This window comes from Lagenorhynchus albirostris, chromosome 4 (assembly GCF_949774975.1).
Source record: "Lagenorhynchus albirostris chromosome 4, mLagAlb1.1, whole genome shotgun sequence".
Lineage (NCBI taxonomy): Eukaryota > Metazoa > Chordata > Mammalia > Artiodactyla > Delphinidae > Lagenorhynchus > Lagenorhynchus albirostris.
Window position 1 is genome coordinate 97,016,362 of NC_083098.1, and position 72,089 is coordinate 97,088,450.

General features: G+C 46.3%; 1 protein-coding gene across 1 annotated transcript; it reads left to right on the top strand.

Moving 5' to 3' along the window:
• Positions 1-22,223: 22,223 nt before the first annotated feature.
• Positions 22,224-48,532, top strand: LGI2 (leucine rich repeat LGI family member 2). The gene is made up of 8 exons (XM_060147337.1): positions 22,224-22,420; positions 24,342-24,413; positions 25,393-25,464; positions 27,441-27,512; positions 32,593-32,664; positions 33,346-33,515; positions 39,703-39,867; positions 47,715-48,532. Exons 1-8 carry the CDS (start codon positions 22,224-22,226, stop codon positions 48,530-48,532), a joined length of 1,638 nt encoding a protein of 545 aa, XP_060003320.1.
• Positions 48,533-72,089: the final 23,557 nt, after the last annotated feature.

Here is a 72,089-nt window from a genome sequence, read left to right on the forward strand (position 1 = left end):
GCACATTGCTTATCTTTCAGAGTTGATTTAATTTTTGGCAACGGCAAAGAACACTGAGAGCTAAGTTGAGTGAAGGAAGTTGATGATAAAGCAGGGTAATGAAGGTGTGTGTGTGTAAGAGATTTTCCTAATTGACTATAAAGCAATGGAACTAGTCGTGGTGGGTTAAATGGTGCCCCTCCCAGAAAAAGTATGTATTTGAGGGAAATACATAATTCCTCTGGTAATTTGAGGAAACTGTGAATGTGATCTTATTTAGACAAAAAATCTTTGCAGAGGTAATTAAGGTTCTCAAGATGAGAGCATCCTTGAATATTTGGGTAGGCTTTGAATCCAATGATAAGTGTCTTATGAGGTAGAGGCAGAGGGAGATAGGAGACAGCAAAGAGGAGGAGACATTGTGAAAACAGAGGCAGAGATTGGAGTGATGCAGCCACGTGCCAGGGACTGCCTGGGGTCCATAGAAGCTGGAGCTAACAAAGAATTCTCTCTTAGTTCCTTCAGATGCAGCACTGCCCTGTTGCCACCTTGGTTTCAGATTTCTGGTCCACAGAACTAAGAAAATAAATTAATTTTCTTGTAAGCCACCATGTTTGTGGTTATTTGTTGCAGCAGCTCTAGAAAATTCATACTCTGGTTTTACTTTGGGGGCTTGAAGACTTGGTTTTAAGACAATCCCCAAAGAGAAAGGAATTTCCAAGCTAATTTGAGCAGTGACAGTATCGTTGAAATGTGTCTCTTTCCCCCCCATTGTCTACTTAAAATAATTCCTCCCCATCTCTATCAATCAGGGCCTAACTAGGGAAAGAGAAGTCACTTTGGGTATTTATAGAGAGGGAATTGAATGCAGGAATTTGTTATACCGCCGAGAGAGAAGTCAAAAGGAGACAGGACGGTAACCCCTAGATGGGCAGCAGCAGCAGGGAGCTATGATCGCCTGTAGGGAGGGGGTCAGGATTACCTAGAAGAAGCTGGAACGTGGTGGGGTTATGTGGGAGGAGCTTGGGCTGCAGGAGACCCGATGTGAGGTGGAGAGGGAGGGAAGAAATACCCCCGCTTCTCCCTTCCTCCCCTCCCATCCCACTCAGCCCCTCTCATGGGCTGAGTTCAGTCAGCAGGCAGTTCACTGGCACAGAAGCCCAGAAACTGCCTCTAGGTGACAGAGCAGGGGAAGGCCAAGGCACAGACTGAAGATAAATCTGCCCAGAACCTAGAGCCTGTTATGGAGATACGCGTCAAGGAAAATGCTCTAGAGGGTGGAATGGCATTCTACTTATTTCCTAGAAGATTTGGAGTCACTCCTCTCTCTTTTCTTTTTTTATTTTCCTCTCTGTGGCAGACAGGATAACAGTCTCCCAAAGAGGTGCACATCCTAATCCCTGGAACCTGTCAATATGTTACCTCTTTTGACAAATGATGTGATTAAGATGTGATCTAGGTGTGATTAAGCCGAGGATTTGGAGATGGGGAGATCATGCTGGATTACCCGGGCTGGCCCAATGTCATCACAAGGGACCTTACACGAGGAAGAAAGGAGGGTCAGAGCCTAAAAAGGAGATGTGATGATGGAAGCAGAGGTTGGAGTGATGTGCTTTGAAGATGGAGGCAGAGGCCACCAGCTGCGGGATGCAGGCAGCCTCTAGAAGCTGGAGGAGGCAAGGGAAAGGATTCTCCTCGAGGTCCTCCAGAAAGGAGTGGAGTCCTGCCAACACCTCATCTTAGCCCGTGAGACTGACTATAGGCTTCTCAACTCCAGAACTGTAAGATACTAAATTTATGCTCTCTTAAGCCACTGAGTTATGGTCATTTCTTACTGAAGCAAAGAAAAATTAAGCTTTTTAACCTTCTACTTCAAATAGTAAGATGAAAACATACAACGTTATTATCTCTCCAGCTGTCACACCTTACTTTTTCCACTCACTTCTCAATGTACCTCTTCACCAGGAAAGTGCAGTGTAAAGTCAAAAGGCCAAGAGAATAATTGCAGTGATTTCATGCAATCCAAAGGATTACAAACCATAGTTTTTCTAGCAAATGATGTTACAATTATTTTGTGTCAAAGTTGGATTTACATCTATAGGGTGGTATTTAGTTCAATACCTGTACTCAACAGGTAATTACGTTGCATTCTGACAAATGCCCTTTTTCAACACTTGGGCATAACCCCTTTACTTTGGTAGTTGGTTAGCATTGCTTGGTGATATTTATTAAAGCTATAAAATGTCTTCTGCTATCACTTTAGTGTCTTCATTAAATTAAGCAGGCTTGATCCAGATAAATTAAGTGGGAAAGGATATTTTCTAAAATAATAGCTCATGCATTTCCAAGAGTTTTTACAACCTAATTAATGGCAGAGCCCATGCCACCAACATTATTTCCTTTCTTCTTTCTCCATTCTAGGGGGAAACAGAGAAAGAAAAAGGGAATAATAAGGAGCAAGATTCTTTTCAGACCAAGTGACAGACTAATAATGACGTAGCAATAGCAATAATAACTCAATTTAACTATATAGGATCTATGAAGGAGTGATTTTGCATACCCTTTATTTATTTATTTAATTTAGAGGTTCTTTTTAAAAAAAAATCCATTTATTTATTTATTTATCTTTGGCTGCGTTGGGTCTTCACTGCTGCCCACGGGCTTTCTCCAGTTGCGGCGAGCGGGGGCTACTCATCGCTGCGGTGCGAGGTCCTCTTATTCGAGTGGCCTCTCTTGCTGTGGAGTACGGGCTCTAGGCACGTGGGCTTCAGCAGCTGTGGCTCGCAGGCTCTGGAGCGCAAGCTCAGCAGTTGTGGCTCACGGGCCTAGCCGCTCCGTGGCATGTGGGATCCTCCCGGCCCAGGGATCGAACCCGTGTCCCCTGCATTGGCAGGTGGATTCCTAACCACTGCACCACCAGGGAAGCCCTGCATACTCATTTAATTTAGCTCTCACGACCTAATAAAAGGAGTATGATTAACCACATTTCACAGCTGAAGCAGTTGAGTCTTGGTAGATCAAGGTCATCCAGATAGTTAAGCATCTAAACTGGAACTCCTAAGTCAAACTTTTTAAGGGATATATTCAGGTTTTAAATTTTTTTCCCCCACCTTAGCTTTCTGTTATTTGGAAAGGAGAGAATGCCTCAGCTCAACAGTAATTTATACATGGTATGCATTTGTTAAATATTTATCACATTCATATATGAATAAATGAACGAAAATTGTCCACCCAGACACTGCACACCTCCAGGCAAGCTATATGCTAATCTTATGCCTGAGCAATGTGTTAAAAAGGAGTCAAGGCTGCTTCTGGTTGAGAAAAGAGTAAATGGCTTGAGTTTGTTCATTCATTCATTCATTCATTCATTCTTTGCCCCATTGAACAGACATCACTGAAGACTTACCCAAACCAAGTACTATGCTGGCTGGTGGGAGTTACAGGTGAAGAAGACAGTTTCTTCTCTTAGGGATGTTCCGTGGCCTCTTCTTAGCGCCAGGAACCTCTGCCCACTCTGATAACTTGGACACCACTGACTCACGAAGCCTAGACCCAAAAGGAAATGTGGAAGGTATCTTCATGTGAAAGAGGAATCAGCTGACCAGCTGGACTGTAGCTGAGGGTCAGATAGGTCTGGGTTCATATCCTGGGTCAGTTACTTACCAGCTAGACCTCATTAGCTGCGCTTGCCCACGTGGGTATATTAGTACATCTGCCGGGGAGTTTGTTCCAGAACTTCCTGAGAATACCAAAATCCCAGGGTGCTCAAGTCTCTTATATAAAATGGCATAGTATTTGCATATAACCTATGCACATCCTCCCATATACTTTGAATCACCTCTTGATTACTTATAATACCTAACACAATGTAAATGCTAGGTAAATCTTTGCCAGTGCATGGCAAATTCAAGTTTCACTTTTTGGAACTTTCTGGAATTAAAAAAAAAAATTTCTATCTGCAGTTGGTTGAAACTGTGGGTGCAGAACCCGTGGATGTAGAACCCACAGATACAGAGGGCCAGCTGTACACACCCCAGAGGGTTGAGCTGAAGTTCATATGAGATGATATCCAGTGCTTAGCTCACGATTTCCCCATAGGAAGCACTCAGTACGTGTTTATATGTCACTGTCTCTGCCATGCTTCGAGTCGGTATGCACTGCCTCCTCCATTATTGAATATTTAATGTCTGTGTGTCATATCTGCTTATCTATACTGCACATGCCTCCCAGATTGGTTAAACAACGTGTGAATATAAAGTGATGAGACTGAATATTTTGGTAACTATTTAAAATAGAGAGGAACTTATGTACAAAACAGAAATAGACCCACAGACATAGAAAACAAACTTCTGGTTACCAAAGGAAAAAGAGGGGGAGGGATAAATTAGGAGTTTGGAGCGTATACACACTACTATATATACACACTACTATATATAAAATAGATAACCAGCAAGGACCTACTGTATAGCACAGGGAAATCTACTCAATATTCTGTAATAACCTATAAGGGAAAAGAATCTGAAAAAGAATATATATACATATGTATAATGGCGTCACTTTTCTGTACAACTGAAACTAACATAATATTGTAAATCAACTATACTTCAACAAAAAAATAAATAAAATAAAAATTAAAAGTCTAAAGTTTCAAAAAAAATATAGAGATTCGAGACCTCAAACCTCCTGGTACCACGACTCGTCCAAGCCCCCGTCACATCTTGCAGGGACACTTCTACAGCCTGCTGCCTCTCTCACTTGCTATGTCCAGTCTCTTCTTTACATGCTAGATCTGGGCGCTCCCTGCCTTCCAGTGAGTGCCCATTGCACTTAAAATGAACCCAAGCTTCCTACCATGGGCTGGAGGTCCCTACTGACTCCTCTGCCTTCAAGCCAGCCCGTTCCCGCTTTGATCCCTCTGTGCTGGTCACCCGACCTCCCTTCTGCTCCTCAACACATGAAGCCCTTCCCTGTTCCAAAGCTTTTGGCCTTCTGTCCCCGCTATTCAGAATGACCTTCGCAACCGTCCCTCAGCTGACCCTGCCGTATTAAATGCCACCTCCTCAAAGGCAGCGCTCCCTCCCTAACTCTCCAGCCCTTGCCTGGCTGTATGTCCTTCCTGGCTCTCATCCCCGGGTTCTTTCTTGTTTATCGTCTGCCTTCTCCACAGGAAGGGAAGCTCCAAGAACACAGTCTGCCTCACTTACCGCTGCGTCCCCCCGGCCTAAGACACAGGCTGGCATGTAGCAAGTGTTCAATAAATATCTGTTGCATGAATGATTAAACCTCTCACGAGAGTGACTTTTCCAATTTGGGAAAACACACTTTTTTTTTTTTTTGCAGTACGCGGGCCTCTCACTGTTGTGGCCTCTCCCGTTGCGGAGCACAGGCTCCGGACGCGCAGGCCCAGCGGCCATGGCCCGTGGACCCAGCCGCTCCACGGCATGTGGGATCCTCCCGGACCGGGACACAAACCCGCGTCCCCTGCATTGGCAGGCGGACTCTCAACCACTGCGCCACCAGGGAAGCCCAAGGGAAAACACACTTTTGTAATTCAATAACAAATGATTACTATCTAATTTTTCTATTGTGCATGCTTGAGTCATGACCACTGAACAACAACAAATGTAATAGATACTTATAATTCTTCCCTCCCATTGCCCTTTGGGCCACACTGGACAGAGTAGCAGGAAGATACATGTTTATGGACAACATTCCCAATACACCAATGAGGAGAGCGTGTCCTTAAGGCCCATGACTGCCTGTGAAAAGTCCAGGAGGTCAGAACAAACCAGGAAGAGCGCCAGCACCAAGGAAATAAAATTCCAAGCCAGAAAGGGCAGCTTCTATAACCTTTAAAAGACGTACAGGATGTGTCATATTCCACATACACAAGGACGTGGCTCAGCTGTCTTCAAATCTGCCCCCATGTTTCCTGGACCCTTGAAGAAGTGACTTGGGAGAAAAGTGGCTTGTTCAGTGGGTTCTTAGCACTGATGGTTTGCTTGCCTCTGAAACTTTGATTCAATGGATGATAGAGAAAGATGATATGGGATGGTGCAGATCATGCATTCTCAATGTGAACATCGGTTCTTGGATGATAAAAAAAATCGTAGCATTTTTATGTATAAAGCACGGATATAAATACACATTTCACGGTGAGGGGTGATTAGGAAAAAAACTGTCTAAATGTTACATGTAATTCACCTAACAACCCCTGTGAGGTTAGGACTCTTTAGACCATTTAGAGATGAAGACACTGGTTCTCGGATAGAGTGAATGGTGAGCTCAGGTTCACCCTACTGTAAATGGGGAAGCAGAGACAGGAAGCTCCAAAGTGCGATGTTGTTCCAGAAAAAATATATTTCTCCTAAAAAGCCTAGAAGGTGCTTAGGTTCACTCAGTGCTACTGGAATACTCTGTTAACAGAGCAGGAAGCAAACCTGGGAGCTGGGGGTCCTTCCCGCTTCCCATCAGGAAGCTCTCTGATGTCTCAAGGGCTCCGGAGCCTTTCATCAGGGACTAGTTTGTAAACACACCTGAGAATTAACACTTATGTCATCAGTGTTCACGGGTATTCCTATGAGAACACAAGATGGTGAGGCCTGGAGGAGTTAGACTGGCAGAACAAAGCACTCAGGGAAGCTGGAAAGGAAAGCAAGAAAGAAATGCAAAAAGAAAAACCATTAGGCTTCACAGATTTCTGAGCCTATGAAGGGCAGTGAAACCCAGCTCTGTCCCCTGTGTGCTGTGTGAGCTGGGCAAGTTACTTAACCTCTCTGAGCCTCACTTTCCCCATCCAGGAGAAGAGTGTGAGGACTCGTGAGATCTTCTATGAGGACGGCCTCCCAGTCTCTGCTGGAGAAAGAGATATATCTCCATGCCCTGCCTGCCATCCTCCAGGACACATGGTTTCTTTCCCCAGGGTTCCTCCACTTCACTCTGAATCTTGGTATGTCCCAAATGATCCACTGGGTGGTGAACGAACCCCACTGAACCCCAGTGTATGTGGGTTTTTTTTTTGCGGTACGCGGGCCTCTCACTGTTGTGGCCTCTCCCGTTGCGGAGCACAGGCTCCGGACGCGCAGGCTCAGCGGCCATGGCTCACAGGCCCAGACGCTCCGCGGCATGTGGGATCCTCCCGGACCGGGGCACGAACCCGCGTCCCCTGCATCGGCAGGCGGACTCTTAACCACTGCGCCACCAGGGAAGCCCTGTTTTTTAGTTTTTAAAAATGTGGTTACTAGAGAGTTAAAAATTACATCAGTAATTTGCATAATCTTTCTATTGGGCAGCTCTTCCTAGAAGAAAATTACAGGTGTAATTTCATATAAGACAGGGGTGGGGTGAGTCCTGACCTACCGAGGGAGTTCAGGCAAATCTTCCCTGAAGAAGCCATGTTTGGGCTACGAAATAGAGGATGATTAGGGCTTAATTAAGTGAGGGAGTGGGCGAGTGGGAGGTGGAAGGGCAGAGAGCTCCAGGCAGAGGGAATAGTTTTTGCAGACCTTCAGGCAGAAAAAAGCACAGCTCTTGCGTGAACCCTCTGCAGTCACAATATGCCAGAAGTTGTCCAAATGAAACACTCTTCTGGTGAAAGTCATTCAACTCCTATGGGGTAAATTACTCCCTGCAATCCCATCCTTGGGGGCTGATGGGCGATGTCGAACAAAATCATGGACATGGAATAGTAAAGAAGAATCAAAAAAAAAAGTCAGCAGTTTAGGGGGGAACAATGCATACCAATGAAAGCATAGAATAAATAATTCGTCTAATAAACACGGACGTAAATAATTCAGGCACACTTGGAAGGTGAGATGAGCCTGTTACCAACTTTAATGATTTCAAGTTACTAAAACTTTCCCTAGTCACCACTCAAATGAAACAGCTCCACTGTACCCCTTGACACTCTTCACAGCAGGCAATGGGACCAGTTTTTAGTGGGTTATCAGAGATAACAATCGCAACAACTCCACACGGATTTCTTTGAGTAGAAGCCAAGCAAGACCCACTAGGTTCTAATCTCTGTGCCCGGAAGTGGTGTCTGTCCTCCATCCAGTCAGATGAGGTGAACCCAACACCCTGAGCTGAGAACACGGATGAGGTGAGAACTTTACCCAAGAAGATGACAGAAAGAAAGGAAGGGGAGAGAGAAGCAGATTCACATATTGATTTCCAGGCCAAGCCCCGCTGCCTTTAAACATATCTATTTCTTAACTTGTGAAGAAATTTCCTTTACACTTTGAAAAATGGGAATGTAGATGGTGAGTACTCGAAGCACATCTTTGAGGCAATCTGATTTTGCACGCGATCTGATCCCCTTCCACCTCCATGCTCCACTGAAAGTTCCTACAGCATCATGTTACCATTCATTCATTCAAATAACCATTTATGGAGCCCAGAGGAGTTAGGCCATGAAAGTCACAGAGCCAGTCAGTGACAGAACCTGTCACTTTTGGCTGAAGCGTCACTCCTCTCACGAGCATAGAATTTGAGAAGCCAGCCTTCACACTGTATGACAGGAACCTCCCCATCTTACACCAGACGTCCAAATGACTCCAGGGGTCTAGAGCATCTTTGATGCCTGACTTCCCTTTGTACAGTGTTTCCTGTTCATTAGTTCCACTCCAGGTGTTCCAAATTCCAATGCCGTTCAAGACACTTCCTCAGTTACCCTACGGGGATGCTGGGATGGACATTGGTCCTTCCTTCCTTCTTTCACTTACTCATCCAACAAATACTTGAAAGTCTTTGATGTGTCAGAGACTGCACTAGGCAATGTGACTAGAAAGGTAAACCAAACGAGATGCTCCCTGCCCTCGGGCTCCCCCAGAAACGTGTCGCCTCAATGCCGTCCCCTCATCCACCTATTCTCCAGTATTTATCAAGAGACTATTCACTGCCGGGGGCTCTTCTAGGCCTTCCAGAGACAGCAGAGAACAGGCCAGGCAAGGCCTCTGCCTTCAGGGAGGCCACATTCTAATGAGAAAAACAGTATTAAACAAACCAGCCAGTGAATATACACTCTGTCAGGCAATGGGAACTGCTTACAAAGAAAAGCTACATGAGCTGACGGAGGGTGATGGAGGGTCCGTTTTCGGCGGGCTGGGGGCAGGGGTGGCCTTGCTGAAGACGAGACACCTGAGGAAAGATCCGAATGAAGTGAGGGGTGAGCCTCGGCCGAGTGGAGATGAGTGATGGGTTATTATTCTTCCCACGGCATAACCGACAATGAAGGGAGCCCATGTGGGCTCAGTCTCTGTGGCCTCTGAGCGGGGGAGGGGGTCTTCCCAGAGTCCCTTGGTCTGCCCCACCCACAGCGGGCTCATGAATTTGTGTCTGAAGTTGCCCAATGACAGCGAAGCCAGGGGACTGTGGAGAGTCAGCTGGGATAGTCAAAGTCAGAGGGGCACAAAGGAGACACACCGCATGAAATCGCATGCCTCCTGCCTCTCCTTCTCCTCAGGAGAGGGGAAGGCATCATTTCCCAGAACTGCTTGATCAGAACCTAATTATCCCTGGAGCCATGAGTTTGAGCAGTGGGGTTTTTGTCACCTGGCTTTGGGAAATGGGTCAGCAGCCAGGACAGACAGTGCCACCCTCACCGAGTGGGCAGCCTTGCCAACACGCACATCAAGACACAGCTTCGGTACAGGGACACTTTCCCAACGGAACACACTTAGGCTCAGCTCCTTTTACAAAACGGAATTGTGGACACAATCTCCCAGACAGAAGGAGGGCACTTACCCTCCCCAGAGGCACTGCCCCTCACCGCACCCACAGCAACTCTAAGTCCACAACCTTCTCCGTCTCCACACCTGACGGCACAGGCAGTTGCCTCCCTGTAACTCCCCTCTTTGCACACAGGACATGCAGCTCTTTGTGGTGTTCCTACCTTCTGCCAACCTTCCTGAAAGCCCACAGGCATCATCAGTTGAAAAGCTCTGGGGTCCTGGGGTCTGGTGCTCGCATATGAGGACAGGAGACCCAGGGGTGCTCTGCTGATTTATCCAGCGCCCAGAAGTTGCCTCAGGGCAGAGCCAGACCCCATGCCCTGTCCGCTCAATGTCACGCCAGCCTTTCTCTAGTCTGCCCTTTGACTTCCCCTTCACTGGATTTGATCTCCGCTGCAGCTTCTTCAATGGCTGAAGTTCCATCCTCAGCGTGTTTTCTCTTGGCCATGGCCCCCTTGCTCTGCGGAGAACTTGACAGATTTGACTTGAATCTCCAGCCTGTGAAAGGCCGGAGCCCCACCCATGGTTTCTACGAATTCCTGGGTTGTCAGGGTCCCTCCTCCTTGGGCCTCTGCTGCAGGCAGACAGACTCTGCTGGGCTCAGTGTGGGTCTGAGATGAAAGGCTCGTTTGCTGGCTTACACACACACACACACACACACACACACACACACACACGCACACACACAAAATCACTCATTGTGAGCATGTGTGCTTTCGGCAGTTTTCCCAAAGACTGGGCAGTGGCGAGGAAGGGCTCATAGCTAGCAGAGCCTTCCTCCTGTCTCTGTGTCTGTCCTTCCTGCTCTCTCCCTGTCTCTCTAGCCCACTCTCACCCCCAGCAAAACATACCCTGCTCCTCTTTCTCTGCAAACAAGGCACTTAGCCAACCTCAGACCCACTGCTTCCCTTGGTAAATAAACAGGTTTCCACTTCCTAACACAGCAATATCCTCTCCCCATGTCTCTCCCAGACCCTTTCCCAACGCCAGTCTCTTGTCTGCATTTCAGATGCAAATTTCCACCTGGCTCTTCGGCATGTCCATCTGGACGTTCCAACCCAGGCTGGACCCACTATTCTTCCCTAGAATCCTCCCTCGTTCCCCTCCTCATCCGGCTATGTGCCCTCCCTGGTGGCCACTGGTGTCATTGGTCTCCAATTTACCCATGTTAGGGGACAGCGTAGGGTTGGGAATTGACTTGCAGGTCAGATGACCCGACTTAGACTCCTGAATCAGCTACTGCCTACGCAACCTTGGACAAATGACTTAACCTTCCTGAGACTCAGGCTCTTCTCCTGTATGTTGGGGATATAAGCACCCCCTTGGCAGAGATGTTTCAAGTCCTAAGTAAAATAAACGTATACAAAGTGCCTAACACAAATAGGCATTAGAAAAGTGTTAGCTACTATCCTTGCTGTCGTTATTAATCAGTGGCTTTGCTCCTTTTATTCCCTCCATGCAGAATGTCCCTCTCTGTATCTGTCTTCTCAGATCCTACCCATCCGTCAGGGCCCAATGAGAGCAGGCCTGGGAAGGCTTACAAATTAGAAGAAATCACTCCCTTTTCTGTACATTTATGGCACTCTGTGTTATTAACTCCTGTTAAGCAGTGAATTTAGAAGAAGAAATCACTGCTAATAGTCTCTTGGGTCCAGAAAGACCTGAAGATCTCCTGTAACAACTTTTATCGAGTTCCTCTCAGTTTTTGTCAACTGATCAAGCTCCAGAAGCTTTTCTTTTCAATAGAGATTGTATGATCTCTTGCATTTCTTTAGTTATTTATCTGCTGCTTAAGTGCCAGGTCTTTGAGCACAGGGCTGAAGCCTCAGGAATCTTTGTAGCCTCAGTCCTTCACTCCAGTTGCCATATTCAAGGACCTCAATAGATAAATATTGAAAGTGCTCAATAGATGCTTATTGAATCAACCAGTGAAATATGAAAGGGTGGAATTCAATGAACAACAGTTATCAGCTCTTCTTAAGCAGTACATTTCTCAGAAGAAATCACTGCTAATTTTCTCTTGGGTTCAGAAAGGCCTAGAGATCTTCTGTAACAGCTTTTACCAAGTTCCTCTCAGTTCATGTCAACTGGCAAAGTCCAAATGTCTTTTTCACCATTTATAGCAGACCCAGAGAATCACAACTCAGATGTCTCGTTGTGAAAGGCCTGGCTCTCCAGCGGCCAGGAGTGGGCTTAGCTGACAGTCTCCAGCTGTCAGCTCCTTCTAGATCCTTCTCAGCTTGCAAGCCGAGCTCACTCTTCTCTCAGGGAAACTCTGCACTATGACTGAGCAGAGCGGTGGTACAAGGGCTGGCCATTTCTGCTGGAAGTTGGACCCCTTTACCAGGCAGCAAGGTCGGCTGAGCTTGGTGGGGTCTGCGTTGCAGTCTGATGGCTGCCCCGCCCCGACCTGCTTCTCCCTGGTTTCTTTTATAGGCATTCCTCCCTAACAGAGCTTTTGCAGTTTCAGCTTCAGCTTAGCCTCTGCTTCCTCCAGATCCCAAATAGCACACCACTGTAGACAAGTGTCCCCAAAGAGCCTAGAAAGAGCCGGAAGGAAGACTGACCTCATCTTCCAGGAGAGATGCACACTTACGGCAGGTGAGGAAATACAGAATATTGAGCTGATCTGACAGCACCAACTTTGGCCATGCTCTGACCATTGGAAGCCTTTTCCAGTGGCCTGCCCAGATACCACAAGGGACGCCAAGGGATCTTTGGTTTTTATGGGGAAATCCAACTATAAAATTACATTGTCCAAAATATTATAGTGAAATCGATCAGAAAGAATGCATCCTCATGGCACATTTTCTGATTTCCCAAAGGAGTCTAAAAATAAGACATTATTGATGAATTCTATTATTCCTCTCAGAGGACAAAAGATAAAAATAAAGAGCACTGCCTGGACTGTACACTCCAGGGAACTGCCTCAGCTGGTACTGGGATGGAGAAGAGTGTGGAGGGTTGCTGGGGGTAGTTTTCTCAGCTGGCCCTTTTTTGGTCCGGAGGCTCCAGGATTATTCATGATCTACAAGGGTGACTATGCCTTTTTCTCTCTCTGCCCTTGTCACCCTTCAGCAACTCTCTCTTGGTTCCTGGGGATTTTTGCCTCAAGCCAGGCCTCACGTGCATCACGGGGAAATTTGTAGAGGGCCTTCATTCTTGTAGGTCACGTATGCCTAAAAATCATCAAGACCCACCCTCTGAGGGCTTGAGGAACGGTAATATTTAACATTGCTTTTGGACAATAGTCCAACAGAGAGGTATGCCTTCCTCATCGGGTACTTAGATGGTTTGCGTATCTTGGCTATTATGAATAATGCTGCAGTGAACATGGGATTGCAGATATCCCTTCAAGGTCCTGAGTTCATTTTCCTTTGGGTATATACCCAATAGTGGGACTGCTGGATCATATGGTAGCTCTATTTTCAGTTTTCAAGGAACCTCCACACCGTTTTCCATAATGACTGCACCAATTTATATTCCCATCAACAGTACATGGGGCGGCAGGGCGGGGTGGAGAAGATATGCTTTCAAATAACGGGGGGACAAGATGGAGAAAGGAATGCCAGGGTTACTGTTTTCTAGAATACCGTGAAAGGCATTGATTTTTTTTTTTTTTTTTTTTTTTGCAGTGCACGGGCCTCTCAGTGTTGTGGCCTCTCCCGTTGTGGAGCACAGGCTCCGGATGCGCAGGCTCAGCGGCCATGGCTCACGGGCCTAGCCGCTCTGCGGCATGTGGGATCTTCCCGGACCAGGGCACGAACCCGTGTCCCCTGCACCGGCAGGCGGAGTCTCAACCACTGTGCCATCAGGGAAGCCCGATATGTATTTTTTTCCCAAGCTGTCCCTAACACTCTCCCCAATACCCTCCAGCAGCATTGTGATGGGATAGGACAACTCTGTCCACTGCACTCTTTGACACCCTGATGTTGGCTGCCTGATCTTGGTCAGGACACTTAACCTGTCCACGCCTCAGTTTCTTCCTCTGAAAATGCCTTCTGTTCATGAGGCTGCAATTGAGATCATGGAGTGTGAAAAGGCTTTGTAAGCTATGAAACTGCTGTGTGAATGTCAGATCCCATCGCTGCACCCTCTTTTTTTTAAAGTCTTTTATTGAATTTGTTACGATATTGCTATCGTTTTATGCTTTGGTGTTTTGGCAGGGAGGCCTGTGGGATCTTAGCTCCCCAATCAAGGATCCAACCTGCACCCCTTGCATTGGAAGGCGAAGTCTTAACCACTGGACGGCCAGAGAAGTCCCCTATCACTGCACCCTTAAGAGATACTTTACTTCTCCTGCCTGGGAAGGTAAATATCCCTACACAGAGATGCTTGAGTTAGAAACACTTGCAGATCTTTTTTCCAACAGAGGGCAAGCCTTTGTCTGACATGAGCTAAGGTGGCCTGCTGAGGACAAACTTGGGATTTACTACTGCCCTCTTCCCGAAATGACTGCCCCTGCGGGTCAGCACTAGTGCCAGTGGATACACCCCCTTGCCCTCCTTAAATGATGGATCCCCTGCTCTCCCACCGAATTAGCCGTCTTCAGGAGCCACATAAATTCTAAGCTCCAATGTCATCCTAACGATCGAGAACAAGGAGTCATGAGGTTTGTTTAAGGGATGTGAATTTATTTCAGTGCAGTGGCAGGTCTGGTCTTGCCCTGGTCTCGCCCTAGTGTAATGTGAGTGTGTGTGTTGGGGAGGGGAACAGCGTGCTGGAGTCATCGCCATCTTGCCCTTTGGCCAGGCTCCTGAGATTCTGCCCAGTTGCCTGGGGGCTGCTAACCCAGGCACGCAGGACATCCTCCCCGATTCACTGCATGTGCAGGGCTGGCGGAGGGCAGTGGGAATCCACAGCTGGACCACATCTGTCTTGTCCACCACTGTATTCCCAGAGTCCAGCACAGTTTCTTCTCAATAAATATTTATTGGCCAATGAAACTCATTTTTCCAGCTTTCAGATAAACGCACAGATTCTGTCTCTTGGGATGTGGAAAGAAAGTGGTGGGGAAGAACTAAGACCCTTCTGAGTACCAGCAGGCTTTTTTGACATAGAAAAGTCTTATTTCCTTGGGTACTTTTTTTTTTTTTTTTTTTGCAGTGCGCGGGCCTCTCACTGTTGTGGCCTCTCCCGTTGTGGAGCACAGGCTCCAGACGCGCAGGCTCAGCGGCCATGGCTCACGGGCCCAGCCGCTCCGCGGCACGTGGGATCTTCCCGGACCGGGGCACGAACCCGTGTCCCCTGCATCGGCAGGCGGACTCTCAACCACTGCGCCACCAGGGAAACCCTCCTTGGGTATATTTTAAGCTCCCTGAGGAGAATCTATTTATATTTAAATCTATATCTATCCATATCTATATCAATTTTTATTCATATCTAAAGCTATATCTTTATCTATTGTGATTTGTGGCTCTCAATGAACAGGTAGAGCCCAGCTAGCTAACCATGTAATTAATCACGTAATGAACTAACTTCAACTATGAAGAATTTTCATATTCTTCAACTGATTTCATCCTTCAAGCAATCCAGGGTGATGTGCATCGTCCTCTCCCATTTGCTGAAGAGGAAATCAAGGCCCTTTGAAGATGAGACCTGCCCAGGTTGCAGTGGTGATAAATGGTGAAACTGGGATCCGTATCGGGACCCCTGACAACACATTCCATGATGCCTCCCACTCCACCCGTGGGTCCTAGTACTAGATTCTGAAGAGCTCAGGCAGGAAGTGTCGAGGGAGGACTCTGAAGATAAGCTCTTCCTATAAGACATGGGTGGGTTGAAGAGGGGAGACTCATAGCCAGGTCTGCAGGTAGCAGTGGAAGACTTAGTCCGTTTTCTGATTTCAGGGAATCTGTCTGAAATTCTTCTCTTGGTGTTGAGCTTACTCCTGAAAGCTATGTTCAAACACAAACATCCCTGGGAAGGGCAGTCCAGTGAATTAATAGCCGTTGGGATTAAATGTGGATGCATTTCAGATGCTTCCCTCAGAATATATTTTGACGAGGGCTGGGGCGGTTTGAGCAGAGGGCATAAGATCACAGAATAACTCAGATGCTATTGAATGAAAGAAAAAATAAGCCCCAAATGTCTTTAATTTAGTCTTATTTAAAATTAAGTTGAGACCAGAGGCCACAGGCTTCAACAGCAAGAAACTTAAGAGGCTATATATCCTTAGAGAATGCAAAGCTTTGAATTAGCCATGGTTTATGGATTAGAGAAGAGCTTAGACGATATTTAAAGACCCATTATTATACATTGACGTTAAATCTGTACTCATTTTGTAACTTGTTCCCCTAAAGTAGAATTTCTAAGTCTGTTTGCCAAGAAGAGTGAAGCGGTTTCTCATAAAATTATTATATTGACTTGTAAATTTGAGACTGTGAAAGTTGGTTATACAGAAAACCGTCCTTGTCCTAGGAGATTGACTTTACTCACAGACCCACTGTCTGGGACTCACAGATGTACTTCAAATCAACTCAACCCAACTCGAAGATCGGGGACGTTCTCCTAGAACTAGGAACATCGTTAAAGGCCTTCTGATATAAATATAAATAAAGTGATGTATTCATCAAGGTTCTCCAGAAAAACAGAACCAATAAGATATAGATGAGGGGATTTATTATAGGAATTGGCTGGTTGCAGTTAGGGAGGCTGAGAAGTTCCATGATCTGCTGTCTGTAGACTGGAGACCCAGAAACACTGACAGTGTACTTTAGTTTCATCCAAAAGCCTGAGAACTGGGGAGGGGTGGATGGGTAGGGCGTGTACGTGATGCTGTAAGTCCTGGTTTGACTGTTCTAACCTGAGAAACAAGAGCACCAATGTCTGAGGGCAGGAGAAGACAGATGTCTTAGCTCAAGCAGCGACAGCAAATGCACCGTTGATCCGCCTTTTTGTCCTATGCAGGCCCTCAGTGGATTGGATGGCGTCTGCTTGCACGGGTGAGGCTGGTGAGGGCGATCTTCTTTCCTCAGTCCACCAATTCAAAAGCTTACTTCTTCCTGAAATCTCCTCACAGACACACCCAGAAATCATGTTTTACCAGCTAGCTGGGCAACCCATGGTCCAGCCAAGTTGACACATAAAACTAACCATCACAAGTGACTCTTGTAAAATAAAGTGACTTGTAAACTAACGTTACTCTGATTAACTTTTTTTAAAAAGGTGCGAAATTTCAGAATAAGTAGTAGAAAACAGATGATAAAGATTAAAATATAGTAATGACATAGAGAACAAAGATCAAATAGAAAAAAATCAACAAAGGCATAACTTGATTCCTTGAGAAAACTAATAAAATAGATGAAATTCTGGCAGTATTGACCAAGAGAAGAAGAAAAATGACAAAAACAGTATAGAATTTCAAAATTTCCCTGACAAAGGGGAGGGAAAGGACATCACAAAATTGGGGAAAGAGAAGAAAGAGCTTTGAGAGGCAAAGCTGGGGACACTTACTGAGTTTCACCTGCTTCTCAGTTTCATCTTGAAGGCGCTATGTATTGTCTCTGATGTCTGCATGCACTAATGATGTCTGAATGAACTAGTGATGTCTGGATGGACGAGGCAGGATTCATCTTGTTGCAATAAACCAAAACCCATACTCCGGCTAGTTAAACAAAAAAGGGAAGTTATTATCTCAGAAAACTGCAGAATTTAATGGGTGACTTGATCTGAGACCCAAATGATACCATCAGGATTCCTCTCCTGGGTGTGGGGGGGGACACCTTCTCAGGAACCTGTGTGGGTTTCCAGGCTCACACCACCACAACTCCTCGGCCAGTGGAAGAGTGAGACTGCTTTCCAATATGTCAAGCATAGGTCCTGTCAAGCAGTTTTGTTAGCCCTGATTGCTCCAGTTGGATGAGGTAGTCACTACAGAACCAGTCACTGTGGCTGGGCGAGTGGAATGTTCTGGAATGCTCTAGTCTAGAGCCATGTGCCATGGGAAATGGAAGTATTCATCAAGTGAGCCACATGGATTGAATGTTGGGAAGGAATGATTCCCTCCAAAGCAAAATTGTGTCCTGTTGTCATGAGAAGGGGTGGCTCACGCTGGGCTATAAGTTTCCCACAGGTGTCCGTCCCGCTGGTGGTATGGCCAGCGTCTTGAGGGCCTTTCAGCTGATTCGGGAAACTGCATGAAATATCCACAGGCGGCTCTTCAAGAACATGACTGAATTCAAGAGGCCAGCCTGGAGCAGATTCAGAACGAATTCCAGACTTGTGACACCCACTGAGTTTATGAAGCAAGGAAATGATGGGAAGCCAGAAACGGCATCTACATTTGACCAGCAGCCAACCACAAGAGTGGCTTATTAGGGTGATGTGGTCAAAGAGGGATTGGCAAACTCTTTGATTAAAAAACAAGAGAGAGACAAGACTCTGTTTTGTGTTATTTGGGGTTTTTTCCCCAGAGAATCCAATTTGTAGCCATTCAAACCAAGTGCCTTTGAGGTTTGGATGAATACGTTTTCTTCGGTTGTTACAGCAAGCATCAGAGCCAGTTAGATGTTAGTGAACGCTTTCCAAAGCTTAGAGCTCTGGTGAGAACACCAGCAAGGTGGGAGAGGGGGTTATTTGGAAAATGGGGGAGGGGGCTAAGAAGCATGAAGAAGTCTCTGAGATTCTTACAAGATTTACAGTTTGGTTTAGAATTTGAAGATTATGCTTGGTTTAAAAATAGATCCCCAAACTGCAGTATTCTTAGATTTGCAGTTTTCTGCAAGATTTCTGTGATTCCTTGCTGATTGCACCTGAGAGAGATTTTCTCTTGAATGTCTTTAATGTTCTTATGTACAAAATGTCATTCATTCATCCCCTCATTCATTCATTCAATCAACCAACATTACATTGAGGGCTCACTGAGGGAGAATCAAGGTTTCATCTTGAAGATGTCCTACCCACCACCCCCCATCTCTTCCTTACCATTTCCACTGGTCCTCTAGCTGCCAACTCAGCATCGGCATGTGGATGGCTCATGGGCATTTCGGAGTCAACACTTCCAATACCAAACCGTTGATACCTGTCTCCCAGCCAAACCTTCTCCTCTCCTAGGCTTTCTCATCTAAAGGGATGGTGTCTCCATCTACCCACTGGCTCCAGTCAAAACCTGGGAGGAGGCATTTTTGACTTTTCCTTCAACTTCATGCCTAAATCCAACCCAGCACCTAGTAGGCTCTGAATCAATACTGACTTAATGACAGGTGGTTGAATGAGAGTGAATGAATGAACAACGCTTTGAGCTGCCTACACATGCTCCTCCAGCCTGTGCCATTTCATCTCCCATAGGAATGTGTGCTCCTGCCATGGAGATGCAGCTTGAGTAACCGTACATATGAACAAGGATTTTTACATTTTGAAAAACTTGCTATTTCCTGGAAACAGATTGTGTCTCTCTGATTGTCTATTAAGTTTTTTTTTTTTTAACCACTGAAGATCTTGGAATCAAACCAAAGTAATCTGCATTTCCATTTTTATATCTTAATTTATAAACTGCACCTTATAATTTACAAGCATTCACTTAGTGTCTCTAACAGAGATGAAACAAATACCAACCGTGCCAACTATACCACCCAAGTCTTCTCTCTGCACCCTTCCTATCAGGAACTTTCTAGTTTTTCAGGTTGGAGGGAATGGGTTGGAGCTAGACCTAGCTTGGGGAGGGTAAGGATAGAAGTAATAATGATATGTCACATTTATTTAGGGAAGAAAGAGGAAGGTCTCATTATACCCATTTAATAGATGATAAAATATAGGCTGGAGATAGGAGTGACATGACCAGAAGGTTTGCTTATGAGTGATGGAGCCAGGCCTAGAATCTGCACCTCTGGAATTCTTCATGCCAAGGGTCTTTCTAGGATACTAGATTAGGATCTCTCCACTTTGGCACTGGTGGTATTTTGGGCTGGATCATGCCTTGTTGTGCATTGCAGGATGTTCATCAGCATCTCTGGCCTCTACTTATTAGACGTCAGTATCACCCACCCCACTGTGACAACCAAAACTTTCCCCAGACATTGTCAAGTGTCACCCCTGCTTGAGAACCACTGTGCTAGACTGTGCCCTTGTCCTTGATTAAAATGGAGGCACAAGGGTTAGGAAAATTCATCCCCTTTCACTGCCTCTCACACCCCACACCCCACCCGTTCCCTCCAGTCCCAGGGTTTATCTGAGATTTGCCCTGCCCACAATATCACACAGATCTCTGAACAAATACCTAGTACCTCTTGTGTGGCATTGGATCCTTTATAGTCTTGATCACATTTAGCTCCCAAAGGTGCCTACAACTATCCCATTTTACAGGTGAGGAGACTGAGGCATTGAGAGGTTATAACTTGCCCACAATTATACAGTTAGTAAGTGGCAGTCTGGGCTGCAAACCCACAGCTGTCTAGCTCTGGGGACAGAGAGTTTACCTTACCCACCCTTTTCTCCTTGCTCCTCTTCAACACAGCTGAGAACCTTTGCCTGGGTCAGCAGGAAGGCACTGTGTTTGAGAATCCCCGCACCCTCCTCTCCATGAAGCAGTAGCCCATCTCACTTAAGGCAAACATCTTTCAGGATGTGCAGGACACACACTCATGATTGTGGGTTCATGTGCCTATCACCCTCTCCAGACCGTGGTTTGCGTCCTCAGAGCCAGCACGGCCTTGCTGAGTAAGGCATGTGGGCAACGCATGTCCACACAGCAGTGAAGGCTATGCACAGCAGCCAGCTCTGGAGCAGGATTCTCCTGGCTGTGTCCTGTGTGACCCTGGGCAAGAGAAAAAACATCTCTGAGCTGAGTTTTCCCATCTATAAGATGGGAAGACCCATTTCTCAGGGCAGATGTGAATTGTGTGATGATAAATGTACACTGGTTCCCATGGATACTAGGTGCTGGCTAAATGGTGACCTGCAACGAATGTCAACTCCCTCCATGAAGTTACCTGCAACAAACTGACTTTCGATTCCTGAACTTTTGGTCAATGTGTGACCCCCCCCATGTAGCCACGTGGGGTTACTTCTTCAGGGCTATATGCCCAGCTAGACTTCAAGCTCCCTGAGGATAGGACCTGTCCCTTTGTTCCCCTGCCCCCTCCAACCAGTGGCCAGCCATACGTGCTCCAAATGACTGCTGAAGGAGTCTAGTATTGGTGATTCCTACAGTAATAATAACCTTTTGCATCGGTCACTGCCTTTTCGGGGTATAGCTTAACATATGAAATGGTTTTCCTTGGTTAGTAGCCTGATGATGGGCCCTTGATTCCCCACTCTGAGCAGCCCTGGTTTTTAGCAATTTTGATTCTGCTTTGGCCATTTTCTTTGATTTCTCCAGTTCACACTACCTTGTGGTAAGATTCAAGCTCCCTGCACCAAAGGTGCGGAGAGAAGAGGGGCCCAGTAGGGTCTGGTTACCCATCCCCAGCCCAGGCTCTCATCCCCATCTCTCCCCAGCCATTTCCTCCTTGATCACCGGCCAGTTACTGATGCTTTCGGTGCCTCAGTTTCCTAATTCGTAGATTAGGACCTGCCTCAAAGGGTTAGAAGATTAAATGTACAGAGCCTAGAATGTATCACACCACTGATCTCTATTAACAATTGCCCCCTGTCCTTTAACTGGGGTGAGTGCGGAGCCTAGTGAGCCGCCGAGGGAGGGAGAACTGGTACGGGCGTTTGAGCTCTGCGGCAAGCAGGCGGCAGGCCCCAGAGCAGCCGGGCGCGCACTGCCGTAGCAGCTTTGCTTGCCTACATGCCTTCAGGAGGGAAAGGGGGCCGGCTTCAGTGAGCCCAGGGCGCTGTGGGCAGGGAGCCAGCCCCATCGCGCACCCCAAAAGACAAGCAAAGCCATGCCCGCTGAACTCAATGGCAGCATTCACGTCTTTTAAACATTAATAAAGGCTGCTCAAAATTCCGTACTCTTCAAAGACCCGGGACAAAGTCTCCCTTCCCAGTCATCAAGCCAGTTCCCCAGGCTCTACTCTTTCCGCCGCCAGCCTCTCACGTTTTGGCCCGGCTAAAAGGAGCCCAGTGTCTCCCCCAAATTATTTCGAGCCGGTGGAGGGACTGCGGGCTTCTGATCCCCAACCGCTCGGCCAGGTCCACAGAGGGTCTCCGTCCAGGCCGGCTCCTCCCCTAAGGTCACCCAACTTTCTCCTCTCTCCGCAGCTCCTGGGAAGGGGCCGGGAGGGGCCGGCGGGGCGCGGCGGGGGGCGGCGCGAGGCCCCCTCCCCCGCGGGCGGGCGCCCGCCCCGCATTATTCATTGGCCAGAGCTGGCTGCGGGCTCGGGTGCTGATGTCAGGCGGGCGCGGGCGAGGCCCGGGCGCTGGTGGGGGGGCGCCGAGTGGGGGTGACGGCCAGCATGCTGCTCGGCTGCGGCTCGGCCTCCCACACCCGCGGCGCCCTAGTCCTAGCCAGCAGCGGCGGCGGCGGCGGCGAAGCAGCGAGCGGCGCCCGCGTCTGCAGCGGCGCGGAGTCCGAGCGCGCGGCGCGGCAGCGGGGTTCGCGGCCGGGGCGGGGACCGGGGACGCGGCATGGCGCTGCGGCGGGGCGGCGGCGGGGCGCCGGGACGGCTGCTCTTGCTGCTGGGAGCCGCGTGCCTGATCCCGCCGAGCGCGCAGGTGAGGCGGCTGGCGCGCTGCCCCGCCACTTGCAGCTGTACCAAGGAGTCCATCATCTGCGTGGGCTCCTCCTGGGTGCCCAGGATCGTGCCGGGCGACATCAGCTCCCTGTGAGTGAGTGGGACCCCGGCAGCCCCTGCCCCGTCCTGCCCCCCCCCGGCGCCCGCCGTCGCCCGGGAGTTGCCTCTGGCGCCGGGACAGCGCGACCCTGACCCCACTTCCCGGCCCCTTCCTTTGCGTTTGGGTTGGGGCGCGCGGTGGGACGTGGGTTGGAGTCTCGGGCCCCGGGGAGTATGAGGGGAACCCGAGATCCAGAGTCTGGGAAGCCAGACAAGTCCCTGGGGCAGTGTTTCTCAAAGTCTGGCCCGCGGGCCACCTGCATCAGATCCACCTGGGGGGGCTTGTGCCAATGCAGATTCCGGGGCCCGCACCGAATGATGCAGGGTCCGAGAGCGGAGCCTTGGAGTCTGCGTTTGGCCTCCCCAGGTGATTCTGAGGTGCATTAAAGTTTGAGAGGATGTGTGTTGGGGGTGGGAAGGTTGTGTGGGGGGCTTGTGTATGCAGCCCAGCATGACTGGAGCGCTTGCAGAGGAATGAGGCCTCACCGTCCCTTCTGAGGTCTGGGGCTGTGGTTTACACGGTGCCCTCCTCTGGACCTGTCCACACTGCAGGTGGGGCAGTACCTGGGAGAAGGCATGTCACCTCTAGAAGTGGAGATGCCGCCGCATGTGGCCCGGAAGAGGGAAGCACAGAGGACCTGGCGGAGCATTGGGGAATGTGGGCATCCAGCCCAGAGGGCAAGTGCTGGGAGTCAGCCGGACTCCTTGCCCTGAGCTCATAAGGGCTTCTTGCCCCCCTCTTCACCGCGTGTTGTGCTGGCTGCTTATTCAGCTGGAGGAACGGACAGGAAAGGGCTTCCCATTATTGGTCCACCTGCTCAGGGGCTTTCAGCCTGGCCTCACACAGCCACTCAAACCACATGGCCAGCTCTCATAATGGCTGGGGAAGGGGCTACTGGGCAATATCTTCACTGCCGGGAAGTGTTTCCTCTGAAATGACTCCCACATCCAGGCCAAGGTGCTGGGTGATGCCCACTCCATCGTAGAGGCAGGGATTCCCATGGGGGAGCAGGGGGTTGCTCTCACTTGCTCTTGTGCTCCACTTCCGTGTCTCCACCCCAGGCAAGGCGCTGGGGCCTGGACCCAGGAGTGAAGGGCTTCCTGTTTGCATTTGTAGGCAGTCGGGAGAGTCTGGCTGAGCAGAAACAGAGGGCCTGTTTGACGCCTAATATTGCTAAGTCTGGTGACATGGAGCATTCCAGAAATGAGAATTCCCCTGGTTAAATCCCTTAGACCAGCAGCTGCTTAACGGATCTGCATATTAACTGAAATAATTCTGAAATGATGTATTGAGGTCCTACTGCGGCCAGAAAGGATAGGGGCCCTGGTGGCTAAAATAGTCAGGTTCCTTGTTCTGATTGGCCGTTAACTCTGGCAGATGGCGTGGCCTCCCACCACACATTCAAGTTCAGGTGTCTCTGGGTTGTTTCCCAAGGCTTTCACGGTGCATTTAATCAGAAGTGCTCTGAGCGACTTTCAGAGATGTGCTCCCAAGGGGAACACTTAATCCTACCCTTGAGTTTCGTCGGCCAACACTAATGCTGTGTCTACACAAACAGAATCATGGGCAGAGGTGAAGGAATTATCCATCTTCAGCTAGGGCCTCCTGTAGTTAAGAAAAGGAAGTGAGGGGTTATTGATATAAACCGGCTGAGATGATGTCTATGCAAGGAGCTAGACTGATGGTAACGGTTTCTGTTATTCAGTCCAGTTTTCCTATTGATCCAGTTCATTGGAAAATGGCTGGGCTCATCTTGTTCTTACTCCTGAGAAGACCCTGGCCAACCATTTGAAGCCTCATTCCTGAGTGGAGGAGTTTAAAGCACAGGTAGAGGATAAGGCTTCTCGTCCATCTTGCCCGGCACTTCCTCAAAGCAACCTAGTCCTTGTTTTGTTCCTCTCTTGCCCGTAGGAGCCTGGTAAATGGAACGTTCTCAGAAATCAAGGACCGAATGTTTTCTCATCTGCCTTCCCTGCAGCTGCTGTGAGTATGGGAAGTCCTCTCTGGAAATGGCGGTCCTGGAGGTGCAGTCCTGGGAAGAGCCGTCTCTGTCTCTTGGGTATCAGTCCTTCCCAAGATACCCAAGCTCCACAAGTAAACTGTGGCTGGCTCTTAGTGTTTACTTGCCCTGTTGTGTCCCCACTGAGCTAAATCCCCAGTGCGCAGTGTCCTTTCCTTCTTTCAGCACGTTTTCCTCAAGGACTTTATTTATTTATTTTAACATCTTTATTGGCGTATAATTGCTTTACATTGTTGTGTTAGTTTCTGCTTTATAACAAAATGAATCAGCTCTATGTATACATATATCCCCATATCCCCTCCCTCTTGCGTCTCCCTCCTACCCTCCCTATCTCACCCCTCTAGGTGGACACAAAGCACCAAGCTGATCTCCCTGTGCTATTCGCTGTTTCCCACTAGCCATCTATTTTACATTTGGTAGTGTATATATGTCAATGCCACTCTCTCACTTCTTCCCAGCTTACCCTTTCCCCTCCCCGTGTCCTCAAGTCCATTCTCTACATCTGCATCTTTATTCCTGTCAACGACTTTACTGTAGATGCCATCGCCCATATCCAGCAACTGGGGACATGATTACATTGAATTATGACCTGAATTTCACCTAAACGTACCATTTCCCAAACACCTCACTTTAAAAGAGAACCTCCATTTTTAACCTCTAAATGTTATTATGGAAATAGGAGCTCTCAGGTCATATTTACTGAGACCCGTAGGGAAGAAAGGTGAAATAATGGGGGTGACCAGAAAATCTGGCCAAAGAGAATCCACTTGCCATTGTCCATCAGTGTCTGAGTCAGTTTGCACACCGAATGGGCAAGTTTTACACTGAGAAGAGCCCGTGTTTGCCCACAGATCAGAACATAACAAAAGAAACAGAAATGGCTTCACTCTGTGACTCAAATTTTACACTTCTGCATTGAAACCTAATGTCTCTTCTTTTCAGATTGCTGAATTCTAACTCATTCACAGTCATCCGGGATGATGCTTTTGCTGGACTTTTTCATCTTGAATACCTGTAAGTTTTGTGCTTTGTCTATTTGCTGAGCGTTTAGTATGTCAGTGGAATGGCTGTATTGCTTTCCAAACTGGGACAGCATCTCTTAGAGAGCTTAAGGGTGGAGAAAATTCAGAAAACCCCATTCTGTTTTCAGCGTTGACCTTTTATAGTTTACTTGTGTATAAACATGCTGAGACAGGAGGAGGTTTGAGCCAAAGAGGGGGAAAGGAAACAAAGAAGGAAAGATATTCACTCATTCTCTGCTGACATTTAATTTGTCATGTCATAAGCACAATTGGAAATTATATTGGATATTTTTACCTCTCAAAGCTAGACATGGATTTGCTGATCAGCCAGAAATGAAGCTGAAGGATTCCGAGGGTTACATACTTTTAAGAAAGTCTCCCTGTTTGGGGAGACAGCTCCACGTTTTTAGTTTACCTGTCCTATATCCCGTTTGCAGTGTCTCCTGTGAGCTGCAGCTGAGGGTCTAATTTTGTTTTCTCTCCTTTAAAATAAAGGTTATTTTTCCCTTTTCAGTTGTGCATTTTTCCCCCCCAGCAATGCCTGGCTCTGATTTCTGCCTCTTCACACTTTCAGGTCGTCTCTTTTCCCCTTAAGTTCTTCCACCCTTGTCTTCTGTCACTTTGTAATAATATTAATCCTGCTATCAGATGGGATTTCCTTACCTAGCATTCAGGGGCATTTTTTAAATCCGTGTCTCTGCTTTCTTATCTGAGGTTAACAGGTAGATGTTGGAATTCTAAATACATCCTGGGTCTAAGAAAGCTCTCTGCTGATTTCCTGTCCTCAGGAAAGATGTCTCTGGAGAAAGTCTTTCTTCAGAGGATACATAATACGGGTACTCTCATAATACTTGATAGTCTATGTAACCTGGGAAGAGTGGTCAGGCCGAAGTGCTAGGCCAACTAGGTTCTATCAGAGCACATCAACAGCCGATGGAGGCGGTGAACAAAGAACCATCCATTCTCTCTTTCAAGCAGTACATCTTCCTGTCAAGGTTACTGAGGAGGAAGTTCGCTTCTCAGCTTATACTGAAGTCTATTACTGAATAGACCCCGATTTAAAAAAAAAAAAAAAAAAACAGGCACCGGATCATTCTCAGTCTACGAATCAAGAACTGTTTCACTAACGAAAAACATCATGTTGCAAAGTCTCCCTTGGACCATCTCATCAGAGACTTTCTTACATTTGAAGAAATGTGATGACGTAAACGAAAATTTAGTTCTCTGTGGCCCTAGGGAATAGTCCTAGTGCATTCACTTCATGTATTTCCCATTTTAAAGCATGGCTGGAGTTATTACTGCAAGGTCCTGTGTGCAAGCCCTAAGACATCTTAGCACAGAGAAAGAAGTGTGGCCCATGCTCAACTTCCTTATACTTTCTATTTCCAAGTAGCCTAGAGATCTTGAGAATATCCTTGCCTTGTCACCCACTTGTTCAGAGATGACACTGTGTAGGACATGATGAACTCAAGCTTGCTGGAAGCCAAGCTTAATGGAATTCTCCCTGGGCAAAGACTTTAATATGAAGAGGTAAAACAATGGGCTCCCCTCAAGGGGCAATGATGTTAACAGAAGTATTATAGCCAGGCACTGTGAAATGTAAGAAGGTTGGAGGGGGGAAGATGTCTGGAAGTGTTCCAGTCTTGCGGAATTTGAGAATATCTTGCCTTTGTGTAGGGCTTTCTTCTCCTTTTCCCCCCAAGATGTTTTTACCCATGCTGCCAATCCTGACTTTGAAGACTTCCAGGCTGCTTCTGGAAGGAGTGCAAAAAGCACGCTTGTGTGGAGGCACTCTTGCACACACACCCAGCTCCCACTTGGAATCTGGTATAGCTGACCGAGCCTTTGGAGATGAATTTCTGAAATTTATAAATGCTTTTAGATTTCATTCTGAAAGCATCCCAGTATCGTTTTTTCGAGATATTAAGCAGAGAAAATTCAGTTTAATTATATGGCTGTTCTCCTTAGGTTCATTGAAGGGAACAAAATAGAAACCATTTCAAGAAACGCCTTCCGTGGCCTTCGTGACCTGACTCACCTGTAAGTCCTGTGAAAAGTGTTGTAAGCCCTATTTAATGTGTAGCGTGAGGGTCACTTCCCAGTGCCTCTCTCTTTCTTGACTGTTTTCTACATATTGTGACAGCTTCTGAAGGAAACTCATTGCCAGATTGCCCGAGCAGTTTCTGTATTGTCGATCAGACACCAGCCCATTGTGATCACTCGCACACTTGGCTTTCTTATCTTCTCCGTCCTTCCGAATTGCCGTTATGGTCCATATGACTGCATGTGACAGGAGCGCTCTGAGCTGGGAGTGATGGACGAGGTGGGAAGGAACGGAACATGTATCATATACCTACTCTGTGCCAGGCCCTGGGCTGAGTGCTCACTAAGCCTTCTCTTCTTTATATTTCACCATAATCTGTGAGTCCCCATTGTACAGATTTGGGAACTGAGGCTTACCTGACTCATTGAAGAATGTTTGTTGAATGGAGGATCGACATTAAGATGAAGTAGAATAGAGACATTTTTGTGGTTCCTTTAATTTGGATGCAAATAGCTTTTCTTTTTTTTATGTTGGATTAATCTGTGGTTTAAGCTAAGCTCTCTGGGTTCTTTAATAGCTTTCTGGAGGAAAAAATTAAATTGATTTGAATTGGCATATCAAATAAAGCAAGCACACACACTTAGCAAATTTAGAAAACTGGAAGAATAGTGCCTGTGCTTATGAAAATGTGAACATCGTCATTGTCTTGGCAGGAGCAATTTATTAACCATTTGCACGCTAGAAACTTTGTGTTGGAGTAGGATAACATAGGATAACATATCCCATAGTCAGCTTATCTGTGGTAAAAAGACAATTGGGGAAGTTAGAGGGCTTTGAGTAGGGGTATTAGGCAGGGTGGTAATACCTCCAGGGTGTGTAACCGAAACCGATACAACATCTAAGGAGATAATCATTCACATCAGACCCTGATAGAGGCAAAGGTGTCTGTCAGTAGGCTCAGTAAGCACTTGATTCTGGAATGCTACCGATCGGAAGTCCTGCCTAAGTTACAGCTTGTAGAGTAAGGAGATGAGGGAGTGGAAATGGGAGTCTCTAAACATCTGGAGCAGCACAGACGATCCTGGACAACATGACTCTTATTGGCATCATTCCTCCATGTTTTCTTTCCTTGCTATAAAAGTCTTGATTGTTTTTTCAGATTCAACCTGGATGCCAAATCCCCACGATCTTGTAGGGGCGAAGACAATGGGCTTTGAGTCACAATAGACTCGAGTGCAAATCTCAAGGCCACCATTTGTTAGTATTACTTAGCCTTTTTCGAGCCTCACTTTTCTCATCCTTAAAAATGGGGATGGTTATACAGACCTCATAAGATTGCCGCACGTAGTGGGTTAGTGCTTGCTTGCAAATCATCCGGCCCATTATCCACGGTAAATGTTCAAGGTCTGGTTGGCGTTGTTACCCTCATCATCGTCATCGTTCACAACAATAGCATCATTCCCTCCCTCCGCTAATGAAGAAGCCTCAGTTTTTTCCAGGGGCTGCTGAGTAGCCTTGGCAGTTTGGGTGGCTAGACAGGGTCTGCTAGGAAGACAACTGTGGGGGTCTGAGAAGAACAGCTGTGGCAAGACAAATGCAGTTCCCAGAAGTCAGGAATGAAGGGCTTTGTTTTTGAGCAAAGGCTCTGGGCAGATTATACGCCTAAAGTAAAGCCCGTGTGACTGGTTGAGTTCGCCCAGATGTCAACTTTCATCTGACCAGTTGGCTCTCGGTCCTTGGTCTGAAAACAGATGTAAATATGCAGGTATTGTGCATATGTATTTGCATATCTTTGTGCATGTGGGCCCTTGGGTACATGGACTTCTATTCACGTGTGCACATAACTGTGTGTATATGCTTGCACATCTGCACATACAACCATATGCTGTGTATCACCCATATGTGTGCAAGAGGCACCTCCTTGTCTGTGTGACATGCAGGGGGCACACACAGAGGGAACAAAGGAGTCTTTTGTTTGGGTCCAGAGCGCATCTGATGCATTAGAGGAGATGTAAGCCCATCCAGGGTGTGTTCCCATCCCACAGTCAAGCCTATGGGGCCCGCCTCCCCCCAGCTCTCCAGCTCATTTCCCTGAATGTGCACACAACACTGGGCTCTCAAGGCGCCCCTGTGCACACCCAATTCACCCCATTACTGGGCCTTTCCCTTACATCCTTTCCCTTGCCCAGGATACGGTTTCTTCTGCCCATGATCTCCTGGAATCCACCTTTTCCTTCACAGCCCAGATTAAGTTCTGTCTTTTCCTTGGAGCCATTCCTGATCTCCCCTCCACACCTCTTGCAGCCCTCCTAGCTGATTCCACACAACCGGCACTTTGCTGTAGACACTGGCCATATTGGTTGGTGCCGTTTCACGGATGTTAGTTTCATCTCCCCAGCTGTGTTGAAAGCTCCCTGAGGGCAGGGCCCCTGCTGATCTTCCATTAGCTCTGCTCTTCCCCCAGGATCTCACACAGGGCTAAGCCAGCAGGACATTCTTTCTGATTCACTGACTGACCAATGAGTTACTAAGCTGGGTTTTCCATATGTGCTCTACTGCAGGGCAAGTCTTATGACTTTTAAAGTTGACTCCTCTGGGCTGGAGATGTACGTAGTAATAAAAACATTTAATACACTGTTGAAAGAATGAACTGATCCTCCCAGCCCACCCCATCCCCTTCTTTTTGTAAACTTCTAAGCAAGGAGAACACATCAGCTCTCTAAAGTTCACTCCTGTGCTTAAGGAAGTGACTATCTGGAAGTTGCTTGTTTTAAGTATCTGCTTTTTTACCTTTATGAACTTTTCCAACACCTGCAGACTCACATCCATAGGTAAAGAAACATAGATCAGGTTTCAAAGCATTGAAGGAGCAGTGCCAATCTGTAACTAAAATCTAGGACATTTGTTTTCCAGCGGTCCCACAAAGCCCAAGGGACCAGTTGCTGTTAAGTAGTTTTAGAAATGAAGTACCATGAACTTGTACACAAAATGAAGTGGAAAGTGAGATGTTATGCACGAAGTCTGGGCGGGGTAGGGGTGGGCAGTCCATCTAAATCATTCAGCCTTCCGAAATCTAAATTGAACACTTGGAACAGTTACTAAACATTCAGCATTTTTTCTTTTGGCCTTGACCATTCCGTATATGCTTAGCACTTCAATCCAATGCGTTTCAATTCACTAAAAATGTTTAGCTAAACTAGTAACCTTTAATTAGCTAAAAATATTGTACTTTACTTTCCAGAAAAAGTGACTAGCAGCCAGAAAAAAAAAAATCAAAACTGTCTCCTTTTTAAATTTCAAGAAACTACTTCTAGAGAATGTTCAGTCTGATTACAGTCTGTAGTCTATAATCTACAGTCTGTAGTTACGATTTCAATCTGTTCGGCCTGTTTTCCAACATGTTTAAAATTGTACCAATAAATCATTTAGGAAAGGAAGGTAAAATAATACATGAAATTGTATGTTAATCCATTCGTGGTTAACTGGACGGGAAAAGACATAATTTAGAAACTATAGGTCTCCCCGTATTCCGTTGCTCTCACTCAGCAAGAATGTTTGGATTTAAAATGGGCACAAACTTTCTATCCTAGTTGACTCTAAGGAGGAGCACCCTTTCATTCCTACTTCTGGGATGGGTCATTATGATGCTACAAAAGATTCATTTCCTATATATTTTTAAAGAGGTTGGTGCTGAATTACCTACATGGGGATCATCATTTATATGTTTTGCTGTTTGTTTACTCAAATGTATAAAAGAAAACAAAAGTCAGCATCAGATTTTCGGCTGACTCACATTAGGGCATGATGCCTGGGAGAAATCAGACTTGATGTACGTCATTTCAACACCTCTCATCTTTCTACGTCAGCAGCCCAGCACCGTGTACATTCGTCTTCAGCAGGATGATGACAGGGCACTGCATAATCCTGAATCATCAGAGAAAGCATTGATGATGTTTGTTCAAGTCTGCTTCCTGGAGATGGGGGGTAGATTAGGACATGTTAGAAAGATCTCCAACACTAAGAGCAAAAATACAAAATATGGTTTCTGGTCAACCTTAATTAATGAGAAAATTAAATTGATGACAATCAGTCATTCCCTAAACATTGTGGTTCACTGAGATTTTCTATCATCATTAGTGTTAGAGCTGAGATTCTTTATGTAAAAGAGTATTTACATAAAGTAGATACTATTTTTTAATAGTCACAAGTAATAAAATTCACTTAGATGCCCCATGAGGGAACTTCTTAGGATAAGACTGTACATCTCTCTTTTTATCATTCTCATTTTAGTGCTTAAATCATCCATTCAGAAAGACTTTACTGAGTACCCACTATGTGCCAGGCACTGTTCTAGATGCAAGGGATACAGATGTGGACAGACAAAAATCTCTGTCCTCATGTTGCTTATGTATAGGGAGAATGCAGAGTCAGTAAACAAATAGATGATTAATATATATTGTATGCTAAGTGACAGTAGTGCAGTGGAGATCAACAGGGCATGGAAAGGAGCTGTGTAGAGATCAGGGAAGGTGGTGAAAGTGGAGGACAGACCTAAAGGAGGTGGTGGATGAACCACACCTAGGGCGAGAGCGTCAGGCAGATGAACACCGAGTTCAGAGGACTTGAGCTGGGAGTGTGACTAGCCTGTGTGAGCGATAGCAAAGGCACTGGTGTGAGTGATTTGAATCATCAGAGATTCAGTCCCACAGGTAAGTGGGAATGGAGGTAACTAGACAATGGAGGGCCTTGGGTGCCATCAAAGGGACTTCGACTTTTAGTCTGTGAAACGTGAGATGCCATCTGAGGATTATTAACGTGTATCAAGAGCTTAATCAATGCTTGTTTTAAAAACAAAACAAAAAACGGACATTGTATGCTCCAGCATCTATAATGTTATCTTTGTATAACTAAACTCATTTCTTTATCTCAGTATCAATGACCAAAGCCAGAAATTGAACTACCTTTTGCTAAAGAGGTTTAGAACTCTGTTGTTAGTCGCTTGCTTTATTTAAGGGACTTCAGAGGGATAGGACATGAAGATAATAACCACATTAAAATGTGACTTTTTTGTTCTAGTTCTTTGGCCAATAATCACATAAAAGCACTCCCAAGGGATGTCTTCAGTGATTTAGACTCTCTGATTGAACTGTAAGTAATGAAAATTAAGTTTATGTTGCTTGTCTTGAAATCCCCCCTCCCCCTATACTGCATTTTTTTAATGTTGTACCTAAAAATCTATGACAAAGTAGCAAATACTGGGAAACGGCATATAGTTTGTATTGTGTTAGCTTTGCCGTATACTTAGTAGCATTAGGCCAATGGTAATTTGGCATGCTGGGTCCGGGGGCTTCCTTTCTCCCAGAGAGCAGTAGCGTATCCATCTGCGCTGTCTCCTAGTGCTTGTCACTCCTTGCCGGGCAAAGTTTAACAAGATCTTAAAGTTTCAATTGTGTTTGTCAAAACTATCTTCCTGTAATGTCCTGTTTTTGCTTGTGAGAACCTGTGCTGGGTGGTGTTCTTCTGTCACCTCTCCCCCATTTCCACCATGGCGTGGTGACAGTTTCAAGAGGATTTGGAAAAATGGTGCTGTGTCAACTCTGAGCACTCTCTGCGTGCTATACGGTTAAAATCATGGGCACTGAAGAGTGTTAAATAAAGTCAGTGGTACGTAAAAGACATCGGCTGTATTAAATACAAAATTTAAAACAAATTCCGTTTGGGGGAGTTATTAAATATGTCAGGGTATCAGGATTTCTGGAGTTTCATGTTAGGGCCAAAATATTTCCGACATGTCTGTTTCTCTGTGTCTGTGTTTGTTTTGTTTTTTAGAGATTTAAGGGGCAATAAGTTTGAATGTGACTGCAAAGCCAAGTGGTTGTATCTGTGGTTGAAGATGACAAATTCCACTGTTTCTGATGTCCTGTGTATCGGTCCACCAGAATATCAGGAAAAGAAGCTGAATGACGTGACCAGCTTTGACTACGAATGCACAACTACAGGTATTCAGAACCTCTATCATCCAAGTCTGATATTTAGAATAACCCTTTGTTTTTCTTTTAGACTGTCAACAGGGAGTGGGGAAACATGGGGGTAAAAGTTATCTATCAAAATTATCTTAGGGGAAATTTAAGCATTCTCAAAGAAATGATTTGATGTGGCAAGGAAAATATCTCAACAGTTTGGAAGGATTTTTGTTAACTGCACTGGCTTTACTTTTGATTCTTTACAAAATTCAAATTTGTCTAAAGATTTTTTTTTTTAAGCTTAAAGGTGAGTTTGGCATGAGAACATTTTCAAAGCAGTCTAGGTTTCATATAAAGACAGTACAGAGAGACCTAAGTCACTGTTCTCTTGATTGAATACTATGAAATTTATAGGACATTTAACTAATAAATACCAGACTTTAAAATTTATAAATTGCTTTTGTAGTTCCATGTAAAATGAGATAGCTAGGCATCTTAATCAATGGCAAAGTAGGAATATAAGTTAACAAGTAGTTATCAAAAGGAAAAATTCACATTGAGGAAAAAAATGTCAAGAAAGTTTGATTTTGTTTTCCAGAGTCTGCCTCAGGGTTTCAGTTTATATGTTTTCAGGTTATAAGATAAAACTAAAATACTAACTGCCTCAACTGTCATATCTTGTAGAGAGCCCAAGAATATCTCCATATGAAAGGCTTAGATGGAGTTTCTATAGCTTCTAAAAGCCAGATTTTAAAGGAGAGTGGATCAATCCACACTATGAAACCTGCTTACCTTATAAAATACTTATACTTATAAAAATAAACACTTAGGCTGAGAGTTGGTATCTACAAAGCCTCAAGTCATGTCAGTAGGAGCAGCAGAAAAGAGAACTCAGAAAATAGTTATGGAAACTCAAAAGACAAAAAAACTCTAAGAACAAAATATCACATTTAGGCTAGTCCTACTGCTATCCCCCGATCTAATAAACAAACTCAAAAGTAAAAATTATTTCTAGATATCTTTGTAAATAAGGGACCTGACAAGTTCTGTTCTTTGCTGAGAGGAAACCTGAAGTCTTATGGAAATGCCCTTGTCTTTCATCACTGAACAGGGACTTATTCAGCTGTGTAATTGGCAGGTGCCCTTTAGCCAGCTGAGGCCACTGGGGGGTTATTTATTGTATTGTAGAGCAGTGCAGTCCATCAGAGGTCACGGTCAGTGACGTTTGCACCAAAAGGTGGCATTCAAGGCCATGCCGTATGAAATGTGAAACCCCAGCTCGCTGGGGTGCCTCTCTGCCTCTTCTCATTTTTCTGGAGAGTTCTCTAAACCCCATGCTGAAGTGAGCAGCTTTTCCATTGTTCTCTTCACTCCCGGCCCTAGTGTGTGACACCGTTGCCAATCTCAGAGAGAAATGGCTTGGACTATAGAGGGCCTTGGAAACTAGGAATCTGTCCTAAACCCAGAATCTCTGGGGCAGCATGAGTCCCTTAACACATTTGGGGGCATTCTCTTATACATATTTATCTTTGCTAACAAGCTTTTTGCTAAAATTTAGGAAGTCCGCCCCCCCACCCCCGCCTGGAAACAGGGAGAAGATGATTCTGCCTTTGCTCTTGTTTTATCCCTTTAAGGCTCACGAACAGATGAGCTCTCACCCACGGTGTCTTCCATCACGAAAAAATCGTGCCACCAAGTTGTGACCCCCTCCCCCCAAATATAGTCCCTGCCTTGTAACAACTAGGTCGATAAAGTATGAGTTTTGGGGGTTCCTATCTTCTGGCTCAGATCAAGCCTCACATGCTGGTGCTCTATTTAAGGCCAGGGAGGAGATAGGTGAGGATGGATGGAAGTTGGAAAGCCAAGTCTAAGACTCATGGTACCATTACCACATCCTCACTCGAGTTTGGGGAAGAAGCACATTTTCTGAGTGCACTGTTTTCCTCTTAGCTCGGGGTTTTAGCAAAGGAGTAAATTCTTCCGGTAGATGTCTCACCTTGTTCTTCCCAGGGGGAGGAGGGTACATTACCATCCTGTTCCTCAGCACAGGGGTGTAATTAACACCACAAAGCCACCCCTGGCGGGTTTCAGCTCTGCAGCTTCATCAGTCCCTCCATAACCCTCTGCTTCCAGTCTATTTTTAACCACCTCAAAAATCCCTGTTACCTACTCATAATTCCCCATGTTAGGTGGATAATTCACTAAATTCCTCAGAGGGTGTGAATTTTGCATCCTAATTGTCCTGTTAGTTTCCCTATTTCAGGGCTGATGAAAATGCAGAGAGAAATAATGCATTAATGTGCAGTTTCTCTCCCAATAGGATCAGCATCATGTATAATTTATTTTCTGCAAGTGCTATAAATAGGTATGTAAAAATCTGTTGATTCCAGTGGGAGCAAGGCCTAAATTGTAAGAGTCCCACTGACATCATGAACTTAATCCAATGTGAATGGAAGTAGAAGTGCTTTTTGCAGAGAAGGCCATTAATACTTTAACACCAGTAAATTGATGTCATATCAGCATGTGGATTGTTTGAGATCTTTCCACAATGAATGTGCTTTTGCCGTTTGTGAGAAATAACTTACGATGGTGATGGGGAAGATGTTTAAATTCCCCGAGTCCTCTCCCCCATTCACACAAACACACATTCATCAATCATATTGTTTCACCGCTTTTTTCCCTTCTTCCTTCTTTCTCTTCTCCTCCTTTTTTTTGGACAGGAGCGGCGAAGGGGGAGAAGGAGTGTCCTATTAAGAATTAGATTTAAATCTCGAATGATTTAACAGTCTGTGCTGTACCAGATAGCCAGTCTATAGAAAATATTATGAAACCAATGTTTGGGGGAAATCAATGAAAATAGAACCATGAAAGGCTAGATTTGTCAAATGCTCTCTATATTTTTTAAAAAATAAAATTAAAATTCTGGAATTCTTTTAAAATAAAAAACTGAAACTTTTGGGTCTGCACTTTAAACGGCCTGCATTTCTAAGCTCACAAGTGCTCGTGTTTCTGAGAATTCAGAGTGCAGTCAGGAAGCTCTGAACGCAAGCAGAGGGGGTTATAAAGCATCAGGAGTGTTGGGTACCTTGGGCAGACTGGGATGAGGCAAGGCAACCGGAGATGCTGGAGGAGGTTATAGACGTCTTGGTGGTAATTAGAAGAACGCAGCTGTATTCTCTGAGTCCTCTTCTACCTCCAGGAAAGAAAGCAGACCGTGACTGCTTCCATTTCCCTTTTTCCATTTACCAGCCTGTGAAAACGGAAGCCTTTTGCAGCGTTTTCCGACTTCTACACTGGGGCCACCAGGGCCCACAGGAATGAACCAGGGGTTTTTCAGGTTTTAGTCTTTGACCAAGCAACGCTGGTGTTTTGGGGGACTTGGTAGAGGAGGGGGAACTAGGATCCATGGTGACTCTCCCCTAAGTCTTCACGCAGGCAGCTTCACACTGTCACTGTTACGCGTGTAGAACTCCTGAGGGATCACCGCAGCCGAGGCTGGGCGCTAACGCTTAATCCTCACTCTCCTATTCGGCCTCTACAGCAACCTTGTGAAATAGCCGTTGCCCTCATTTTACTCCTGGGGAACCTGAGGCTCTTGCCCGAGCTCCTGGAGCTGCAAGTGCAGGCGGGGTAGAAACCAGTCTATCTCACCTGCCCCACCTCTTCCAAATGTTCCAGAACGGGGGGTACCTCCTCCACTCTTGCTGACTGTCCCCACTGTCCCTCGGCCACCTCTTGCTGTCGGGTGCAGAGGCAGCCTCCTCTTTGCTTCTCCCTCTTCTCCCTGTACCTGCAAGCATCCTTCATTCAGCCCCGTCCTCTCCCACCACGGTCAGGGGCGAGGCCGGCCCTCCCACACTCGCCAAGCCAGCAAGCATTTACTCAGCAGCTCCTGTCCACTGAGAACGAGAGGGGCCCCTCCAAAAGGTAGCATGTATTGAGCACGCACCTTGTGCAAAGCACTGTTCTACGTGAGTATGGATTCAACAGACGATGAAGAAACTGAGGCAGAGAGAGGTTGGGTAACTTCCCTAAGGTCACTCAGCAAAAAGGCAGAGTCAGCGCTCTGGCATTTTATCCTAGATGCCGTTAAAATGAACACTGTCCCCAAGAGATGGCCCAGTGGTGACCAGGACAGTGGAGGGGGACTGTCCTTGCTTGGATCTCAATTCCATATTTATCAGTCGCCTACCGTGTGCTGAGCCTGAGGTTGGCATGCCCACCACATTACCTAGTCTGTTCCTGCCATCGAGCCTGGATCATTGCCCCCATACTGCAGATGAGTAAACCGAGGCCTTGTAAGGGGAGGTGCGCACGCAGCCCAGGGATGCAAACACAGGGAGTGGTTTCAGGTGGTCTGACTCCAGGCGCAGCGCTCTTGCCAGTGCCTCACGCCGCCCTTACTCCTCAGCTTTACCTTCTGCCCGCTGACGGGCACCTGCTCTTCCGGCCCCGGCTCCACGCTTCCCACCTTAACACTCGCTCAGCTGCTCTGCCCCCTTACCTGCCTCTAGTCCTTTTGCACTGGCCCTCCGTACTCACTACCTGGTACCTGCCCTTTTAATGCCTTTCTCAGTTGACTTTTTTTTTTTGCGGTACACGGGCCTCTCGCTGTTGTGGCCTCTCCCGTTGCGGAGCACAGGCTCCGGACGCGCAGGCTCAGCGGCCATGGCTCACGGTCTTAGTTGCTCCGCGGCATGTGGGATCTTCCCGGACCGGGGCACCAACCCGTGTCCCCTGCATCGGCAGGCGGACTCTCAACCACTGCGCCACCAGGGAAGCCCTCAGTTGACATCTTTCATGAGGCTTCTGAGTCAATTATTTCTTGAGTGGCTGCTGTGGGCTTGTGTCATTGGAGCTCTGAGAAGTGTAGGACCTTCCTTAGGAAGCCCTTGGTTCAGGAGACACACCACGCGGGCTGTGTGTCCATGGCCGGGCATACACCCTCTCTGAGCTTCAGCTTCTGGCTCTAAGATCTCTCCCATTTCTTCAAATCTGACCCTGATGTCTCTATGTTGGAGACTAAATCCTAGTAAATAATAATATGTAAACAACATTGCCTGATTATGAGTCCAGCAAGTTAGGAAGGGTCCCTGATTGGACTGGTCAGGGCAGCTTTGCAAGAGGAGATGGGACTTCAGTGGGCATGGATAAGGATTGCGTGGGGGAAGAGGTGGGCAAAGCCAGGATTTTCTCATAGGAACTATTTTCCTAAGCCAGACGTCCACCCTCAATTAACCCGGGGTACTTTTAGCCTGCTAAGAAGCAGTGCACCCTGAAAGATCTCTGGCCAAAGAAATAACTTAAACTTTATTAGTATTTTGTTTTTTTAAAAAAACTTCTTTCTCCATTGTTTCTCTAGCTACTGCACACACTAACCGTTCTTGCATCCGAGGGCATGCTAACCCTGTTTCTTGGTAAGACTGTACATTCCGTACCAAGATTTCACAGAGTGAGTCATTGTAGCTCAGGGAGCGACACAGATGATGGGTATCGACTTGCCACTAAGTGTAAGAGCAGAATGCGTGCTTAAATAGGATGGCGTCTATATTGCTGGAAAATCTAATAGATCTCCTGTAACTGCTCCCTGAGCTGCAGAGCAGTACCCAGATCCCAGGCACAGCCGTACTTAGCACTGCTACCAATCCAGTAACCAGTAAACACACCTAGGTTAACTTCCCCGCACAGTGGGCTTTATCAACCTCCAAGACCTCGTCAAAGAGTTTGGTTTGATTTCCAAAACTGCAGCGTGCCCTTTGGGGAATTTACTTTTAGTTTTCTTTACTACCTGGACTATTCTGAGAGAGCTAAAAAGAACAGCATTCCCCAAAGGAATTTGACCACAGCAGCCCTTCTTCATAGAGTAAATTTCACCATAGTTTCAGGAATGTTGTCCTGCAGTATCCTTTCTGTCCTGTCTTTCTGAAAGCCAGGTCTCACCAAATTTGTTTAAAACTTTGAGATCCTCTAGCCAGACTTGTGAGCTATTTATCTCAAGGAAGCTGTATTAGAAGCTGTGCGTTCAGTCTGCTATTTCTGCACAAGCCAGAACTCTCTGGACTCATCCAGAGTGAAACATGCCATGATGTGTGTCGCTTCTCTCCTGCCCTCCCCCCTCCCCAGTCCTCTTTGGAACTGATGAGAGAAAGGATAGAAGGGGAATGGCGGTCCATAATGCCCACAGGAGAGCTCACGGAGACTTTTTTTAAACACCCCTTCCCAGATTTTGTTGTTCATCAGACTCTGCCCTACCAGTCGGTTTCAGTGGATACGTTCAACTCCAAGAATGATGTGTACGTGGCCATCGCTCAGCCCAGCATGGAGAACTGCATGGTGCTGGAGTGGGACCACATCGAAATGAATTTCCGGAGCTATGACAATATTACAGGTGTGTTATGGCTTTGACTGGATGTACTGCCCTCATTTCAGCGTGGCCTAAAGCCCGGGAGAGGAGAAATGTTCTCTGTTATCCCGAGAGGGAGCTTGGCTCTCGGGCTTGGTTTGATTTGGGAACACATTCCAGCCCACCCTCTTCCCTCCACCTTTTTCTGGACGTGGTCAGTTATTGGTGAGAGCAGAAACCTTAGGTGGTGATTCTGTTTATTGTTGGTGATCCTTTTGTAAAGGGAGAGGGTGATGGGGGCCTGTGGTGGGAAGCATTTTCCTGAAATGGTGAGAAGTCACTCCCAGAATCCCTTGATTTGAGCAGTTATGCCAGCCTCAGACTGCAGGAGCGTTTTAGCAGCTAAATGAATCTTTTGACTTTTGTAAGCTCTTAACGAATATGCTAATGCACACGCACACACACACGTGCTCACGTACACATATGCACACACTCACGAACACACACACACTGTAGCTGTTTCTATCGCCCCCTTGCGAAGTTCTGGTGATCACGACTTCCTTTTAATAAGTACATACAAAATAAGCATAAATGGCTTCCTAACTCAAGCCTTTGGGATAAGACTTAGAGCTTCATTTGGGGCCATGATTGAATCCCAGTGTCTTAGCGCTACTAAAAATGGACTGTCTACTTGCTTTTTAAATCAGTGGATAAAGTCAAAATAATCTTTCAAAGACTTCTCATTTATCAAAGTGCAATCTGATACTAATACTGACTTTACAGACAGCACCACGTGGCCTAACTCTTGCCCCATGTGAGGGTTTCCTTCAGTGATTCCTTCTCTGGTTCGAGCGGCGTCTTGCTGGGGCGGAGAGAAGCGTATCCAGGTAGCATTTCCAGATACGGAGGTTCTGGCCTTGCAGCAGGTGCAGGGATGCAGGGAGAGCATCGTTCACCCTCAGGGAGCAGAGCTGCTAATGAGGCTGATCTGGCAGCCCGGAGAGGACTATGAGACGTAGATCCTGACGCTCCGACATGCCATCTGGCCTCCCAGTGCTGAGCCCACATTCCTGGGAGCAGCCCCGCTCGCTCCGAGCGCAGACTCAGCACAGAGCGGTGCAGGTGAACCTATGGAGGGGAGCCCAGGCCTCAGGACCCTAAAGCCGGTCTGTGTTAGAGGAAACGAGGTGAGAGAGGAACTCACCACCCGCATGGTTTTCTGCTTCCATCTTTTCTCTGACCTGGAAGGTCGGTGAGGGCTGAATGAGCAGGCCCCTCTGCCTTCTTTCCTCCCTCTCACACGAGGAGGTGGGAGCAGAGTGAAGCCGTGCTCTCGTGCAGGGAGTTCTGAGGCCAGCGCTTGTTGCCGGTGCTGGTTGTGGGCTTGCAGAGAGCCAGGTTCGGGTTAGTCTCGTTGGGGCTCATAACAGCTGTTTGAGGTGTTATTGCAGGTTCCCTGCCCGTAGGTAGAGGACAAGTGACCTCTCTTCAAGAGAGAGGAGGCATATGAACTATAAAGAGCTATGAAAACCTACGAACATGGATTCTACTCCTGACTCTGCCATGTGCTAGGAAGTAGCTGTGGCCTTTGAGCCTCTGTTTTCTCATCGGTGAAATGGGCAGGAGATGTACCTCCCATGGATGTTGTGAGAATTGGGTGAGTGCCAGGCACAGAGAAGGCAGTTCTTTTTTTTTTTTTTTAAGTGTTTCCTCTTTCTCTCTCTTTTTTTTTTTTAAATTTATTTATTTTAGGCTGCGTTCAGTCTTCATTGCTGCGCGTGGGCTTTCTCTAGTTGCGGAGAGCTGGGGCTACTCTTCGTTGCTGTGCGTGGGCTTCTCATTGTGGTGGCTTCTCTTGTTGCGGAGCACGGGCTCTAGAGAACAGGGTCAGTAGTTTTGGCACATGGGTTTAATTGCTCTGTGGCATGTGGGATCTTCCCAGACCAGGGCTCGAACCCATGTCTCCTGCATTGGCAAGCAGATTCTTAACCACTGCACCACCAGGGAAGTCCCAAGCAGGCAGTTCTTAATGCTGGCTTCCTCCTTACCTTTCCGAAAGAAGAGATGTAGGCTCAGGCATGTTGAACCACTCCACTGTTACTTTCAAGGCAGAGCCCGGGACCTGTCACTGCTGCATCCCACCCTTTCCTTCTCCCAGGTTGACCTTGGTAGGAGGGGACAGCATTGCCCTCCACCTGCCCTTCCTACGTACAGCAGCTGGTCACACCCCTAGGTTCATCAAGTCATTCATTCATTTTTTTCACTTGTTCCCAAAGATTTCTTGAGTGCTTCCTCTGAGCCAGGCCCAGTCTAGGTGCTGGGGCCATAGCAGTGAACAAGTCACAAGAAAACCTCCACCCTCAAGGAGTCTGTGTTATAATGGGAGAGAGAGAGACACTAAAATAAGACAAATAATTGTAATACGTACAACACCTTAGATGGCAGCATGCTAAGAAGGGAAGAGGTGGCAGGGAGGAAAGATTTGAAGTGTTGGCATGAGAGGACTGAAATTTTAGATAGACTGTCTGGTAGAGGCCTCATTAAGAAGGTGTTTGAATAAAACTTGCGGGACATGAGGGCTTGATGCACATGGAGGGTGGGAACAGCGGGGAGAACATTCCAGACAGGGAAGAGTGAGTGCAGCAGTCCAGAGGCAGGAGGGTATTTTTCCTGTTGGATGAACAGGCAGGTGGCTGGTTTGGCTTGGACAGAATGATCCAGGGGCAGCTGTAGGAGACGAAGTCAGAGAGGTAAGAGGGCTGATCGGGGGGCCTTGCAGGTCCTACGAAGGACTTGGACTTTTGCCTTTGTGCAGAGGTCAGCCAGGCTGCATAGAAGATGCAGGTGCCTGCTACAGAATGCTGGGTTGTGTCCAGCTGCTGGGCTGAGAGTAGTCCGTGTGCGGGGAGGGGACCAAAGTGGAATCAGAGCAAGTAGTTGAGAGGCTATTGCAAGGATTCAGGCAAGTGCTGATGGCCTGGACCCAGCGGAGGCCGCAGAGCTGCGGGTAGGAAGTGGTCAGTGAGAGCAGAGTGGGTGCGGCCAGAGCCAGGGCTGGAGCTTACTGGTTTCCAGGGATCCCTTGGCCTCTGAGTGTTGAAGTCTGAATCTTCTGAGAGGTGGGCAGCTGGACATGCAGCCCACTGGGATCCTCTTCACAGCCAAGCCCAAGAAGAGAGCTACAAAATTGTGTTCGTTAAGTTTATGAACTCCAACGTCACACTGGTTTTTCATAAATCTGTCTCTAGATCTTTCTAGCTGGTGACCTTGGCCAAGTTTTAATTTCCATGAGCCCCTTTCATCTGTAAAGTGGGAATTCCATCTGTAAAATGGTATCATCATAGTATTGGGCCCATGGGAATTTAACTGGGTAGCTTATATAACACTTAGCATGGGGCCTGGCGTATAGTAAGTTCTCAACAAGTGTTGGGATATCAGTTGCGGATAAAAAATAGATATTTGATTATTATTCCTTGCTACCACCGCTAGGCAAATCCACCAGGTTTGGATCTCTTACTCTTCTTAATTCATGAAAGCACACAGATTTCATACATCAGGGTCCCAACACACATTTCCGAATACATATTGCCAAATTCCTGTCACATTGATTTCTGATCACATCTTACAATTCAACCACCTCTCTTTTGTTTCTCCCTTCACCTGGGTTTCCAGGCTCAAATGCAGCCTCCTACAGGAAGCATTTCTTGATGACCGGATTGGAATGAAGTCTGCCTTCTCTGCTCCCTTATTGCATGAATTTCCATTAAACATAAATCTCATCACATAATTTTTCACTTAGAGGAAGGCAACTCACATTTACATACTCAGTGATTTATAAGCTGTTTCTTTCGTCAGCTACACAACCTCATAATGTGTACTTATTGTCTCTGTTTTATAGTGAAAAAAAAAATAGGAGCAGCCCTCCTTCTCCCATAGACCCTAATTCTTTGACTTCAATAAAATTGTCTCCACAACTTTAAAAGCATAGGAGTGCCAGGGCCAGCAGAGCATGGCCTGAGGGAGGCTGGGAAAGAGGGTGGTTACAGAAGTAGGGGCCTTGCTCGCTCTGTGGAGGAAAGAGTGTGGCTTGCTGGAATTCAGCCTGGTGTGAAGGAAGGCCCTGCAGCTCACAGGGGCTGGGCAGATGACAAATGGATGAGCAAGGGCACAGCCCCAGAACCACTTGCCTCGAACAAGACCAAGGTAAACGTGGACCGTTCTCTCCTCGTGGGGCTGTGCATGCCTCATTTATCATCTCGTTTGATCCCAGGGTGATCCCAGAGTCAGCAAGAGCTGGGCAGGATTTTCTCCATCCATGGCCGGCGAGTCTGGGGCTCCGAGGAATGGGCGGGACACGTGCTTCCCCCTCTGTGGCCCTGCTGGGCATTGTGCAAAAGGGACATCCATCCTCTGGTGACAGAGGGAGACCCAGGGTCATGAGCCGCCCCCTGCCACCACCAGGTTTTGCTCCTTTTTCTCTCTACATCTCTTCTCAGCTCTCCTGCTTTGGGTTAATTTTGTTTGCCTTTTGATTTCTGCCCACGAAGTATGTTGCAGCATCTCTCCTCCTAGATTAAAACACATATTCACACACACACACACACACACACACACACACACACACACACACACACACACACACACACGAGGATTTCTGCTGCTGCTGACAACTCCATAAGCTACAACTCCACAGGCTACACCTGGAAAGAGGACGCTTTAGGGAGCATCTCCAAGAAAGGAATCATTTCTTTCTCACACGGCCCCTCGGCTGAGACCAGGATAGCTGCAGGATGCTTCTGGGTAGAAGGGACCTCCGTAGCCAGGGACTCAGGAGGAGCATGCACCTCAGTTAGTGCTGTCAGGGGGGAGTCAGTGCAGTTTCTGAGGAGCAGTTTGGTAGTTGAAACCCAGAAGCCTTAACAATGTGCACAATGTCTACCCCGCAATCTCTCCATTTAAGAGCACTGCCAGATGGTTTTCAAACACAGATTTCTCTACAGGGAAGCCTATTACTTACAATAATGAAAAACTGGAAATAAGTGCAATGTCCAGCAGTAGGGGATTAAATAAAATATGGTGCCTCCATGCAATGGAATACCATGTAATGTTAAAAAATCAAGTTGTAGAAGACGCAATAACATGGGAAAATGTTCACAACATAGTGGTCAAGGGAAAAAAGCAGGTTATAAAAAATCCATGTACACTAAAGCCCAGATCTATTTTTAAAAGGCACATTTGGATATGTGCAGAGATTGGCAATTAAAGAAATATATCAAGATATTAAGTGTTATTTCAGCGTTTGCAGTTCAAGTGATTTTGATTTTCTTCTTTGTACTTTTTGGTACATTGGTGGTGGAGTGTAGACTGGAGCCAGACTACCTGGATTTGGATCCCAGGCTCCATCACATTGTAGCTGTGTGACCTTGTATAAGTTACTTAACTTCTCTGTGCCTTTATAAAACGGGGTACAAAATTAAGTGTATGCTAAGTATATAATAAGCATGTAAAGTGCTTAGTATAGTGCCTTTATGTGTTACCTATTATTATTTTCAGAATTTGCTCTGATGAACATTAAAAACCTTTATACTCAGAAAAAAATGCAATAATTGGTTTTAAACAAAGGAAAGGGACCAGATTCTTGCAGGAAAGCCAAAGCAGTGGAAGAGAAAAGTAAATACCACCCGAAAATCCACCAACCGTCTGCCCCCAATGTTAATACTGAGGACAGAAATTGGGTAATTATCCTTGTAATTTACAGACCAAATTCACTTTGGTCCAAACTGCCTAGAAAATTAGGGGAAAGAAATAACTTTTAATTGAATGACCTAGATGACGGGCCAATACTCTTTGAGATGTGGGTGGTCTTATTGCTGCCTGGCTGGAACGGTGTGGGTGGGGGGTCTGGGTGCAGATAGGGAGAAGGTGATGGGAGGTGACCCAGACAGGGCAGTCACGACTGAAAATGTTCCCCTTTTCCTGCAAAGTTCTGGTTTGGTGCCGCCTGAGCTAGATCATTCAGATCATGGCTCGTGATCTCAATTGCCTCAATGATCCAATAATGAGAGCGACTAGTTATTGATCGCTTCCTGTGTGTGCAAGCTCTGTGCTAAAAACTCTGACCGTGAAATTTCTCAGGTAGTCTTTACAGCGGCTGTGTAAGGTCAGGGCTGGCAGCATCCTTAGTCTCATCTGGTAGGGGAGGAGCCTGAGCACAGGGAGTTGAAGGAACTGCCACAGGGTCAGAAAGCTTATGAGGTGCTTGGCCGTGTGGTCTAGAGTCACAAGGTTTAACACTGGTCTGTTCTGCCTCCGCTCAGCTTCAGAAATCAGAAAAGGTCAAACGTCCTCAAGAGCTCTCATTACATTTCTTTTTTTCCTGCCTCTAAGTCCTGACTCCTAGCTTTTTACCCCCCAAGAGAAGAAACCCGTTTAAATGCCTCATTCTCCCCTGTGGAGTCGGGAATAGCATGCAGACAATTCGCTTGGTGTCTTAGTGAATTTCCTGAATTATACACCTGCCTCCAAAGATGCCAGAGGCCTAGGTTACCAACACTTACCTATTTCGATGGAGGTACTTTTAAAACTATTTGTTTTAATTGTGGGGAAATATACATAACGTAACATTTACCGTCTTAACTGTGTTTGTGGGTGGTTCAATAAATGCATCAATCCCCAGAACTCTTCATCTTGAAAAACTGAAACTCGGTACCCATTAAACTGTAATTCCCCATTCTCCCCTCCTCTCAGACCCTGGCAACCACCCTTCTGCTTTCTATCTCTATGAATCTGACACCTCTAGGTACCTCATATGAGTGGAATCATATGCTATGTGTCTTTTTGTGACTGTTTATATCACTTAACATAATGTCTTCAACATTCATCCATGACACAGCATGTGTCGGAATTTCCTTCCTTTTTAAGGTGTAACAATAATCCATTGTGTGTATAAACCACATTTTGTTTATCCATTCATCCATCAGTGGACACTTGGGTTGTTTCCACCTTTTGGTTATTGTGAATAATGCTGCTATGAACACGGCGTACACATATCTCTTCAAAACCCTGCTTTCCATTCTTTGGGTACAGACCCAGAAGTGGAATTGCTGGATCATATGGGAATTCTTTGTTAAATTTTCTGATGAATCGCCATACTGTTTTCCACAGTGGCTGAACATGTTATATTTCTCACCAGCAGTTCATAAGGGTTCCAGTTTCACTGTGGACAGGCTTTTTTTTTTTTATTTACCTAAAGATTTTATTATTGTTTTGTACCAATTAGATTTACATAAAGATTTACCCTTTTCATTCTCTTGATTAAATGCAAAAATATTCTGATTGTTTAATATATTATTATTCAATACAGTTAATTTACCTAAAGAAATTTTTGTTATATATAGTTTAGATTTACATAAATAAATACTTACTCTGTTCATTGTTCTTTGTTATTTCTTTTTTAAAAAAAATGAACTATAGTTGATTTACAATATTATGTGTTAGTTTCAGGTGTACAGCAAAGTGATTCCTTTTTAAATATATGTGTGTGTGTGTATATATATATATTTCAGATTATTTTCCATTATAGATTATTACAAGGTATTGGATATAGTTCCCTGTGCCATGCAGTAGGTCCTTGTTGTTTATCTGTTTTATATGTAGTAGTGTGTATCTGTTAACCCCATACTCCTGATTTATCCACCCCCTTTCCCCTTTGGTAACCATAAGTTTACTTTCTATGTCTGTGAGTCTGTTTCTGTTTTATAAATAAGTTCACTTGTTTTATTTTTAGATTCCACATATAAGTGGTATCATATAATATTTGTCTTTCTCTGACTCTGGACGAGTGTTTCTCACGGTGGCTGCCCTAACCCCATCTCCCCTCTTCTGGAGCGCAGGTCAGTCCATCGTGGGCTGTAAGGCCATCCTCATCGACGACCAGGTCTTTGTGGTGGTGGCCCAGCTCTTCGGCGGCTCCCACATTTACAGATACGACGAGAGCTGGACCAAGTTTGTCAAATTCCAGGACATAGAAGTCTCTCGCATTTCCAAGCCCAACGACATCGAGCTGTTTCAGATCGAGGACGAGACGTTCTTTGTCATCGCAGACAGCTCCAAAGCCGGTCTGTCGACCGTGTATAAATGGAACAGCAAAGGATTCTACTCGTACCAGTCTCTGCACGAGTGGTTCAGGGACACGGATGCCGAGTTTGTTGAAATAGACGGCAAATCACACCTGATCCTCTCCAGCCGCTCCCAGGTCCCCATCATCCTCCAGTGGAATAAAAGCTCTAAGAAGTTTGTCCCCCACAGCGACATCCCCAACATGGAAGATGTGCTGGCCGTGAAGAGCTTCAGGATGCAGAACGCCCTCTACCTTTCCCTCACCCGCTTCATCGGGGACTCGAGGGTCATGAGGTGGAATAGTAAGCAGTTTGTGGAGGTCCAGGCTCTCCCATCCCGGGGGGCCATGACCCTGCAGCCCTTTTCTTTTAAAGAGAATCACTACCTGGCCCTGGGGAGTGACTATACGTTCTCCCAGATATACCAGTGGGATAAAGAGAAGCAGCTCTTCAAAAAATTTAAGGAGATATATGTGCAGGCGCCTCGTTCCTTCACAGCCGTCTCCACTGACAGGAGAGATTTCTTTTTTGCATCCAGTTTCAAAGGGAAAACAAAGATTTTTGAACACATAGTTGTTGACTTAAGTTTGTGAAGGTGTGATTGGTGAATTTAAAAGACGTGTAGCTTTAGCTATCACAGGAGAGGACCAAGGGGAAAAAATAATCCAGGTTCACAGGTCTGAAATTACAAATGCACTGGGGAAATAGTTAGAAGTTGTCAAACTTTTAGAACTCATATTTTAATCAGGGATTGCATTTATTGGCTAACTGCATGACATGTCCATTCTCCCACTTAAAAACACATCTGAAAGCCTGTAATTACTGAGAAAACAGTACAACGTTAAGTCTTACCATCTAAGGAAACAATGCGCCTTTTTTTCTTTTTAATGAGGAAGGAGAAAATCGGATAAGATGGGACAGCTCTTATAATGAAATAAAAACAAAAAAAGACCAAACACACTATGGGCCCTTCTCGTTCCATTTTAGCAATCTAGTGGGTAAGAACTCTTAAAGCCAAAGTCAGCTGAAAAGATTTGCTGATGATTAGTTTAAAAATCTGATAACACTCAGCAATGCTATTTTGAGCCTTCCCTGTTTCCTGAATCCCCCCTAATAGCAGAGCCTTGACTGTTTCATTGGCTCATATAGATGGATGTTCATCACGGGTGTGTTAACAAAATAACGTTTAGCATTGCTTCCTCTGCTACAGAAAAAATATTCTGCTGACACGTGTATTGGTCCATCACAGGCTGTGGACCCAGGAGTGAGACAAAGAAGTTTCCCCCTCTTCTTGGGGTTCAGAGATGACCCGCATGGTGGCCAGAGCAATTGTGCTTGTTTGATGCTCTCCATGACTCATCTGCTTCTCTGGACCCATCCTTCGAGTTTGTGGGTAACCAGCAGACAGGCCAAAGACTGAATGGTGCTTTTTATTCTGTCCTTTAGAACAATAGAACAGGTATTTTCATCTGTTGAGCATTTGGTAGAATTTTTGAAGTAAGGCTTTGTGCAGTCAGAGAGGGCTTTTTTATACAAGTCTTGATGTTCTTTGAAACCTAGAGATGATTCTGTGATGGATGGAATGTCCTATAAATATCAATTAAGTTCATCTTGTTTAATGTACCATCTAAAGCTTGTGTCTCCTTATTTATTTTCATTTTGGATGATCTGTCCGTTGGTGAAAGTGGGGTGTGAAAGTCCCCTACTATGATTGTGTTGCTGTCGATTTCCCCTTTTATGGCTGTTAGCATTTGCCTTATGTATTGAGGTGCTCCTATGTTGGGTGCATAAATATTTACAATTGTTATATCTTCTTCTTGGATTGATCCCTTGATCATTATGTAGTGTCCTTCTCTGTCTCTTCTAATAGTCTTTATTTTAAAGTCTATTTTGTCTGATATGAGAATTGCTACTCCAGCTTTCTTTTGGTTTCCATTTGCATGGATATCTTTTACCATCCCCTCACTTTCAGTCTGTATGTGTCTCTAGGTCTGAAGTGGGCCTCTTGTAGACAGCAAATATATGGGTCTTGTTTTTGTATCTATTCAGCCAGTCTGTGTCTTTTGGTGGGAGCATTTAGTCTGTTTACATTTAAGGTAATTATCGATATGTATGTTCCTATTCCCATTTTCTTAATTGTTTTGGGTTCGTTATTGTAGGTCTTTTCCTTCTCTTGTGTTTCTTGCCTAGAGGATGATTCTGTGATGGATGCATGTCTTTGTCCTCTGGGCAACTTAATATTTCAAGTAACTGAATACCAGCCTACCTACCTGCCCATCTGCCTGCCCGCCTACTCAAGTCACAGTCCTGCTTTGTCGACTTGCTTATATTGCTGCTGCCACTCCAGTCCTTCTGAAGGTGCTGTGGCACCAAATTGCAGAACCCCGGGTATTCGTGATGGCAATGCCCCTTCCTCTCCCAGCACCTTTGCAGAGGAAACCCATGCCCTTACACAGGGTGACGTGCTGGCAGGGGCTCATCCGGTACAGGCTGGGGCTGGGGGTGGGAAGGGTCTCAGGTTGATCCAGAGGGACCAGATTTGGAGCCAGACATACTGAACCCCGGTCCACACGCAGGGGACAAGATGGCCTCTCTGGTGTGGCCCATTTAGGAAGCTCATGGGGTCTGGTTTTGTGGAAGTTTCCAGGTAGATAGTCTGCCTGGTTAGCTGGTTCTCTCCAGAGAATATGAAATGAGTGCTTTCAAGAGTGGCTCTCAAAGAGAAACCCAACAAGTTCTCTTGTGGCTGTGAAAGTAGCACAGTCACCTTGTATTGTGTTGCTCTTTTTGTTTGTTTTGTTTTGTTTATTTATCTTTGGCTGTGTTGGGTCTTCGTTGCTGCGCACAGGCTTTCTCTAGTTGCGGCGAGCGGGGGCTACTCTTTGTTGTGGTGCGCGGGCTTCTCACTGCGGGGGCTTCTCACTGCGGTGGCTTCTCTTGTTGTGGAGCACGGGCTCTAGGTGCACGGGCTGCAGTAGTTGTAGCTCGCGGACTCTAGAGCGCAGGCTCAGTAGTTGTGGCGCACGGGCTTAGTTGCTCCATGGCATGTGGGATCTTCCCGGACCAGGGCTTGAACCCGTGTCCCCTGCATTGGCAGGCAGATTCTTATCCACTGCGCCACGAGGGAAGCCCTGTATTGCTGTTTTTTAATGATTGTTTGCCAAGTCCTGAGTAGGTAGATGTTTTGTCACAAATATGGACGTGTTTGTTGTTTCCAGACTTTGAGCAGTGCAGATGGAGGCAATAAACAGCACTTAGAGAACGATGTGGCCATGTCACAGCAGCGCTCTTGGGAACATTGTGGGACGGCAGGCTCAGGGCTTCCAGCCGAACTAATTCACCCACACATAGTAACGCTGCTGCTTGAAACTTTCCTACTAACCATGGAGCAAACAAGAAAAAAGTGGTTTGTTTTCATTTTTAAGCACAAATCACTCTTTCTTCCATGTTCTTTTGCCTTCCTGGTTTATTTGAATTGACAAGAAATACCCAGATCCTCACATCGGAGGCTGATCTGCCTTTCCTCTGACTGTCAAGACGGGCAAGCTATGCTTTCTGGCTCATGGAGCCCCTCAGGCAACAAGCCTGGGTGGAAAAATGTGCACTTGGCAAGGAGTGTAAGAGACATTTAGATTGTCCTAGCACTCGTGCCGGGTTGAAACGTAGAGGAGACAGCAGGAGCATCTTTTCTCAGTGCTGCCTGCACGGAGCACCACCTTCCCAGCCTTTACCTCTGAGGGCGGAGTTAGGGGCCGCCCTCTGCACTCACCATGCTGGGAACCGTGGCCTGGAATCTGGAAAACCAGGGAACAAAGGGGGCGGGACTGGGAGTGGGGGGACTTGCTAAGTCCAGATGAGATACTGGAGAGTGAAAGGAAGAGCTAAAGCAACTGAGGATGGGGAGGGGTGTGGGGATGAGAGGGTGGGAAACCCACTCGGCTACGATCAGTTTTTCTTTTTTAAAAATTGCAGACAACATCGGAGGCTGCAATGTACAGTCCCTGTGCTAAGGGAGGAGGTATTTGTTCTGGCCAACTTACCGAAACAGCATAGATGTTCTTGACGGGAGGCTGCGGAAGCTTTGCTTCGTTAATTTTACTGCTCCGTCCCAAGAACCCCAAGAAAGAATTTCTGCAAGAAGCTTTCTTCCAGTAATAATGGAAGACAAACAAACAAAAAACCCCCAAAGAGCAGCAACAGAAACCCAAAGCAGAGAGACATGTGGGCCCATCCCCTGTGGAGCTGGCCTTAGGAGAGTCTGCCTTTGCGTCTCCATTCCTTCCCATTACCCACATCTTCTCAGTTTGTTTCTTCTTTATAATCTCAGCGTCTAGGCTCCCAGATCGAGTCCCTCCACATGGCCATGTGGCCAAGCCACACAGCCTTAAATTGAGGACTTGTCCCCAAACTCCACGGGGTCAGGAATACATCTCTCACGAACACTCTAAAAACAAGCCTTAGGTGTGAGTATCACTGTGTTCTCAGGCAATGGATAATAAGACCACCCTGCATTTTGGCAAAACTTTGTATTTTTCAATGTACATTTGTGTTCATCTCAGTTGTTCATAAATAGTTCTTCAGTTTTTGAAGGCATATTGGAGGGCAGACGTTATTCTAATTTCAGAGAGAAGGAAATAGACACAGAAAACCTTAAGTCAATCGCTCAAGGTTATCCAGTTGTGAGTGGCAGAGCTAGAGCTTTCCCTCTGAACAGCAGGCTTTGTATTTTCTTTCTGTGACACTGCCATGCCCTCCCAGTAAAGACTTTTTATCCCAATTTTGAATATAGCAGCACTTTGAGATAAAATAAAAAATGCAACAAAATGTGCATAGACAGAGGGAAAATCGTGCTGAACAGACACCATTCCATCAACCGGTCCATTTAACAATTAAACAGTACAGAACTGCTCTTACAAGCAAGACCCTCTTAAAAGTCTGCCAGAAGTTATAGATAATTTTCTGTTCTAAGGAGGGTTTTTAGCTAGCATGATAGTTTCTCCCCAACCCCTTCCCCAGATAGCTATGGGAGGGATGTTAAAGTGAGACACATCTGGTTCTTGTCACAATGTCCACAAGATAAACAAGAAGAGTTCCATGAGGGAAAAACTAAAACCTCCAATGCACGAGTGATGATGAATTGCTCCCGGGCCGTAATCAGCCTTTGGGGCGCGTGCTGGAAATGGCAGTGTTGCATTTTTCTTCCCCATGGAGTGAGAGGCTGTGTATTTTTAGGCAAGAAATCAGCGTGGGATGCTGGAGGTTTGGCTGCCAGGAACACTCACGATGGAAATTTCTCCGACCTGGGTATAATGAAAGAGAGATGAAGGTCTGCAGGAGGGGAGTCTATTTGCATGCCATCTAAAGAAAATGTCCTTAGGCAGCTTCCTGATTCTTCTGCAGAGGTATCAGGCCTTCGCTCGTGGTTTTGGAAGAGAATTCTTTAATTAGGCCGTAGTCAAAGAATCTGTTAAACAGCATTCTGGAGTGGAATGCTATAATCTAGAAGTTGATGCAGTGAGCAAGGGGGCCCAGACTTGGGGGATAATGGAATGGGCAGAAAAGCGGGGCAGATGGCTGTGGAGGAAACTCTCTTGGGAAAGTAGAAATAAAGTGGAAGTAAAGAAAAAGTAATACTGGTTTCCTTTGCCTCAGCCGGGCTAGTAGAGTGTGGAAAGACCAGGCAAATTAAACAGCATCCCAATCGTTAATGAAGAGAACCAAGCGTAATGCAATTTAAAATAAGAATTATATTGTAAAGCTACTGAGACCTACACGGAGGCACTCCTATCCTGACATCATTCCATTGCTTGTATCAGAATCTGCCTTTTTTCTAGTAGGAAACTATGCATTCCCTATCAATCTCTTTGACTATCAGGAATGTATAAGACCTGGGACAAACTGGCCAATATGCCATTTGGTACCATTTCTATGTATTTTAAATGCATAACTTAGGCCAAATAAGAATAGTTGATATGTATATGAAAGCAGATTTTGCAATCTACAATACAATGCAAGCTACCATGGATGAATTTTAAGGCTGAATATATATTTAGCTCTTGTTGGTAAATAGACTTAACGAATGACTTGCCTCTTAATTCAATATATTCTGTAAGCCTGTGAATAAAAAGTAACCTGGGCCTAATATGGCTTTGATTTCTGGTCTGCTTGAATCTGGATAGAGCCCCTTGAGTCGTGGAGTTGAAGGGCTGCCCACAATGGGCTACTGAGGAAGGGCAGCGCGTGCCCATTTCTCGTGGTGGCTTCCTCCCCGTTTACGTGGAAGATGGGCATGGCAGGTGCCTCTTGCTTCTACTTGCAAACTAAAAAGTCACTGAAGAACTTTTACGGTTATACCTTGGCCGGATCAGCAGAATCGTAATCTTGACAGATTGACAAAGAACTCTAGGGATCTTTGGGTATTTTCTGATTCTGCTGGTAAGAAGGAGATGAGATTATAAGATCCCATTGGCTGTGTTGAGCCATGATCAACTTCAGGCCAGGACTTCTGATTTGTTCTCTGCATGTCTGAGGTCTAACCGGGTACCCAGTAGTCATGCAGTCAAAGTCGGCCACCTGCCTTTAATCTAAGACCCATTTGGTTTAGTTGAACAAGTGAAGGGTCAAAACCTCAAATCACGTATGACTGTGTCCCTACTGTGTGTCAGGTACTTTGATATGCTGTGGGGCTTTTTAAAAAATACAAGACCAGAGTTCTTGCCCTCATTGGATTTACAATCCAGTGAAGAGGAAAAGTCATAATTGCACGAAGCTATAGTTACAATATGAGGTTTAAGGAATATTCTGCAAAACAGTGTGTGACTAACTGTGCAATGAATGGGACAAGTAAGGGTGACAACCAAATATTTAACTATTGGTATGGCGTGTGCCCTGAATTAGTTTAATAAATGACCACACATGTAGTGGCTAAAACAGAAGCACATTCATCAGCTTCTAGTTCCCGTGGGTCAGGAGTCCTGGCCTGTCTCACCAGGTCCTCTGCTCAGGGCATCACGAGGCTACAGTCAGGTGTCAGCCAGACCACATTCTCATTTGGAGGCTCAGCTAGGAAAAGATCTGATTTCAAGCTCATTCTGATGGTTGGTAGAATTCATTTCCTTGTGATTATGGCACTGAGGGCCCATTTCTTGCTGGCTGTGGTTGGGGGGACACTTCCAGCTCCTCGAGGCCCCTCATGGCTCCATGCCACTGACCTTCACCATAGCTGTCTTCACAACATGAACTGTTGGTTTCTTCATGGTCATCAGGAATCTTGGGCATGACATTCCATCACCTTTGCCCTGTTATTGATTTGAAACAGGTCCCACCCTCACTCATAGGGAGGGAATTATAAAGAGCATGACTCCTGGAGACAGATCACCTTAGACTGTGTCCAAAACAGGCACCAGCTAAATAGAATGGATGCCCTGCTGATCAGAGTAGATACTAGTCATGAACAACCTTGACCAGTGCATTCCAGTGGAACATGAGCTATAAATACAGATAATAAATTTGTAGGAGAAAAGGTCACTTCATGCCAGGGCAAGAACTCTTGACCAGGATAGAGGGGAGAAGGGCCTCGTTCCTTTTCATGATTGTTTTGTGTTAGTGGAGACGTGGAGGAAAGGACTGAATTTTTCCACACCTGCAAGTCAGAAGCTCATTCATCCCAGTCTCTCAGCGCATTTCATCTTGGAACTAAAATGCTCCGTGCAAGTTGCCCGGTCCTGACCATGTGCCCATTAGCAAGGCAAGCGTGCTTATTTTCTGACCATGTGCCCATTAGCAAGGCAAGCACGCTTATTTTCTCTTTCTCAGAGAGCTGATTGAGGGGGGCTAATTCTCTAAAAAGACCTGGAGGCATAAGTAATGTGTTACTTGCATTGATCACCTATTCTTGCAATTGGCTTCTCTACCTATCTCCCAGACACTACAGCCCTTTACTAACCGTGTCTAATGGGCACAAATGACTTCTTCCAACAAATTGGTAGCAGAGCTGAGACTGAAGGCCTTTGGCGAACACCACCTCTCGGCCTCTGCTCCAGGCAGCCTGTTGGTAAACCTGAGATTCTCCTTCACCCAGACAACAAACCAAAGCAACACAGGCAGAGAGGTCCACAGTAATGGAGGAACCATGCCAGAATCCCCAGGCCTTTCTGAAATTATATGTGAGCCCTGGAGAACATTCTCCTACATACATCTCCAGGTTCTGCTCCAGAAAGTCTACTAGAAACCGGCCGCACCCTCCAGACCCCACCTCCCCCCATCCAGCATCCCCAGAAATGACCCAGAGCCCCAGTCAGCATCTCCAGCAGGAGGGCTGGGAGATTCCAGGTTGTGTCGGCAGCCCAGTTAGCTCTGTCATCTCCCTATTTGCTCTCAAGGGCAGTAGGCCTGAAGAGCATCTGAAAGTAAGGTGGTGGCCTCGGGAAAAAATAGCAGTCTTGACATTTTGCCTGGCCCCAAGCGCAACTCTGCTCAGCCCTGGGGTGATTCGCTCCTAATCTCCTGCCTTTGTTTTTGCTGACCCACCTAAGAATTCTAGACACGTTGCAACTCCAAAATATTTTCATTTCAAGTTTACCTTGTTCCTCTGTTCCTTTGGATTATAGCATCTTGGTTCATAAATTATGTGAAAATCCAAATGAACTTTTTCACTTGATTCTTTTCCGATAATATTGAGCACCCACTATGTGAACAGTGCTGTGCTGGATACCAAGAATACAAAAGTCTTTAGTAAGAGGCAGAAGCATTTAAGAAGCTTTAAAAATAGTATTTCCTTGCCTTTTTACGTTCATGGTGAAAATTCTCAGGAAGTGTGAATGTAACCCGAGTAAATAATGAGGCCCATGTGATCCAGTCTCACCACAGTGTAGCACTTAATGAAACAGCCCCAAACCAGAGAGTTAACACGAGTGATTCTGATCTCTACTTGTGTCCCTGAAAGGAGTGGAAAGCCTGTTCATAACCTTCTACACACTGCTTCCTAAATCCAGTCTCCCTCAAGCCCTTCACTCTCCAACAGCTTACCCCCAGCAGCAGCCCCAGTCCTGAGTCTCCACTGTTCCAAAAACCTCCCCTCCATCACCTTGTCATCTGCTGCCTGGTCCTCTTTCCCATTTCTTCACCTCAGTTCTTCTGGGACAACAGTAGAGGGAAAGAATCACTAACGCTCAAACATTAATATATTTTATTGCTGCTGTAGTAAATTCAGAAAATTTTAAGATTCTTCTCACTTTGCTTCTCTCTTTCTGCACCATGTTACTCACGGTGGTTTTAAAATATGTGTACAAATTCTTAGATTTCCCTCCCCTCTCCCAGGAGCTGGAGCCTGATTTCACTCTCTGAGTGCAAGTTGTAGTTAGTGACTCGCTTCTAAGGAACAGAATGTAGTGGAAGTGTCAGTGTGTAACTTCTGAGAATAGGTCTTAAAAGGCACTGTGGCTTCCTTCTTGTTCTCTCTTGGACTGCTCACTCTGGGAAGCCAGCTGCCATGTTGTGAGGACACTTAAGGAGCCTGTTGAGAGGCCCATGGGGGAGGAACTGCGGCTTCCTGCCAACACCAGCACCATGTGAGTGAACCACCTTGGAGGTGGATCTGTCGACCTCAGTCAAGACTTCAGATGACTGCAGACCTGGCCAACATCTTGACTCCAGCCTCATGAGAGGCCCTGTGCCACTGAGCCACTCCTGCATTTCTGACTCACAGAAACTGAGATAATAAGTGTTATTATTTTAAGCTGCTGAGTTTGAGAGTAATTTGTTGTGTAGTAATGAATATCTATATAATGTTTTTATTGGCTTATAGGAATGAGATTGTTGCCAAGTGAGTCCATTAATTTGAGGAAGTTTAATAGCCAACATATACACATGCCACACAGCCCCACACATACATACCACATCACACACACACTACACGCACACACACCACACTATACCACACTCCACCACACACCATGCCACATCAGACACTCACACACACACACACACACACACACACACACACATTGTTTAAGGGACAGGTGCCATTTCCACAAATAGTTCATTCCTAGGTTGGTATATGCCTCCTGAGTAAACAGCTTTATTAAAATTAAAAGGAGAAAATATTCAGTTTACCTAAAAAAATCAGGAGAGGTTACCTGAAGACATATGATCAGAATCTTGCCTGTGAATTGAGTGTGGAAGAGGAATGCAATTGCCTTAACTTCATTAACCACTCCTGAGAAGAATTCTTAGTGACAGGGAGGCTTGTGGGTTGTGGTTGACCTAGAGAAAGATAGCGATGCTCTGAAGACCATCCAGGATACCTCAGAGACATCTTTGTCAACTCTTGGGCTTTGAGGTAAGCCTGTCACTAGCTGCTATGGACTGAATGTTTCCCCCAAAAATTCATATGTTGAAGCCTAATCCCCAATGGGATGATATTTGGAGGTGGGGCTTTTGGGGGGTGATTAGCTCATCAGAGCGGAGCCCTTAAGAATGGCATTAGTGGGCTTCCCTGGTGGCGCAGTGGCTGAGAGTCCGCCTGCCAATGCAGGGGACACGGGTTTGTGCCCCGTTCCGGGAAGATCCCACGTGCCGCGGAGCAGCTGGGCCCGTGAGCCATGGCCGCTGGGCCTGCGCGTCCGGAGCCTGTGCTCCGCGACGGGATAGGCCACAATAGTGAGAGGCCCATGTACCGCAAAAAGAAAACCAACAAAACAACAACAACAACAAAAATGGCATTAGTGCCCTTATAAAAGAGGAGGAGACACGGGATCTCTCCCTCTGCCACATGAGGATATAACAAGAAGACAGCCGTCTGCAAGCCAGGAAGCGGGTCCTCACCAGACACAAATCTGTCAGCACCTTGATCATAGACTTCCCGCCTCCAGAACTGCAAGAAATAAATGTGGTTTAAGCCACCCGGTCTATGGTATTCTGTCCTAGCAGCCTGAACAGACTAAGACACAAGCCCCTGTTCTCTGTCTGAAAGCTGTTCCCATTGAGAAATAGGAAAATGCCAGAATAGCACCTCTATAACTGATAAGGGTCACTTCAGAGACTGTGACTTATCTGCGGGCAAGTGGGCTTCTTAACACTGAACCCCAAAACAGACTGCCATACCTGGTCACTGACTTACAGTTTGGAGGAGCAAGGGACATGCTTGCTCTCTGCAGGCAGACCAGGAGGGAGAGGGTGTGACTGGGTTTAGCACGTCCAATTTCTCATCCTAAGTCACCAATTGCATTCAGACATCTCACCCCGCTTTCCAGGGTGGAGAGAGAAAGCCAACACGCTGGTGCCAGGAATAAATGCTCCTGGGCTTCCTCCACGTGGAGGGCAACCTCAGGAGAAGGAAAGCAGCCTTTTCTCTGCCACCATCAACAGCTCAGGATAAGGCAATGTTTCTTGATCCTTGAGTGGATCTGGGGAGCTCAGCTCCCTGTTCCTTAACTCTGTTTGCAAGTCGTCCACAGAGACCAGGGGAACATATTCTTAACCATTTGGAAAAGATCTTTTGGTATAAGATAGACCAGAAGAAAAGGGAAATTTGCCAGCACTGAGGGAGGATCCTCCCTGCAGGTGATGGGAGTAGATATGACTCAGTAAAGCTCTGCTCTCCCCATAATCCCTTTCTCATTTTTATTTGCTATTTTATCAGCTTTTCACATTGCATAGCACCAAATATAGTGAAATATAATGTCATTCCAGGGTCCTGAAAGAAGAAGCAGGTCAACTTTAATTGTCTTTCAGTAACATAGAAATTCAGGAGAATTTTCTGGCATTCCATATTTTCAGCAAAGTGGAGTATCTGCTCTACTTACTAAAAATGACAATCTCTCCCCACCGTTTCCATCTGCATTTACGTTCTGTGCGTACTGCTGAGGTAGCTTTTTGCCCTGATGTTTACTGCCAATGCATTTGCATTTTCTGTCGCAATAAATAACCCAGTAAAACCCTCCAATGAGTAGGTTCTAGCCCTGGCTCTTTCTAAGCATGGAATCACAGACAATGCTTTATAGTCGTGATGGCCCAGAGGAAAGGATAAGTGGACATTTGTAAAGGAAAAATAAGTGAATTCAAACAAAAGCTCAATGGCTGTTAGGAAATGAAAGGCGTGGAACTTCTATAACCATCAAAATCGTGGGTGGAGAAGGAGGCCATGGCAGGAGGAAGCTCTCATTCCACGGGCTGTGTCTGTGGGTCACCACTGTTTCCCCAGCACCCAGTATGTCACGAGCCTGTGAAGCAGACACTCTCGTATCCCCACTTCACAGACAAGAGAATGGAGTCACAAAGAGTTTGAAGGCTTCTCTGGGTCACACTGTTAGAGAGTGGCAAAGTCAGGTGACTTGTTCACATTTGTTCAGCGATTAAGACCTGGGTTGAGAACACAATTACATAGTTCACCTCCAGACTAGGGTTAAAAATTCAGGATGCCCAGTTAGATTTGACTTTCAGAGAGCAACAGTGTTTTTAAGCATAAGGATATCCCAAATATTGCATGGGGTATACTTATGCTAAAAAATTATTCTTTGTTTTTCTGAAATTCAAATTTCAAGGGAACAGTGTCCTGTACTTTTTTTTTTTTTTTTGCGTTATGCGGGCCTCTCACTGCTGTGGCCTCTCCCATTGCGGAGCACAGGCTCCGGACGCGCAGGCTCAGCGGCCATGGCTCACGGGCCCAGCCACTCCACGGCATGTGGGATCTTCCCGGACCGGGGCACGAACGTGCAGGTGGACTCCCAACAACTGCGCCACCAGGGAAGCCCTGTCCTGTACTTTTATTTGCTAAATCTGGCAACCCTAATCCAGAACCCACACTTTTAACCACTGCACTGCACTGTCTTCAAGATGCTCAGCTTCACTGCAGCTGGGGAGAAGGATCCCCCCGTCATTTTAGTTTGTATGTCTGGATAGTTTACGTCATATGTAAATTTTTGCATCTCATCTTCATAACCAATGTGCAGGGTCAATACTAAGAGGAATCTGAGGCCCAAAGAACTCATGTCTTTTGCCTTAAAATCACACAGAAAATGCTAATTACATCTGTCCCTTACATGGCACTTGCCCAGTGCTGGTGCTCTTTTAAGAGCTTTGAACCTATTTTCTCACTTAGTCCTCACAAGTCCTGCAAGACAGTTCCAATCATTATACCCTTTTCATAGATGGAGCAATAGCATCACAGAGAGGTTAAGGAACTTGTCTGGAGTCACACAGCCAGCAGGTGGAAGAGCCTGGCTTTGAACCCAGGAAAATCTGGCATCAAAGAGTATACTCTCATCCACTGTGCTACATTCACGCTTTAATTCACAAATACAAAAAAAGGCTGTAGCTTTGTAAGTGCCGACTGCTGGTCCACATGTGTTTGACTCCATTCTAAGTAAAGCCTGTGTGTGTAGTATTGGAGCGAGGAACACAAAGAGTGCTGCGTGGGGAACATGAAAAGCTGGAGACGTCATCCTTGTCCCTGGTCCTCACCACGGCAAGGACTCCCCTGATCAGCTCTGTCTGATTTTGTAAATAAAGTTTTATTAGAACACAGCCAGGCTCACCATTTATGTATCACCTGTGGCTGCTTTTGTGCTTCAACCACAGAGCTGAATAGTTGCGACAGAGATTCCATGACCAGCAAAGCCTAAAGTATTTACTCTCTGGACCTTTATAGAAAATGTTTGCTGGCCTCTGATCTAAAGAACATACACTCGTGATCATCATTTTACATGTGAAGAAACTGAAGCCCTCGAGGGTTAAATAAGTTGTTCAAAGTCAAATAGCTAGTGAGTAGTAGCTCAGCTGCAATTCCAATCCAGAACTGTCTGAATCTCAAGTTTAGACCAAATAGTGCCTTTGATAAGCCAGGCTAGCATTGATGTTAAGTCGTAAGTTGACTTGCACTCCAGTTAAACATGCAAAAAATTAAGCTTCTGTATTTTTCCTCTAATTGACTTAATATATTTTTAATGGATCCCACCCCAGGGGTAATGAGTAAACTAAGTGCAGGCCAATCTAGTAAACTCAGTCTAACCCAACAACTTAAATAGTCTCATTAGATCATTCAGGCTGTGGTGAGTCAAACACACAGTTTTACAGATTTCCACCCTCTCGGCTTCTCCTTCAGGAGAGCTTTCAAGGTCCTCATGGCAGTGGGATTGGGGTAGGGAGTGGTCCTCACGTACATGTAGAATTTTCTGGCCTCTGCCCTGCCCTGGTCTGGTCCCTGGCCCTGGGACCACTAAGGTCTGACTGATCCCATCTCTTCTCTCTGAGTGACCTTGCACAGATTCCCTCATCTACAAAATTGTGATCATAATAAAAGATCAGTGGCTTCTTTGTCCCCCTCGCAGGCCTCCCTGCCAGCCCTCTCAGCCTCTGCAACTCTGCTCCCCAAGGTGCATAGACGTTGAGAGCCCACGGGGCCAGAAGCTTCTCCGTCAGGGTCACCATCCCTCCCCTCGCGCCATATTGGAAGAAGCCACTAGGTGAGTTTCTCTTAGACCCTGCAGCCACCCCTGGGACGTGTAGAGAAGTGGGTCACTGGCTCTGCTGAGTTGTTGGCCCTCACCTTGACCTTTGCAGCACATCCTGCACAGCCAGGACCTTGACTGGTCCTTGGCGTCCCCTGCATCTTTCCCCTTTTCCATAATCTCCCAAAGTAGAAGAAATGGACTGCCCATCTTCTCTGCCTCATACCATGGCTTCTTTCTCCTCTGTCTTAAGGTAAAACTCTCTGTTCTAGTCAGCCAAGCTCTAACATGTAATCAAACTAGAGGAATTTAGACAGTGCCTTTTGACAGTGCCTGGCCGTGAAGACTGTTGACTTGCCAAGGAGGTCAAGGAAGGGAGCTTAGAGACTCAAGCTGATGAATGGCCTCTTTCTTCCAGATAGAACCTGTTCTTTTCCTTCCCTGGGACAACTGGGGTTTATTATTATCCCCACTGGAGAAGCACTCCAGCAGACCCACTAGATGGGGATGTTGTAGAAGGGAACAGAGCCCAGATGTCTGGTTGGCCTAGAGGTCTCCAGGGGCCTTCCTAGCTGGGGGCACCTGAGCCAGGCTTTTTGTTACGCCCTCAGGCACCGTGCAAGCCCAGACTGGGGGCTTCTCACAGCAGATACTGCCTCCCACCCCCCGAGAACCTATGTCAGGGGCCACTTGACAGGGTGTTGAGACACACGCGTCCTATCACTCACCACACTCATGCTTTCCCAGCCTTGACAGATGGAATCAGCCACTGGAAACAGCAAAGGTGGGATGAAGAAAAATCTATGAAAATAAATCAATGTTTCTATCAAGGCACCATGAGAAAATGTCTGACTGAAGAGTCATAAAATGTGGGTGGTATGTTTGGAAAAGCCTGTTTTACAAGCCATGCTGGTATTATGTAAGTTGGGGGGTGTCCTCAAAGGAACAGACAAACATCCTCCAGAGGGGCTCAAACAGGCCTCAGTAGAGGCCCATGTGAAGACCGCTTGGAGAAAGCATGCAGTGTAAACTGAGATGATGTAGGTAAAGAACAGGCTACCGTTTCAACCATGAGCCACAAATTAAAGTTTAATTATACAGGTGCTACAGGCTGTATTTTCCAAATTTGGTCCCAGCAATAACTCCCATTTCAGTGTTTGAATCTGGGTGGGCTTATGGCTCACTTGTCCCCAGTGAGGTGCAGCAGAAATGATGCTGTGACTTCCAAGGCTGGATCAGAAAAGATGGGTTCAGTGTCTATGCTGCGTAGTCAATTACCACAAATACAGCAGCTAACCGCAACACTCATTATGACTGCACACTCCCTGTGGGTCAAAAGTCCAGGCACAGCTTAGCTGGATTCTCTGCTCAGGGTCTCCCAAGGATGAAATCAAGGCATTTGGCTGGACTGTGTTCTTGTCTGGAAGCTCAACTAGGGAAGGAGCCCCTTTCCAGCTCCCTTGGCATTCTGGCAGAATTTATTTCCTTGGGACTGTCCCATTCGTGGCAGCTGACTTGTTCAAGGCAAGGTCCTAGCTTGCTGGGGCTGCCATAACGAAACACCACAGCATCAGGTGGCTTAAAGAACGCAAATTTATTTCCTCCCAGTTCTGGAGGCTGGAAGTCTGAGATCAAGGTGTTGGCAAGTCTGGATTCTTCTGAGGTTTCCCTCTCTTTGGCTCGCGGGTAGTTGCCTTCTCGCTGGGTCCTCACATGGTCCTTTCTCTGTGTGTGTGCATCCTGGGTGTCTCTTTGTGTGTCCTAACTTCCTTTTCTTATAAAGACACCAGTTGGGTTGGATGAGGGACCACTCTCATGGTCTCATTTTAACTTAATCACCTCTTTAAAGGCCCTATCTCCAAACAGTCACATTCAGAGATATGGTGGGGTAGGTTAGGACTTCAACATATGAATTTAGAGAGAACACAGTTCAGCCCATAACAGCAAGCAATGGACAGAGACAGTTTCTGCTTCTTGGAGTCCCTCACTTCTGGAAAGATCTAGCCCTTCTTTTAGAGGGTACATGTGATTAGGTCAGGCCCATTCAGGATCCTCTCCTTTTTTATTAACTCAAAGTCAACTGATTAGTAACCTTAATTGCATCTGAAGAATCCTTACACTTTTCTCATATAACATAACCTAATCATGGGGGCGACGGTCTGTTGCCTTGGCCACATTCTTAAAATCAGGGCACAATTCCTGCTACTTCAAGGCATGGGGATTACACAGGGTGTAGACATTAGGGCACAACAATCATGGGGGCCTCCCTAGGGGATGTCCACCATGTGCACCCTAAAAGGTGTTACAATGTCCGTCTGGTTTGCTGGGATGCTCACCTGGAACTCTGTGCCATCATATGAGGGGTCTGATTGCACTGCGACCTCCATGCTGTGAGGAAGCTCAAACTACCTCACGTAGACAGACCTTCTGGAGAAACTCGAAGCTTCCATGAAGAGAGACAGATGTCCAGGAGGCTCCCAGCTGCTCCAGCCCCCATCTGACTGCACTGCAGGAGAGACTCCGAGCCCAAACCACCTGGCTGTGCACTTCCCAAATTCCTAGACAACAGAAACAGTGCGAGATGATGAAATAATTATTGTTTTAAGCCACTACAATTTGGGGCCTTTCTCTATGTAGCACTAGTGACTAGAACAGCAGGCATTCCAAATGAGAACCTGCCCCTCATAGATGATTCTGGGATGAGTATTACAAGGAATTTACTTATTTGGCAAACCTCCCTTGCCTCCTAACCTCCACATTCCTTAACCCTTTACTACCTGGCACACTCGATGTTTAGTTGTTTTCTTGCTGTCTATTCACCCACCCCCCCCCCAGCTCCTCCCAAAATGTAAATTTCATAACGGCAAACTTTGTCTTATCTGTCAAAGCCTGGTAGGTATGTATGCTCAGTGCAAACTTTATTATTTCAACTCTCAATGGCTGATCTAACAGCTGGAGGAAGGCCAGGCAAGTAAACAAGTGTTCAGAAAAGGTCAGAAGATCAGAAAACCATATAGAAATAGAGCAGAACTGGTCCTTAATGAGCACACAGTTCAATGCCACACTTTATCCTCGACGAGACGGATGCCCGGAGAAAAGGACTCGAATGACACAGGAGGTTAACGGCAGAGCTGACTCCTAGAGCCAGGTCCCCGATCCTCCTTCCAGGTTCTTCCCACCAGGTCACGTTCAAGGTGACTCCACAAGAAGGTGCTGGTATTCAGCCTGCTCATCTGGTCTTCTAGTAGAGTTTGGTCTGAACATGTACGAATTGAAAGACTTTTTTTTTATTACTTCCTTTTATTTCTCCATTGAAATCCAGTTAGAACTCCATATTGATTAAAAAAAAAATACATGTGGAGGTAGGTTATGATGAATGAATTTCATTTCAGGAAAGCCATGGGGATCGTCTCAGCCTGGGTCCCCAGAAAGCGGGGCCAGAGACAAAAGCTTTGGTTGCAAGGGCTTTGTGACCCTCGGGAGGAGGAAGAGACAGGTTGGCCGGTGCTCTGGGGGCTGCTACCCGGTCCTACCAGGGACATCTAAGTGGCCGTGTGACCTGAATTTCAGAGCTGCCTGCTGAGGAGATGGAAGTACTTATCCATCAGCTGTCACTCCCCATTGGCCAAGTGTTGCCTTGCAGGCATTCACTGTTGCCCATTTCTGGGTTGGGCAGCCTCTGGGGGTGCCCCGTACGATGGCATCAAGATGCATATGTCCTCCCAAGGAGGATTCCACATGATGTTTCCTGTTGCCACCTGGGCAAAGCTGGTCAGGGTCTGCCTGGAACTGGTCACTGCAGAAGCAGCTGAAACAAGAGGCAAGGTCCAGAGAGCTTTTGTTTTGTTTTGTTTTTTGTGGTACGCAGGCCTCTCAATGTTGTGGCCTCTCCCATTGCGGAGAACAGGCTCCAGACACGCAGGCTCAGCGGCCATGGCTCACAGGCCCAGCTGCTCTGCGGCATGTGGGATCTTCCCAGACCGGGGCACGAACCCGTGTCCCCTGCATCGGCAGGCGGACTCTCAACCACTGTGCCACCAGGGAAGCCCCCAGAGAGTTTTAAGGAGCATTCAGGAGGGGTCTGATCCCTAAACCTCAGTTCTTTCCCGCGCAGATGGATGTCGGCGCTCAGAAGAGGAAGGCGACTATGAGCCTGTGGCGTTTCCGGCTAATTACATGGCCTGGGTTTCTCATCGTGGAGTTCTCTAGGAAATTCCATCTGCAGCCTCAAACTCATAGAAGTTCAATGTGCCCTTACATTGGGAAAGGACTGAAATAAAATCTCACCTCTGGGAATTTTGAGTTGCCTAAAGTTTCCCACTTCCTTGATGCTGCAGTGGGTGTCATAGTTGTCCCCAGATGGGCCCTGACTATACGGAGGTTAGCAAGCGAGTGGGGACTTATCCTGCCAGGGAAGATGCCACATGAAAATTAACCTGCGCCGACATGGGGCAGTTATCATTTGCTGAGAGGATGCTATTTCCAGGCACCAGGCTAAGCACATAAGAGCTGTTTTCTCATTTAATTCTCATGGCAAACTTTTGAGGTACATATCATTCACATTTTATAAAGTAGCAGGACTACCTACATCATTTGCAAGGCCCAGTGCAAAATGAAAAGGCTGGGCTCCTTGTTCAAAAATTAAGAATTTCAAGATGGTGATAACAGAGCAGGAAACAAAGTGGGGACCCTTCTAAGCAGAGTGGGCCCTGTGTGACCACAGCTTGCACGATCCAGAAGATGGTTCTGTAGAAGAGGAAACCAAAGCTCAGAGAGGTTATGTGTCCTGCCTACAGTCACGCAGCGGTTTAAGTGTTGCTGCAACAATTTGAATCCATGCTGTCTAACTCTATATACATTTCCTTAGGTTGAAGGCAGAGGGCTGAGCTGAAAAGTACACTTCATTTGGAGTCAGAAGGCTGAGGTTTGAGCAACTCCTCGCTTGTTAGGTTTCCCTACAAAGGTCTGGTTTTTGCCTTAGTTTCCACATCAGTAACTTCAACTCAAAAAGCCCAGCATCGTGGTAGCCTCTGGGAATGAGATGGGTGGAGACACTAAGAACTGTCTTGCATTTTGTCTGTGTCACAGAAGTCCAAAGGAAGTGCCTGATCTCAGATCGGCTATTCCTGCTGAGGAGTCCAGGGCTCTTGTGTCCTTTCTTGAGGAATTGGAGTTTAATAGAGACTTTGGAGGAGCAGGGCTTTCACCAAGTCACAGCTGCGTATATTGGGCCTCTAGGTCGCGGGTCGTAGGTGCTGACTTGGGATGACTAAGCCAAAAAGGAGCTTACTAAAAGGCTACTGGGGCATAACCCATAGATCCCCTTCTCCAGTTTCTCTGAATTGAAGTCGCCCTTACATCAGTTTGATCGCCAGAGTCTCATGCTGGGAGGGGCCTGAGCATTTTTGTTTTCTGAGTTCTGCTGTGGGGAAGCCCAAGTCTTAATGTCAGAATTTCCCCAGACATACCCAGGATGCTCCAACGTTTGGGAAAAACTGAAAGTGGGATAAATATCCACTGTATTGACTCCAAAAGGTAAAGATGATAATTGGTGAGTCTCACGTTCAGCTCATGGAACAGAAACCCAGCTTCAGGGGCCTAACCAAAAGAGGTGTCTGTTCTGCTTACATCACGAAGAGTCCAGGGGTGGTGAGTGCTGGGCTGGTGATGCTGCACAGGGAACCAGTCTCTTTCCTCCTCCCACCATTCTTAGAGTGTGACTGTGAACCTCATGGTTCCAAGAAGGCTGCCTTACCTCTAGACATTGTGTCTGCATTCCAGGCTGGAAAAGGGGTGAAGAGAAACGGTCAAAAGTCACGTGTCAGCCAAATCCCCCTTTTCTCAGGTTAATGATAGCTTTCCCAGATGCCCCATCCAGTAGATTTCCATTTGTACCTTTTGGGCAAGAACTAGGTTACATGGGAAGCTAAGGAAAAGAGTATTTTTAACACAAGGCCACTCCAAACTCAATTAGGATATTGTTAGCACAGAGGAAACAGAATACAGATATTTGCTGGGCTGGCCCAGCAGTGTGTCTCAGCAGCTCTGGGCACCATTATGGCTCCAAAACCCTCTACAGCATCCCAGTCCATATTGGCAATGCCCAGTAAAAATATAACACAAACCGCAAATGCAAGTTATGGGCTACTTTAACATTATCTCATAGCCACATTTTTAAAAGTAAAAAAGAATCAGGTGAAATTGAATTCATGTATCTTATTTAATACAATATTTCCAAGGTATTATTATTTCATCATGTAATCAATATTACAAAACATTCATGAGATGCTTCAGGGTTTTTTCCATGCCAAGTCTTCAAAATCCAGTGTGTATTATTTTATACTCACGGCACATCTCGATTCAAACTAGCTTCATTTCAACAGCCCCATAGGTACATGTGGCTGGGAGCTTCCATACTGGACAGTACATGCCTACACTGTAGCAGACAGGTACTCAGCTGGATATTTTAAGAAGTGCAGGGGGTTGGAATGTCACATGACTGAAAATGCACTCGCTGCACTGGGTGGGCAGAGAAACTGAGGGTCCTGCAAGAATCTTGACATTCACACAATGCCCAGGATGGTCCCAAAGAGGATGAAGAAGTGTCCTGCCCAAGTGCTGAGAGTTCTTCTACTGAGACCCACTGCATGGATGGATTAATTAATTAATGCATGAAAAGTGCTCAGAGCAGTGCCTGACTCAATGCAAGTAAGTAAGCACTCAATGCAAGTTTATCATTATCATTATTATTATTAGGTAGTCAAGTCTGGACTTCATCTCCCGGCATATAAAACCCTCTATAATCTGATCCCTATTACCTAGAAACTACACACACATGCACACACAATACTCATAATAATATATATGGGTAGTTGCTATATTTACTGTACAAATTATACGTGTGTGTATCTATCTATCTCCATCTCTATCTGTCTACATCTAGCTATCTGTAGCTTCTTCAAATTTCTTTCCATTGGTCCTCATATCTGCTTTGGGAATAGGAGAGTAAGTATTGTTTATCCCATTGTACAGATGAGAAAACTAAGGCCAGGGAAGTCAAGCTGCTTTCTTAAGCTGATGAGGGCAAAGCCACGACTTCAACTGTCTTTGTGAGAGATAATCCGTACACCTGGGAGCCATAACAAGACCAAGGCTACAGGCATCATGGCTGAAGTCAGTCCATCTTTCATTTCCAATGATCTGCCAGGCCCTTCCTTGGGCGACAACCAGAACAGTCCTCCTCACCCTGGCCTCAGGCTCACCACACAGTTTCTCTACTGTCCTAGAAACGAGCTTGGAGCAGGCGACAGAGAAATATCCCAGCGCAACTGCAGCCCCAACAATGACAACTGATGAGGCACAATAGCAGGCTCTGGCCTGTAATCAGTCTCAAACGATACTCAGCTATTTAGGCGTCCATTCTGCTCGCTCCAGAGAGAGTGGGGGGAGAGGCACGCACCCCCCAACCGCAGCTCCTTGCTCATCATTGTGTGCACCGTTGCCGAGAAGGACCCCTTTGTGACAGCACCGCAAATTATAGCCCCAGCCGTCTGGAGTCTCAGCTAGAGCTGATTCTCCTCTTTCCTAAAAGAAAAATCTGTCTTAAGCTTAATTATAGTCTGTCATTACCAGCAATCTTATAATGATCCAAAGTCCCTGGCAAAATGATAATAATAATAAAGAGAGAGAGAGAGAGAGAGAAAATCAATTCGAATATGAGTTGACAAGACCCAGGCAAGTGTGGGGAAGGGAGGTGATGGTGGCATTCTTCATAAACAATTGCGAAATGAGGATCAGAGGTTTAGAATGGTAAATAGTTATTCCGGCACGATTGTCAATTTACCAGGCCAAGGGCTCAGTGGTAACTTTACCCTTTCTGAATATTTAATCTTGTTGCTCCAGAATTCACCTTGTAAAATGTAGGGGCAGCTCCCAAGATAAACTGATGCCCAAAATCAAATGACCTAGATTTAATAGGACAATGCTTCTCAGATCCCAGGAGGATGCATTGAACAGACTAAAAGTGTTCAACGATTGTTCTTGGCATGTTAGCAAGAAGACGCTGAGGTTTATCAGAAGACACCTTTTAAATCAAGTTTTCTTTGTCAGTTTCCATGGACTGGACTATCATTTCCTTTCAGGTACAGCCAATCATTGGGAGCTCCCTCTTGTGGCCATATCAGGAATGGAACTGTATCTCTTTTCCCACCTCCCCACTCATCCCCCAAAAGCAAAACTGAGAAGAGGAATTGCCCCAAGTTGGTGGATCCAGGATTGGATACTGGAGAGGCAGGCTTTCTGGGAGTCTCAGATGTTATGCTAAATCTTCCTAGAGCCCAGATGTCCTCCTGAATCTTTGTGAATCTTTGTGAAATGATGTGAATTTCAAGAGAAATTTCTTTTTCTAACTTCTTCCTTAGTTATTTTTCATAAATTATTTGTAGAAATAAGTATTTTATATTGTATACAAATAACTCCTTAGTTATTTTCCATTTATTGTTCTGTAAGAATCCTTGAAGCATCAAAGAAACCTTTTAAGCCTTTGTGCTCAGAAGCAAGATTTTTGATGTGAATTCAGTTTTCTGGAAGAAACACTAATGCATTGGACATGGGATTCAGTTTGGAACATGGAGCTGACTGTGTTTAGAGAGAGCTGGGTGGGTTCCCCAGTGAGCTCCTCTTCACTGGAAGGGCTGCTGGGTCACAAGAAGAACTCGGCCCCCACCTCCTGCAGCTCCTCATTCACTTACCATTGCACTCTGGTTTCAGGAAGGAAATAATGGCGTGACTTACCCGTCAACCCTGATTTTGAAACCACAGGGAGTCTTCTCAGTTGTGGGAACAAAGTTAAGAAAGAAACAAGTTAGGAATCAATATGTTGCCTATAAAGGAAAACTCTGCTTTTGTCTATGCTTAGTATCATTCTCATTCTCAGGCAGGCTCTCCCCACAAGATAGCAAAGATCACCATCCTGCCAGCTTGGTATCCTCAATGGCAAAAAAAAAAAAAGAGAAGCCTCTTTCCCAACAGTTTCAGCAAAGGTCTGCAGAGGGATCTCATTGGTCTGGCATGGGCCCGTTCCCATCCCTGACCCAATAACTATATCCCAGGATTAAGTCAAGTGTCCACCTCTGGTGCCATGAAAGCAAGACAGAGTCGGGGGCGGGTCCCTAAAGGAGAAGGGAATAATGGGTACCAGGCAAGCAGGAACCACTGATGTTTCCCCCACAGATCTTGAGTGTCTGGCCTAGGGTTTGCCTCATTAGGGATGAGCCTTTTCTAACCAGTGCTCTGGGTTAACTCAAGCCTGGAAAGGAGAAACAGTGACTGTGCTCTGGGGTGCTCCATGGACACTGCCAGATGTCCCCCTCAGTCAAGCATCACTTCCAGATCCCCCCTTGGCTCCCAGCCGGCATGAACTGCACAGAGCGCTTGACGATGCTTCTGGTGACGTCCTTTGGACCAGGGCATGGAACCAGCATGGGCTAGAGGATGGCTCCGTGCGGGTAACTGTCCTGGTGATACCTCCCCTCTCATGTCCACCTTCCCCTGCCGCCTATTAGATTACACTTCTACCCTCCAGCCAGTCACCTCTACCCACACAGATGCGCTTCCAGGGCTAAACCGTGCCCAAGCACAGGGGGCAACTGCAGGCTGCCTCAGCCAGGACTGCATTGCTCCCGCATTGCTTTTCTAGCCAAGT

Coding starts and splice junctions, on each gene's coding strand:
- LGI2 (XM_060147337.1), top strand. CDS start 22,224: ATGGCGCTGCGGCGGGGCGGCGGCGGGGCGCCGGGACGGCTGCTCTTG. Junction 22,421..24,341: donor CCGGGCGACATCAGCTCCCT/GTGAGTGAGTGG, acceptor TCTTGCCCGTAG/GAGCCTGGTAAATGGAACGT. Junction 39,868..47,714: donor GAGCTATGACAATATTACAG/GTGTGTTATGGC, acceptor TCTGGAGCGCAG/GTCAGTCCATCGTGGGCTGT.